Source organism: Equus caballus, chromosome 25, assembly GCF_041296265.1.
Source record: "Equus caballus isolate H_3958 breed thoroughbred chromosome 25, TB-T2T, whole genome shotgun sequence".
NCBI lineage: Eukaryota > Metazoa > Chordata > Mammalia > Perissodactyla > Equidae > Equus > Equus caballus.
Window position 1 is genome coordinate 21099051 of NC_091708.1, and position 72089 is coordinate 21171139.

At 44.7% G+C, this 72089-nt stretch overlaps 2 long non-coding RNA genes across 3 annotated transcripts in view; one reads left to right on the top strand and one right to left on the bottom strand.

The window, feature by feature from the left end:
* Positions 1–19508: 19508 nt before the first annotated feature.
* LOC111770672 (uncharacterized) lies at positions 19509–37081 on the top strand. Its single transcript, XR_002804041.2, has 4 exons — positions 19509–19605; positions 29236–29428; positions 30142–30252; positions 36821–37081. It is a non-coding gene; the product is annotated as an uncharacterized lncRNA (long non-coding RNA).
* A 22172-nt stretch (positions 37082–59253) lies between these two features.
* The window catches only part of LOC138920771 (uncharacterized), a 23264-nt gene continuing 10428 nt past the window's right edge, over positions 59254–72089 (bottom strand). The window contains exons 2-3 of one of the 2 annotated variants that reach the window (XR_011432541.1): positions 71322–71466; positions 59254–60300 (exon numbers count right to left, since the gene is read on the bottom strand). This is a non-coding gene — a long non-coding RNA (uncharacterized lncRNA). Of the gene's footprint in view, positions 60301–64743; positions 65351–71321; positions 71467–72089 lie in introns of those variants that run through there. The other variant, XR_011432542.1, reaches the window with a different exon arrangement.

Genomic DNA, 72089 nt, shown 5'->3' on the forward strand with positions numbered 1-72089 from the left:
GTGTGTTGTTTTAATGGGACTACATCAGACAAAAAAGCTTCTGCAAGGCGAAGGAAACCAGGAACCAAACAAAAAGACAACACATCAACTGGGAGAAAATATTTGCAAATCATTTAACCAACAAAGGGTTAATTTCCAAACTATCTAAAGAACTCACACAACTCACAACAAAAAAACAAACAACCTGAACAAAAAATGGGCAGAGGATACGAACAAACATTTTTCCAAAGAAGGTATACAAATGGCCAACAGGCACATGAAAAGATGTTCAACATCACTAATTACTAGGGAAATGAAAATCACAACTACAATGGGATATCACCTAACACCTGTATAATTACCAAGACAAAAAATAACAACGTTGGAGAGTATGTGGAGAAAAAGGAACCCTCATACACTGCTGGTGGGAAGGCAAACCGGTGCAGCCACTATGGAAAACAGTATGGAGATTTCCAAAAAAATTAAAAATTAAAATACCGTATGATCCAGCTTTCCTACTACTGGGTATTTATCCAAAGAACATCAAATCAACAATATAAAGAGATCTATGCATCCCTATGGTCCTCACAGCGTTATTCACAACAGTCAAGATGTGTAGGCAACCCAAGTGCCCATCAACTGATGAGTGGATAAAGAAGATGTGGTATATATATATATATATACATAATGGAATACTACTCAGCCACAAAAAAAGACAAAATCGTCCATTTGCAACAACAAGGATGGACCTTGAGGGTATTAGGTTAAGCGAAATAAGACAGAGAAAGACAAACACCATGTGATTTCACTCACATGCAGAAGATAAACAAACACACAGACAAAGAGAACAGATTAGTGGTCAGCAGAGGGAAGGGGGTGGGGGAGGGCAAAGGGGTGCAGGGGCACATATATATGGTGACAGATAAAAACTAGACTATTGGTGGTGAGCATGATGCAGTCTAGACAGAAACTGAGAAATAATAACGTATACCTGAAATTACACAGTGTTCTAAACCATTATGACCTCAATAAAGTAATTAAAAATCAATCAATCAGTCAATCAATCGGTGTTGCTTTAATCCACAAAGTTTGTGGCAATTTGTTGCAGCAGCAGTAGGAAACCAATATGTCCCCCCAACCCGCTAAGTCTGCTCCTATCTGACAGGGCCAAGGCCTCAGGGACATCCCTCAACTTGCCCATGAGGTGGGACAGAACGGTAGAACCATGTTGTAAGTCAAAGTCCCTGACCAGGAAATTACGAGAGCAGGGTGCACTATAGCGCCGTGATCAGCGCACAGGCTCTGAAGGCCGGAAGGCCTGCCTTTGTCATACTGAATCTGTCCACTCACCTCCTTTATTCCTGAATCTCTGAAATGTGGAGGTGTCATTTGTTCTCCTAAATGATCTCCTCTGGCTTTTATTTCCCATGCCTGGGTTCTCCAGAGCACCACCCGTTGAACCAAGAAACAGAAGAGGAAAGCAAAGCCCACAGCATCCAGCGTGCCGGCCGCTCCGTCTCTGCCCTGTTTCTGCGATGGCTGTGGGACTGGAATTAAAGCTGTCAAAGGAGGAGGAACACAAGTCAACACAAAGGGCCGAAGAATGCCAGATTGGAGATTTGGATGCTAACTCTGATGTGTCCTAGCGGTATCATGTTGGGCTAGTTGCTTAATCTTTCTGAGCCTCAATTTCTTCATCTGTAAAACTTGGACAATAATGCTTACCTGCAAGGTTGTTGCAAAAATTAGGCAAGATAATGTACTGAATGTTCCCAATAGAATACCCGGCATACAGTAGGCACACAACCAACAGCATATGGTAAGAGTGGAGCACAAAGGAACACACGTGAATTTTATGTTGGCCACACTCTAACCACTAGGGGGTGCTCAAGAGCCTCCTTCACTCCATCCCCAAGGAGGAGGAGCTCTAATCTTTGATAGACTAAGAACATAGGAGGCCATCACGCTAGGGGGAGGAATGGAAGAGGTTAACACTTCTATGTCCAGAGCTGATTGTCAGCTCTCTCATTGTTAGTGGCTTTTCTCCCTTCCCTCCATATGGCTGGTGCAGTCAGATGGACCAAGGGCAGCAGTGTGCTAGAGCCAAGCCAACTGCTAAATTTTCAGGAATTCTGCAAGTTCGTTGTCAAACAGCCATTATTAAATATCAAATTATATAAACTCACAAGTAAATAAGTCATATTAAAAACAAAGGAAATAAATACTCAAAAAATCATCACTTCCTGGGGACCAGCCTGGTGTTGCAGTGGTTAAGCTCGCATGGTCACTTCAGTGGCCCAGGGTTCACCGGTTCGGATCCCGGGTGCAGACCTACACATCGCTTGGCAAGCCATGCTGTGGCAGGTGTCCCACACATAAAGTGGAGGAAGATGGACACGGTTGTTAGCTCAGGGCCAGTCGTCCTCAGCAAAAAGAGGAGGATTGGCAGCAGATGTTAGCTCAGGGCTAATCTTCCTCGAAAAAAACATCATGACTTCCTAGTTATTTTACAGTATTTTACCCTTAGCCATGCTCTTGAGTTATTCGTGTCTATTGTATCTTTATGGTGGAAACACTATCTAACGGTGTGCTACAGCGCATCTCTTCCCAGCCCAGCCTTCAGTGGTATCACATAGGCAGCTTGAAATCGCCCATGGTGGAAGTATTTGCACCACATACATTGGCAAACACTGCAAATCAGGGCTTGATTTATTGTCTTGTTGATTGTCTAGAGCAGAGGCCAGCAAACTACAGTCCATGGGCCAGATCCAGCCCACTGCCTGTTTTGTACAGCCTACTGTGAGCTCACAGGCTGGCACTGTGAGCTGCAGAGACCAAGCTGGGCATCCCCTCTGCCCCATGTTCCTCTCTGCTCCCAGCACCTGCCTTCCTGGCTGGTGGCCACACCTTGCCACTGCCCAGGATCCATGCTGGTTGCCACCTACACACTGGAAATGCTGTGGCTGGTAACTGCTGAGCACCGGGCTGCAGAATCTCAGTCCAGGAGTTGGTGACTTGGCAAGTCACTCTGCCTTGGTGAGCTGCCCAAGTCAAGAAGTCTGGGCTCTCTAGGAGAAGAGCAGAGTGCACCAGGACCTGGGTGTCACTGGGACAGAGAGTAAAACTGACTTTGGCAGTTAACATGAGCAGCTGCCCTTCTTGTGGGCAAAGTCCTTGTGAAGAAGCATGGCTCCTGTACTGGAGGATGGCTGCTGGCTGGGAGAAATGTGGGGCTGGCAGCGATCACAGTTGGTTTCTCAAGCTCTGAGAGCAGCGCATCTAGCAGGCAAATAAACAATTATAATCCAGTTAGTGAGTACCATAGGATTGAGGCATGTAGGTAGCTGGCTGGATCCGTAAGTAGGGCATGAAGGGCTGGCTAGCAAAAAGAAAAAGCTGTAAGGGAGAGTGAATACAGAGTTCTCTGTGGAGTTCTGCTCCACATTAGTTGGATGAGGCCCAAATGTTCAAAGATGAGCACCATCTCAGAAGAAATGTTCTTTTTCCTCTTTGGAGGATAGAACATTACAATGGAATTTGGCCAAATCCTGGCTTGCCTCATCTCCCAGGATTAATTTAATGGTCTCCCAGAAAGATTTTCATACTACGCTGCTTTGACAAAAATGTGTGAGGGTTCCCAGCAGAGAAGTAGAAGCAGATGCCCTTCTCCCACTGACGGTTCATTGGCCAGGAGAGAGAAGGGTAGGTCCACATTGCTTATGAGTCTGAAAGGCACAGGGTGAACCCTAGAAGACTCAAGAGGTGACACACTATCCTATCACATCTTAGCTAAGGGAGTAATTTACTTCAGGTTTGTAAGATGGTTCAGATTCTGCTGCACGTGCCCATGTGTTGCCACACTTACCCAACTTGGCAGAGGGGAATGAGCATAGATTCTAAAACTATGGGTTCGAGAGGCCGGCTCCGTGGCCGAGTGGTTAAGTTCGCATGCTCCGCTGCGGCGGCCCAGGGTTCGGATCCTGGGCACGGACATGGCACCACTCGTCAGGCCACGTTGAGGTGGTGTCCCACATCCCGCAACTGGAAGGACCTGCAACTAAGATATACAGCTGTGTACGGGGCGGACGGGGGGGGGGGCAGGGGCGGAGGCAGGAGTTGGGTAGATAAAGGAGAAAAAATAAATAAATAAAACTATGGGTTCGAATCTGACACTTAACAGGAGACCCTGTACAAACCACTTCATATCTCCGAGCCTCAATTTCTTCATCGGAGACTGGGGTTAATTATAGCTACCTGTAGTGGCAGCTGTGAAGATGAAATGAAACATATGTGAAGCCTGGTACATACAAGTGCTTACTGAATGGTGCCTATGTGTGCTGGCGCCAGCAGGCTCACAAAAGCCAACCGTTAAATATTTAGAAATCTTTCCAGCCAGTGGTTAAACCATTAGTAACCTGAAATCATCCATGGTGTTATCACTTACACCATAGCAATTGGCAATTGCCACACATCGGGGCTGCTTCTTTTTTCCTGGAGATCCGGTTTACCAGCACACCAATGTTTTTATTATTACTTCCCTTCCTCTTCCTTATATCTTGAAAAACACCTGTGAGGTAGTATCATTACCCCCATTTTACAGATAAGAAAATGAGATTTAGGTTAAACAACTGAGCCAAAGTCAACAACAAGTGATAAATATCCAATTTTTTTGTCCGCAAATCTGGTGCCATCTCCACTCTACCATAGCAGCATGAGACTAATTTTGAAGACACACAGATTCTGGTACCCCCTTTCCAGCCACTTCAGAGGAGATGTGGCCTTTCAGGACCTGGCTTCCCCTTGGACAACTTGGTCTTATCTTCACATCGGAAAGCCGAAGCTCTGTGCCTACCACAGAAGGTCCCGCTTCATCCTCAAGGTTTCACACTGGTTAATTTCACTGTGTATTTATCACTGCATTTCTACAGACACTTCAATGTCTGTGCAGCATTCTTATGCTAAGAGGCTTCAAGGGCTCCAGAAACATTATCTCATTGTACTTTACATCCCAGTGGAGAGAGCTGGAGATCAGAGCCCTTATTTTACAACTGAGAATGGTGACTTGGCCAAGGTCGTCGCCCAAGGAATTGGAAGCAGTGGCGGCCAGCTCTCCTTTCTCTCCCGCCTAGGCTGCTCCATCCACTTGCAAAGAGCAGAGTGGCAGCTGCAGCCTCTCTCCTGAAGCAAGAGAAAATGTCAAGGGCTATCAAGACTCTAGCTGCAGGGCACAAACTCATTACCAGCTGGGGTTAAGGATAAAAAAAAAAAAAATCCTCTCCATGATATACTACCATCCAATTATGAGCTTCACCCAGGCTTGAAACAGTTGACATTGTCCACAATCAAGATTCTAAACCCAGTCTGGGTGAGGACATAGTTTGCATTCTCTGGCTGTGGGAGAATACTGAAGTAGATGTGGAAAAAATAAATAAATAACACGGAGAGAGGTTCACGCTGCCAGATTATTTGAGCTGACATTATTACTATCACGCCCACTGATTAAGAAGAAAATAAAGGCAGGGTCCCACTTGTCTAATTTGATTATCAGAGAAGCTTGGTGCTGATTACTAACGTCTGCTTGCAACTGGGGGCAGAAAAGAAGTAGCCAACCAGTTGAAAGCCAGGAAATCACACACAGGGGTTTGAGGTCTGTGTAAATGAAATTTAATAATAAATGGGATGTGCTTCCAGATAAAGAAATAAATAACAGGCAGAGAAAGGGGAGGTTCAGATTATCCAGGCAGGAAGGGGATTCCGGTCAACCTGGCATATTTGAAAAAATGGCCTGTGTTGACAGGGGGAGACAGGCTCAGGGTGAGAGTGAAGGGAAGGAGGCAGAGGAACGAAAAAGACAGTGAATTAGATATGAGATTACAGTGTTGGGCTCAGGAGAGGTGATTATAAAGATGGTTGGGAGCACTGTACAAGAAGGCTTCTGTGTACAGAGAGAAAAACGCGGCCAAATAAGAAAGACGCCAGAGCCAAGCCGAGAAAAATTGCAAGATGGGGGGCAAACGTCTTCTGGAAAACCACTGGGGAGCTGCATAGGAAAGCAGGGACGGGATCAGTTGTTTGTTCTGCCCCAGCATGTTAGGAAGGAACCAAAGAAACGAGGCAGCCGTATTGACGGGGCCCCTGACTCCAGTGGTGGCCATGCCATCTCCTAAAGGTATTTACAACATGTGCAACCTACAATCAAATGGCCTGAGAGCAGCACTTTGAACTGGTGCTGATAGGAGGGAAAAGACGCGAGGCTTGAAGTCAGAAGACCGGGCTCTGTGCCTCCTCATCTGTAAAATGGAGATAATAATATAGTTCGTACTTGGGGGAGGAGCGATAGGAGAAGAAGACAATTTAAAATAAGAGGAATGAGGTAGCCCTCTAAGGGTTCAAACTGTAAAATGAGCATGTGACAGACCAAAGCAGAGAAAGGCAAAGCCACATTAAAGTGACAGAAAAAGTACCTGGGCTGAGCAAGAGTTTGACTAAAAGTATTAACATCTCCAAAGAAGGAAATGGTGCAAGCACGGGGGGCTTGATGGGAAATGGAAGCACAACAGGAAGGAGGGCCGGGGGCAGTGCCTCTCCCAGTGAGTTCATGCATGGCTTACCGCAGACCTAGAGAATGACGGTCCCCTGGACAAGACCACACCTCCTGCGGCCATCTTAAGATGAGCTATTCATATTCCAAACTTCTAACTCTATGCTTTGGTTCCACACCCAGCAACCAGTCTTCAGCTTGGCTTTTTCTACTGGGGAACACTCTGCTCATTTAGAGTTTCCCCTAGGTCAGCCCCAGAAGAATGTGTTGGCCGTACTTGGAGAGGAAGACCATGGTGTTCACAGAGCCTTTCCCAGGCGAGAAGACAGAGAAGGAACTCTGTTGCCTGAGCAGTGTTCTCTGACAGCAGCGAGCTTCTGTTCTGCCAGGAACCTGCCGGCTCCCAGGTATGAGCTGCACCAGACATTGTCCTGGCCTTTGAAGAACCATTGCTGGGGAATCCAAGCACACCAATAATAGAAGGTGGTAAATGCTAACTAGAGCCCTGTGGTTAAATGACTCTGTGCTCTGCGTCCCTCAACTGCAAAGTGGGGTAATGGCATAAGTGAGTTTATACACGTAAAGCAGTGTAGGCACATAGTGAGCCCTCAATAAATGTGAGCCGTGAGCAATGACTGGGCACAGTAGCATGGTCTCAACTTCACTGTACCTACTGTCCTCTTGACTTTGGAAATTTTTATTTCTTAATGCCATTGTTACAGCTTTCACGTGCTTTCTTATCATTATTATATGATTATCAGGATATAAACGCTATGCTACATGTAAAAGAAAAAAACAGCTTTGTTCAAGACTGAAATAATAATTTATAAAGTAGGGAACAGAAAGATCTTCTGACACATTCACAGGTTATTTTAATGCTTTCCAAATAAATGCCAAGGAAGGCCGTGTTTATAAATAGCATTCAAAACAGCCCTCTCCACTTTGTTGGTGAATGTGCACCAGCTTGTCAATGTCCCCATTGTGCAGGGCCCAGAGCTGGATATAATTAAAGCTTATTACCCAGGAAAACTTGCAGCCTAGTTGGTCTAACACATTTAATGATTTGTTAACTCAATCTGCAAACATAATTAGAATAACTCTGTGCCTGGGCAATGGGGGGGGAATCTGACGGTATGGTGCCGTGTCTGCCCTTAAAGAGCTTATAATCCAGGGGATGGGCTAGATGTGGAAATGGCTAACTAGGGTGTCAGGCAGAAACAAATGAATTCTAAGGAGACATTCAGCAGCTAGCAGCACCAATCTCTGAACTCTTGGAGGGCAGGGTTTTGTCTGAGCCCCTTCACCTGTAGTAAAAAGATGTCCTAGCATGGTGACGTGAAATCTGAACTCTGGAGTCAGACCCCACCAGGTAGAATCCCAGCCCAGGCTCTTGCTGGCTGGGTGCCCTGGTTAACATCTCCAAACCTCTGTTTCCTCGTCTTTAAAATAAAGATAATAACAGTAACTATCTCATAGGGATATCTCACTGGGATAATCTATTATCTCCTAATAATAGTGACTCTCTCACTGGATGAAAGTTGAGACAATGGCTATAAAACACCTATCACAATACCTGCCCCATGACGAATTCGTGTTAATCTTACTCTGCTCACTTCCCTAACACCTAGCATACAGCTCATCCATAGCAGGCACCATTAGTAAATGTTTGAAGAATGGAATAAAGAAATAAAGGGTAAGAGAATTTAATTAATTGATGAGAGGCAAATTATTGTGTGGGAATAAAGGTGGAAAAGTAATTACTCGTGCATGGGGCGACAAGGAGGTTGCTCAGAGAACGTGATATCTGAGAGAGCCCTAAAAGCTGGACTAACAAGAGGCTGCGACTGTATAGCACATGTGGAGCAGGGGAGACAGGCAGGAAGTGAGGCTGGAGCCTTGGGAATAATCTAACCACTGCGAAGCTTCTCTTTGGGGAGCCAGTGGAGATTCAAGTAGAGAGGTTTGATTCGAGTAGAGAGGCTCTTTAAAGTGCCGTTCTGACCACACACAAAGAATGAAGTCATGAGTGAAGAGAGCAGAAGTTGGGAGAACGATGAAGAGGCCACCACAATAGCTCAGGCCAGAGGTGTTGGGAGTCTAGGGCAACGGCAGTGGGAATGGAAAGGTGGAGGAGAAGGCGTATGAGAATGGATGGGATGTCAGGGTAAGGGAGAGGGGAAAGGAAATGCAGATTTTGAGGTTTCTCACTTGGGTGCTTGACAAAGCCTTTATTATAGAGAGGCCATTATTAAATCATAGAAAGAAAATGGTGCATCAGGTTCAGTTATTTCTCCTGAATCATATAATCCTGGATTATCATGGTGGATGAGACCAGACCCCCAAACGGTCGCCATCTGCTGCGTCAATTTCACTCATCTGTGTCCTAATTCCGAAGCAGCTTCAGGACATCTCTTACTCTTAGAAAGGTCGGACTTAGACTGAGTTAAAATCTGCTTTCCCGTAATTTCCACCCTTTGGGCCCAGTTTGGCTTCTGAAAACACACGTCAAATTTGGATCTTCTTCTCTAACAGCGTCTTTTGGATTCAGCAGGCTAAATAAGAATTCCACCCTCATTTTTCTCATTTGCCCATAAAAATAACATGAGGTATTTCATCAAATACTTTGCTGAAATCAAAATACACTGTGTCTGCCTCTCTCTGCTCTATTATTCTATTAAACCTGCCCCCCCAAATGTGGAGAGGGTCTCATTATATTAGAGGTTACAAACTAGGCACTAAAGACCATCAATTTTTGTATAGATGCTGGAGAACTATTTATTTAATAATCTATCCTAGAATTTTCCCCAAGATCACCAAGTTGACTGCCCAAGTTCAACTGTAATGGAAAAACTCCTCTGGGATCTCACAGAGCCGCTATCACACTAAGAAAAAGCACATGCTCCCTTTTTGTCCTCGACAACCCAGGAGCCCTTTGGATTTGCTGCTCCTTCTCATTACACGCTCTTTGTATGCCTGGTTCTTTCTCATCCCGGGGATTTCAGCTCAAATATTCCCTCCCCAGGAAGGCCTTCCCTAACCACCTGTTCTAGGCTTTCTCCACCCCAACTCTTTCCCATTACCCTGTTTTACTGTTTGTGTAGCATTTAAAACCTATCTGAAATGGTTCTGTTCATTTGTTGGGAGGGATGTTGCCTTGTTACGTGTTGAGGTCCAGCACCAAGAATGCTGCCAACACAGAGCCTGTGCTCTGTAAGCTGAAGAAGTATATGAGGGGTCACCGGCTTAGAATTCTAACTGCTCAGGCTCCAACCTTGTGGCTTTCACAAACCCCAGGATGACGCCGTTGCTTTCTCCCCAGGTTCCTGTCACATCCACTTTGCCAAGCAATTTTTCCTACTTGGTCAGAATTAGGTCTAGAACAGAAGTTCCTCAAGTCTCTTCCGCTGCTGGCTGAAAGATGAAATTATCAGCCAAGTCAAGCAAAGTAAAACAGGTCAGATGCCCTATGTGAGGCTGGAGGAAGCTCCCAGCAGTTTCTGCCCGGACACCGTTCCCTACGTGGGGAGGTCTCATCCCCCAGCTGTGTCTCACCATCATTATACTCCCCAGCTTCAGGAAGAGGCTGGATCTGCTCTGGCATTGTCAAAGCATCTTCACCACGACTGCCTGAACTCCTCCTCCTGGACTCTGGTTCTTGATTCCAGGCTTTAATGACTGACATTAGACCAGACTCTCACATCAGCTCTAACCATGGAGTTATGGTCAATGTATATCATTGATTGCATGGGTCAGAAACCACTCAAACTACACAAATAAGAAGAGGAGTAATTGAAAGTCAATAGGGAGTCTCATGGAACCCAAGGGTAGTAGGCAAGCAACTCCTGTCCCTGTCTCTGTCCCTCCCCTCTCTCTGGGGCCACATGCTCTTGCATCTCTCCTTCTTTCTGCAGGACTGAGTCCTGCTCCCCTTTGCTTAATAGCTGGCTTCTTCTCCTTGGTCATGGTTTCTGTGCTCTCCCAAAACTCTGACTTAAATGTGCTGTGGCTTCCCTTTTGTCAAGTTCCAAACTTCACCTTAAGTCTATCTGACCTTTCAGCTCAAATACCTACCACTGACTGACTACAGTCTCTAGCCCGTTGGTTCAATTACTCAGTAGAAAAAATCTGAAAAGTCACTAGCCAGCCAATGAATTGTCTTATTTCAAGTGTTTATCTTTAGGTCAATCAGGCTTGGGTCAAGAGGCCATCACACAGTTCATAGGGATGCTGTTCACAAGGTTGGTAAGTGGGATTTCCTAAGGTGGGAGGTGCAAGAAAGGGTGATGTCTCAAAACATTCTAATATGCATAGCATGACATGCTTGCTAAAGTGACTGTTTCTTGCTTGGCCCTGCTTTGTCTCTCTGAATTGGAGCCCAGTTCAAACCTTTGCCCCATCCTAGACCTGAACTTCTCTCCCCGAGGAGGAAGAGGGCCCCTTCTCTGCAGCAGTTGTCAGCTCTTGCTCTGCTCTTAATGCTAGATTTCTGATGCATCCAGTAGCCAAACACACTGTCACACCTGGGTGCTGATACCTACTGCATTGGGTACAGTTGGCTTCAACCATGGCTGGGATCACTACCACAAGGGGTGTTTGGAAATGCATAAGAGTGGCTTTGGGTTGATCCACTGACTGGGAATAACTGCTGCCCGTTAGTGGGGAGAGGCCGGGGATTCTTAACCCCCTGCAGCATGCAGGACAGTCCCTCCTAACAAAGACATGTCCCATCCAAAGTGCCAGCAGTGTCTCTGTCGGGAAACGCAAGTAGACTGACAAGTCCATCCAATCAATCATCCATGTATAAGTTCAGCATCTTTATTGCCAGCTACTATACTAGTCTGGGAACACAAAGATAAATATGTGATAGATACATTTATTCATAGGTGATAAATATATATGATAAAGATAAACATCATCCTTGTTCTGGAGGCTCTCACAGCCTAAAGAGAAGAGTCATATGAAAACAATATCAGACGGGAAAATAAACAAAAAAATTAATTCTAGATTTTTTTTAAAAACAGCTGTATAAGAAAGGTAATGTAATCATAATACACTGGTTGACTCAGCAGGGAGAGATGTGTAATCAGAATAATGTAAACTCTAACTATCAATGTAACAAGAAACTGTGATGTAACTGTTTTGGGAGGATGAAGGGAAAAAGAAGTGGGGTGATGTTTGTATTAGAAAACCAAGTCCTTGTCCACTAGAGAAGGAGCTCAACAGATAATTCCAATAAATTGCAGCATGGCTGTGTGAGCACATTAGTTAGGAATACGGAGGTAAATTCCAGAAAACATAACTAGGAGAGCTAGATTGGCTGCCTCTGGGGAACAGGGTGGTGGGAGAGAGGTTAGCTGTTTTTTGGTAATAAGACTTTTCAATATTATTTAAATTTTTGATCTATGTTCATGTATTATCCTTTGATATAAACGTTAATTTTAAAATTATTGCAATACAGTCTATGTAATTATTATAAAGCCTATCTTGGAGGACTGTATAAGATGCTTTGCATTTATTCTTGATGTTGGAATGTGTGTGAGTAAGGCTGTGGGAAGGTTTTACTAGGCTAAGTGTACAGGTCTGTGGAGAGGTACCAACAATCCCAACCAAATGACTAAGGCATATTCCAAATGCTTATATGTATTTTCTTAGCACTTCTGTTGGAAAATTCTCTGACCAGCTCACCTGGAGCAGAAAGCAGAACCTCCAGAATCCCTGCATTGGCTGCCACTCACGGTGTGGAGGAAATGGTAAGCATACAATCATCCCAGAGGGAGAAGAATCGGGAACCTAGGAGAAATTCAAGACAGAGGGTAAGGAGAGAGAAGAGACAGGGAAAGGAGACCCAAGAGACAGCATGCAAGGATTTGAGTGTCTGTGAGGCTCGCAGCTGACTCTTGGGTTCCCCAGTTCTCCCATTGTAACTGGTAATTTATCTGCCTCCTCCTCTTCCATCTGTAAGCTCTTGGCAGGCAAGGCCCACACCTCAATCACATTCTGACTTCCCTGCATCTAATAGGGGACCCTGCCCACGCTCCCTAAATAGCAGAGAGTTACTGAGCATTTCTTCCTGATAGGTGCTCGTCTAATATATGAGTGTAGATGAATGTATAAAATGATGCTGTTTCCATATAGGAACACATTTAGTCCTAACAGACACCCAGTGAGGTAGGTGTTATTAGATCCATTTTACAATTTTACAGAAGAAGAAACCAAAGCACTAAAGATGCAGGAACTCTGATGGAACCACATTGAGCTCATCTGAAATCCTAGCTCTTAATCAAATATGGCCCCCATTCTTGAGAAACTGTTTCTCTGACTTGCAGCCCACCACACCAATATAGTTCTTTTGTTCTTGTTCTATAAATTCAATGGATGGGAAAAGAAAAAAGTAAGCTAATAGTTATTAAGCGATTTTTTATGTGCCAAGCACTTGACATGTGCTATCTAATTGAAACCTCATGATAACCATTTTAAGCTCATGTTAATTATTTCGATTTCACTAATGAAAAAATTAAAAGTCAAAGAAATGAATGAATTTTCCAAGGATCCTTCAGCTGGTTAGTCGCAGACGCAAAAACTGAGCCCAGGTCTGTTTGATGATGATGTCTTTCAAGGTAGCCAGGCTCCTGGACATCCTAGTGTCAAGTCAGTTCAACCTTGCCAAGCTAATGCTGGGTCATCTCAATGCAGGTGATATTGGCTTTAGGGAGCCAATATTTGGGGATCTCTTTTCATCTGGGATTCAAAGAGTCTCTGGACATCAATAGAGGGGTCATTTCAACATTTCAGATACTTCTTCTGAATGTTGTGCAGTTCTCTGGGCAGCAAGGGCAGTCTCTGAATCTACGGAACCTTGGTGTTCTGCAGACTGGACCAGGCATCGGCTGCAAAAGTAGCAGCACAGTGGGCATCTCCCAATTCATGGAAATATGTTAAGCTAATGGTTGGAAATCTTTCAGTTTTCAATTTTTTTTACCTATGGCACCTGTTAGCGCTTGTCCATGCTAGAATCTGGTATTGAATGATGTCATATACTTAGCTATTTTAAATTTCATATATCAATATTTTATGGTGTTCCACAAATAGTCTAACTCAAGACATACATAACGTCAGCCCCACTGCCTCTCCTGTCCATCTCTGCCTGCCCACAGCTCAGGATACATAGTAACTGTGAAATGACGACACTGACTCATAGGTTTTCTTTTTTAAAGGAGGGGAAAAAAATAATTGTCATGTCCACATTCCTTTCTAAGCCTAACTCTTCCACGTGGACAGTGGACTCATCCCTTCCCACCCAGTCGAGAACTTCACTCCTCTCCATCTAATGCCTGTTTTTCAGGCCCTCTTTATAGAAAAACTCTTCAAAGGAGCTGTCAAGGTTCACTATCACCTCTTCATCTCCTCCCTCTCTCCCTTGAAGTCTCCCTAATCAGGTTTCAGCTCTCACCATTCCACTGGAATTGCTCTTGCAAGGTCACCAATGACCTCCATGCTGCAAAATCCAACAATCAACTCCCAGTTCTCTTCCTCAATCTCCACTCATTCTACTCCCTCTTTCTTGAAACCACTTTCCTCACTTGGTTTCTAGACCATCACTCTCTTGTGGTTCTCTTCCTGCCTCACCCATCACTCACTCTCAGTATCCTTCGCTTGCTGGCCCTTGTGCCCAGAGCTTGGTTCTTGTATCCGATTCATTCTTTGGATGATGATCTCATCCTACTCGGTGCTTTAAATGCCAGCTGTACTCTGACAACTCTCAAATTTATAGCTCCAATCTGGACTTCTCCCTGAAATCCAGACTTTTATCTACAACTGCCTTCTTGACATCTCTTCTTGGATGTCTAAATGACATCTTAGACCTAACAAGTCCAAAACCAAACTCCTAGTTTCCCCATTTAAAACTTCTCTCCCACGTTTTTGCCCATTGTGGAAATGGCGACTCCATTCCTCCAGGCATCCAAACTTGGAATCATCCTCTTTCTCTCACATCCAACACATCAGCCAATTCTGTGACCTCTACTTTCACTGTGTGTCCCAAATCTGACCATCTTCTACCAGGACCCCTGCATCCACCCTGGTCGGAGCCACTATCATCTCCACCTGGATTCCACCAATAGGCTCCTGCCTGATCTCTCTGCTTCCCATGCTCCTTTTCGTTCTGTTCTCCCCCTGCGGCCAGAGTGACCCTATTAAAATGTGCTCTTATCACATCCTTCGTTTGCCCAATACCCTCTCCATGGTTTGTTCCATCAATCTGTCAGATCTCTGTTCTAATCTCATCTAATCAGACAGCTCTCCCCCAACCACCCTCTTAAAAATACTAATCTCCATCTACCCTCTGCACCCCCTACATCCCTGACCCGACTTTATTTTTCCTCATATGCATGTTATATATGTACTTATTTTGTTACATATTTATTTGTTGTCTCCCCATGAGTACCAACACTGTGCCTTCTCTACGCACTATCCGAGCACCTAGAACAGTGCCTGACTCCAAGTAGGTTACTAAATACTTGTTGAATGAATGAATGACCTCAGCACAGAAGTGCCAAAAGAAAAGCATGAACACAGAGCAGGGCATGACCATGTGTCTGGAGAGGAAGAGGCAGTCAGAGCAGCCTCCTTCGATGAGACCACATAACATTGAGTTGTTTGGCACAAGTTTGAAAACCAGTGTCCAGTAACAAAGTTGAAGTATGCCTGTTGAAGCTTGAACTTAATTCCAATTCAAATATCTCCATCCACGGGCATTCTTTTCTTTGGTGAAAGAGTCAAGTGTGCCTCACATCCAAACTCCTTTCACATAAAAGAGATCCTGCCTTTGGGGCTTCTTCCCAGTGCCCGATAGAATGGAGGCTTCTGGCTGTCAGCACAGGGCTAGTTTACGGACCGTGGTTCAGCCCTCACAGAAGACGGGCAATGAAGAAAATTTGCTCAGAGATTTTAAAGAGCACGTTTGGCCAAACCAGACCTGCAGGAGGTTTAATGATGCTGGGATGTTTTGTTCTTTTGTTGGAAGGGCTGCAACCAGTAGTGCTTTGAGAGAAAGGAATCTCGCCCATTCGCAGGGGGGCACCGCCTCGGCTCTGGAGAGAGCAGGTTAATTTCAACAGCTGCCACTAGAGGTCTATTCACAGCTAGAAATAAGAAGAGGCATCATTCCCGCAGCCATCCCAGGGCTCCTGGGGAGCCGCCTGCCATAGGGTCTGCTCCCAGAGTATGTTGAGCTCGCATCACAGCTTCCAGTCCTTATGCTGTGGCCTTTTCATCCCCCAGAGACCTCATGTTGGGCCCCATCTCCACCAAAACCATGAGAGGACAGCCCCTTAGAGGTGCTGGCTGTCGCTAGTCTGTGGTTTGAGGGTGGACAGATGAGGAGGTGGTTTCTGATCACTAAATAAACATTTCTACATTCAGCAGTAGCATCGCAATTACCCAAACAGGTCTTCCTCCTGCTCCACGCAATAAATATTTCCCCAAAGATCTACCTAGGAATAGAGTTGTTTTCACGCAAAAGACACAAGCGCTCACAATCGGAAGGGATCCTTCCAGAATCCTATGACTAGGGAATGGATAACTCCAAATGAACATCTGCTTGGTAGATCCACACCTCAGGATTGCTTTCCATGGTTCTGAGTTGTCTGTAGGGGAGTTAGAAGTATCAGCCAGTGTGTTTAGAGCTCGGTTATACCTTCCATGCAGATCCATTCTGTTTTTTTAATTGAGGTAAAATTTACATAACATAAAATTCACCATTTTAAAGTGTGCAATTCAGTGGCTTCATTCACAGTCTTGCACAACCATCACACTGTCTAATTCCAGAACATTTTCCTCACCCCAAAAGGAAATCTGTACCCATTAAGCAATCATTCCCTCCTCTCCTCTCCTTCAGCCGCTGGCAATCACTAATCTGCTTTCTGTCTCTATGAATTTATCTATCCCGAACACTTTATATAAATGGCATCATACCGTATGTGGCTTTTTGTGTCTGACTTCTTTTACCCAGCATGTTTTTAAGGTTCAGGTGTGGCAGGTATCAGTACTTCATTCCTTTTCTGGCTGCATAATATTCCATGGTGTGCATATACCACATGTTGTTTATCCTCCCATGAGTTGATAGTTCAGTTCTCTTGGGTATATACCTAGGAATGGAATGATGGTTCATTTTTGCATTGATCACCTATTGGCTACCAGGCAATGAAGTACAAAGAGGAAGAAGACAGGATCCTTCCCTCCCCCCAAGTAAACTTCCTCTATGCTTTCTGCGTGCTGTTCCTTTGTTCCACAAAGGTGCTCCAGGCACTGGAAGGACGTCCATGATCAAAACACACAAAGGTCCCCGTCCTCATGGCGTTCACAGTCAAGTGAGCAGATAGGAATGAAGCAAAGAAAAGAAAACACCAGATGAGCAAATAAGATAATTTCAGATGAGGGCTAAGGGCAATTTTACGTAAACACAAATATTCAGTTGTCTACTGGGAAATTCTCAATTGCCACAAAAACACTTAATAATTAGTATGTCCCAAACTGGACTCAGCATCTTTACCCCATTCTCTCCCCATCTAACCCGTTTACCTTCCTGGTTTGCTAACTCTGGTATTGGCCTCTCTAACCAGTGATTCAAGCCGCTATCCTAGAGTCCTCCTCAACTCTCCCTTCTCTCAAATCCCCATATCTAAGCAGTCCCACGTCTTCTGCATTCTCCCTTCCTTGTCTTGAGTCAGTCTTCTCTGCTCCATTACTCTTGTTTCTGCCCGGTTCAGACAACTATCATCGCTGTATTTCTGAAGGGCTTCTCATCTCTCTAATCAAGTCTTCACCTCGATGCCAGAATTATCTTTCTACCATACAAATCCAATCCTGCCATCCTCCAATTGAAAATCTTCACTGGCTCCCCATTCCACACAAGGTCAAGTCCAAACTCCAGCCTGGCATCAAAGGACTTCCACCAGCCGGGCCCTCACTACCCTGCCAGCCACTTCTCCTGATGACCCTCAGGACACCTTCTCTCCAGCAGAAATAAAGTCATACCATAGTTGCATGTTGCTCTCTCTGCCTGGAATAGCCTTCTCTCTCTGACTTGCCCTCCATTCTCACCCATCTCATCCTCTTCGAAGCCTCCCCATTCTTCTCTCCATCCCCACCAGACTGAATTAAATATAGTCCTCTGTCTTCTCCAAGCTTAGGTCCATTAGCAGTTACATTTACTAGTGATTTTCTTGTAAGATGGGCACAGGTCTGGTCACATCTATCTCCCTAGGGCTGAGCACTTTCTGTAAAGAGCGTGCTTAGACAAAGATTTTAGCCCCTCTGATCCTCAAGTTCCCTTCTGCAAAAGAGAGTTAATACTACCCACCTCAAATGGCTCTTATGAGGATTAAATGAGCAATGCTTTATAAAACAAAGAAACAAGCAAGCAAACAAATAAAAACATGGCCCAGAGCCTGGCCCATAGAAGGCACTCAAACCTTGTCACTACTTTGCCCATCACATTGCAGCAGGAATTTCTTCCACCACCCAACTGCTGTACCAGACAGCTTCTCCCCAAGGCCTCCATATTTCCAGCAATGACAACACCATCCAAATCACTCAGGCTGTAAGCTCCTCTTTTCCCCATTCCTTCCCATATTCATTTGTTCATAGAAACCTGTTGACTTTTCCTTTCACAATGTTTCTAGCAACAACACCTCCCTGTCCATTTCCAAAGGCACCCCACCCTAGTTTAAGAACTGATGACCTCAAGTTTGGATTATTTTTTACAATCCCCACTGGTCTCCTCACTCCCACTTCCCCCACCCTCTCTAAGCCTCTCTGTGTAGTAACTTTCTGAAAATGTGTGGTTGCCAAAAGCTCCCATTCTATCCACACACATACAGGCATGAACTGTGGACTGGTTGATTATATTGAAAACAGTCCAACAACCGTACCAAAAGAGTATCGTTGATGACTTCCTGAAGCTGGAGGAATTCTGTTCTTCCATGTCTCCTCTTCAACTTTTGGTCAATGTCATGAGTGAATTATAGAGAAGAGATGTTAACCAAATTGCAAATGACAAAAAGTCAGAGGGACAGCAAATATGAAAGGTATTTTTTCCAATCTTCGAGGATGTTGAGTGAAAATGAATAAGATGTTGTGAGTAAGGATAAATGAGTTTTCTATTCAGATTCCAAAAATCAATTGCATACATTCCAGGCCAGGGTGCTCTTGCTTAAAAACAGCCCATGTGAACAGATGGGTAATGTGACTGCTGAAAAAAAAGGGTGAGTCACATGAGCCTCGTGTTGCAAACTCAGGATGTAATTGACCCATAACTCCATGCAGATGATATCTTGAATGTGTGGGACCACATCTGAAGAGGAACACTGACCAACCGCAGAGTATCCTTGAAGGAGCAATCAAGATAAAGACGGATGAAAATCCCAAGAATGGAAAACAAACATCACCATTTATTCCCAAATGGTAGACGGAGCTTCAGATGAATCTATGTCACATCATTATACGGAAGGCCAATTTTCTTCAAAGTCAGTAAAAAGCAACCTCCTGAAAGACAGATAATGTGAAGGGCCACTTTGGCTGCCTCAAAACTGGCATATCGGTCTTGCCTGTAACCCATTGCAATTGTTCCTACATTGGGGTAAAGTTAAATATTCATTCAGTTATTTTTTTTTCATTTAACTGAAGAATTGGAAATCACCCTGCTGTCAGTTAGACTGTAATAAACAGTGTTTCTAACCAAACAGAGGTAGGGCCAGACTGGAGCTGAAAAAATCACTTCTGAGAAATTGTTGCTTTCTCATCATTGGCATCTCCAGTGCCTTTTTGTTCTTTCTAATTCCTGTACAGGGATTTCTGAGATGCCAGGTTGCTGAGTTACCCCTACTTCCTTGTAGCATTCAATACAAAACTAGTTGCTATTTCTCTAGTCCTTCCTCAGAATCACACGAGTCCTTTAACAGACCCCTCCAACATTCTGTTACCAAGGCACCACGTGCTCTCCCTATTGCAGCAAGTTCAATAAACCTACATCTGCTTAACTACATCTATGCTCCTGGAGGTCTTTGACTGGTGGACTTATACAACAGGTATTTGTCAAACAGCTAATATGTGTTAGGTCTTGTACTAGGTGATGGAAGAAAATAAAAGTTGATTACAGATAAGAAAATAGAGGAAGCTGGATCAGTTCCAAAGCTACTGACAATAAGAAGGATAAAGAGAAATTAAGAACTAAGCCAGAGTAGTAGAAGTTGGATGAGCTGTGTACCAGGGCACCTGGCCCGCCCCTACCTCCTATGGCAGGTCCCTGTTGAACAAACATAGTCAGACTCTGTACCAAGTGGCACCAGTCCCCAGTGGAGCCCTATAGACTAGGAGCCCATGACTTGTGTGGCCTTGCTCAAAGAAGATGAGTCAGGCCAATTCTATTCCTATTTCAGGATGTTGAGCTAAAATTCACATAGGCCAATTCCAACTGGCAATGAAGTCAAAAGGCTTACCAAGAGTTACCCAACTGGAGAGGGAACTGGGTGGTCATTATGGACCAGCTGCTACTGAAGGCAAGAAGAAACTGATCAGCAGACAGGTGAGACCAGAGGTCATGTGAGACCAGAGGTCATGTGCAGAGGACAGCAGAGCTGTCTTAAGTGAGGCCATGAAGCCATCAAGAGACAGAGTAGCCTTGTTGAGCAATGACATCCCCATTCAAGTCCCCATGAAGCCTGGAGGAATGCAGGTTCCTGTCTCGGATTCTCATCAGCCTCTCTTTACAATTGACGCCCCTTTTGTGAAGCTAGCTCTTACTGCTACAATTAGAGCGCTAAATAGGACAAGAAAGAAGGACAGGGGATCCTTAAACAACATCCAAAGACTAGTACTCTAGAAAGCAAAAAGGCAAATGAAGGGAATCAGAGTTCACACAGTGGTTTCCGAGTTCAGCCTGGGACCAGCTGAGGGGAGGAGCAGATGAGGAAGGCAAGAAGCAGGTTCCAGGTGGGGCCAGAGGCATGCCAAGTGGTACCAAGTCTGTGCTGCGGCCATTGTCTTGCTTATCAAGGTGTGGCTGGGGCGTCAACTCCATGAGGAAGCCTCCTGCTTCGTCTCCCAGTGTGAGTTGGGAACCCCCTGCCCACGTTCTGAGAGCGCCTTGGTTGACCCTCCTCAAAGCCCTTACCACTCTGTATCCTAATTCCTGGACTTATTTCCCTCCAAAGGTCCTCTAGACCAGTGGCCCTCAACCGTGGGCAATCTGGGCCCCCAGGGACCACTTCTCAATGTCTGGAGACATTTGATTGTCACAACTGGGTGAACTGCTGCTGCTGGCATCTGGTGATGCTGCTAAATATCTTGCGATGCATAGGACAGCCCCTCCCAACAAAGAATTATCTGGCCAAAAATGTTAATAGTGCCGAGGTTCAGAAAGCTGCTCTAGGCCACCACTGTCCTGTAGAACTCTTGGTGATGATAGGAATGTTCCATAATCTGTCCCATCCAATATGGTGGCCACTAACCACATGAAGCTGTTGTGCACTTGAAATTGGCTAGTGTATTGAGGGACTGAATTTTTAAATTGGTATTTAATTTTAACTAATTTAAATTTAAATGGCCACATGTGGCTCATGGCTTCTGTGCAACTCAACTCTCCTCCCTACTCCTCTCAGATTCTGACAACAACTCCTACCTCTCAGTGGCACTTGCTATAACTTTGTTTTTACACTTGAGTGAATATTTGATTGTCTATCTCCCTCAGTAGATTGGATGCCACCTGAAGGCAGGAAAAAATGCTCAATTTGTTCATCTCCCTGTTCCTGATGCTTAGCACACAAAATAGGTGCTCAGTGCACAGATGTGTGCACAACCAAATGATGAATGGCCAGTTAGGGGGTATACTCATCAGAGTTCTCCAGAGAAACAGAACCTATAGGAGACAGATACATACACACGCATATGTGTGTGTATATACACATATATGTATATAACTCACATGTATATACTAAACATATATATAAAGAGATTTATTACAAGGAATTGGCTCACATGATTATGGAGGCTGACAAGTCCCAAGATCTGCAGGGTGAGTTTCCAAGCTGAAGGCCCAAGAGAGTTGACGGTTTAGTTCCAGTCCGAAGGTTGGCAGGCTCAAGAACCAAGAAGAGCCAATGTTTCAATTCAGGTCCAAAGGCAGGAAGAAAGCCAATGTCCCAGGTCGAAGGCAGTTAGGCAAGAAGAGTTCTCCTTTATTCGAGGGAGGGTCAGCCTTTTTTGTTCTAGGTAAGGCTTCAACTGATTGGATGAGGCCCACCCACATTAGGAAAGGCAATCAGCTTTCCTCAGTCTACTGGTTTAAATGTTAATCTCATCCACAAACATCCTCACAGAAAAACCCAGAATAAAGTTTGACCAAATGTCTAAGTGCTCCATGGCCCAGTCGGGACCACACAAAATTAACCATAGTGAGGGAGGAGGGGAGATGGAATTTCTCTTGCTGAGTTTGTGTTTAGGTAAAATTTTATTGTAATTAGGCAAATAGTTTTGTTTCTTTTTTTAAAGAAAAAAAAAAAGGGCTTGAGGAGCTGTCCCAACTTTGCCCTGGCTCAGCCCTTATCTCTTTCCTGGAATGAGACAGGAAAGAACAAAAAGAACCCAGGATAAAATCCATCAATTCGGGTTCACACATGATTCTCCTCGTGGGACGCTGAATGGCACAGTCACTCCTGGGGTTTCCCTTGACTCGCTTGGCTATAAAGGGGAGTGGGAAGACCACCAGGAGCTGAGCTACCAGGCCCTCAAAATTCTGAACCACAGAAATTTGGGTCCCTGGGCATTGCTAACCCTGAAACTGTTGTTTGGCATAAAAATAAATGTTTTCATGAACAGAATGTTTTGCTATTTCAAAAACTCAGACTCTGGCCTCCCAGGTTAGAAAGCTACAATCTTAACTCGGCCTCTGGTGAGACACTCTCACTCTTTGTGCTTGGGACAAAAGGACTGTGGCACGCTCCTGCCACCTGGTGGCAACATACGGAAAGTTGTGCAAAGGCTTTAACCCCGAAGTTCTGATTTGGCCAAAACACAAGACAAAAAGGGCATGTATGAGGACTTGCATTAGCGAAACAGAAATATAAATTCATAGAGCACTAATCTAGGAGGAAACTTAATGATTTCTGAGTCCAATTACTACAATTTCCAAATGAGGAGACTAAGGTTGGAGATAATTTGTGACTCACTCAGAGACATGGAGGCAATAAGACCAGAGCCACCTCATCGTCTCCAATCACGTGTCATTTCCCCTCCAACCCAAGTCTAAAAACTAACAATTTCCTTTTTAGAGGAAACCGAAGACTTGATTAATTGGCAGAATGGTGAGCAATTAAAAATAATTATAAAGCAAACAAAGGGGACAAATTTCTATTCTGAACGTTTTTGTAACGAGCACAGGTCTTCGTAAAGAGCCTGTCCTTTCAGAAGTGACACAATTCTGCCAGGGTTGAATTCTGAGCTTGCTCTTTCAGTTTAAACGGACAGAGATGGATGCGCTTCAGCTAAGTCAAGGGAATGATTGCTTCCCTCTGCAGGAACGGGATATTATATTTTCATTTATGCTTTCGTTCCTCAAATATGTATTAAATGTTTCTAGGTGCTGGGGATACAATGAAGAGAAAAATAAATGAGATTTGTGCTCTTATGGAGCTCACAGTCCGGTGGAGGAAGACAGACAAGTTAACACGCAAGTCATGTGCAAGGTGGCATCGTGGGTGCGGCATGTGTGGTCAGGGAAAAGGCGTGAGCTAGGACTGGAGGAGGTAGCTGTCAACAGAAACAGAATCCACCAGAGCTGCTGGGCCTGGAGAGGTGGCCATGTCTGAGGGAGCCAAATTCCAAATGAGGTCGGTGCCAGAGTAGCCAACAGGAAATGTGGAATGGCAGCATTGCCCAAAAAGAAGAGTCAGGTGAGAGTGGGCATCAAGGAGGAGATCTGTATGGTCCATTATGCCCACTTGTCTATGGAAGGCTCACCTCTGGAATGCCAAGTGCAGGCTGTGGTTTTCGCCAGAAACAAGAGAAAGGATAGAGCGAGGCAGTAAGAGACTGGACCACTGAGTGCCACGTCTGAGAAGCCCTGTAGACTGAGCTGAGAGAGGGAGACTATTCATACACATCTTGCCTCTGTCAGGATTGGCCCAGGGACTGGCATGAGGCTGCGCCAGCAGGGAGGGGGGCAGCCAGCACAGGCGGCTCTGCGGTGAGGGTGCCAGCAGGGGCCATATGGAAACTCTGACCGTGATGTTAATTCATTCCTCTGTGGTTTTCTGTTCAGACAAATGTCGCTCTCTTGTGGGTTTAGCTTAAAGCTATTGGCTGTGTGGGGCCAAGGCCCTATATCCTCGATTTACTTTAATTTCCAATTCCCTGATCAGCTGAGTTTAAAGGAAGACATGATCGAGGTCCAGGCTACTGGAAAGACACCTATATACTTCAGAGAGCAGTTGGGAAAATGCTACTAGTTCCCCCCAGAGCTGAGGGAATTTCATTCTGTCCCACACAAAATACTTCACCAGTCTGTGAGGTTTTAGGGCAGACAGTAGCCTATGACCTTTAACATGTCTAATCCAACATCCTTGGGAAGAATATTGACTCTTTCAGGTGAAAAGTTGGCTTGGAGCAAAGAAAGATGGAAGACGGATCTTGGTTCATTCATGGTGCCACGATTTCTTGTGCATTTGATGGGTAGGGCCCCCCCCCGAGGAACTTTCCACACCCCCAACCTGCCCTAGGACAGTTAGCTGAACCTTCTGATGTGAACTTTGACCCAACTGGCAAGAGATTTGCTTCCACCAGGGCTTGGCCGCAGACCAACCCTGCGACTCTGAGCTCGTTCTCACTCACCGACTCAATTTCCTCAGCTACTCTTGAGATAATTTTCAGCACTGAGAAGAAAAACTAGTGTGGTGGCCAAAAATGAAAACGTTATGCAAGATATTAAATGTCGTCCAAGAGACAGTAAATTTAATGGCCCCAGAGTGGTTTCGGGCCTCCGAGAGGATTGTACTTCCCGGGCATCGCAGAAGCTGAGTGCTGCCTTCTATTTCTGCTCTGCGTTCGAAAAGTCATAAATAGTTAACTGTGTGAGTCCTTTTTTAAAACCTCCCGGGAGCATCTAAAAATAGCCTCTGGGGGTTCAATGCATATTTCCTCAGGTCCTCCTCTTAATCTTTCAACATTGGTAGTGACGATTTACTGTTACCGTCACCCACGGATTTGCAGAGACAAAAGCAGCTAGGCTGGGATGGAAGGCAGGGAGAGGCAGCGTGTCAGGACGATCCCTTGGGAGGTGGAACCTAGCATCGATTCACTATATACGTACAGGGATGAGAGATGTCAGCTCTCCTTGCCTTGGTTTCCCTGCTGGTAAAAGGAGAGAGGTGGGGAAGTCTCCACCTCCCCGGGGTGGAGCAAGAATCTACCCTTGAGTGGAAGCTTCGACAGATTCTACAGCAAAGCCGGGCCCGCCAGCAGCCAAGTGCTATTATGACAAGTCAAGTCCACAATCATTATGTGCCTTTGCTGTGCATGTCACCCCTGCCGTTTCCTATCTTCAGGCCAGAGTGGGGCTCTCCTGCCAGTTTTCCAGCCCGGTGGCATGACCCGAGGCTGCCTGTCCATCACAAGCTTGATGGACAAGCGGCAGGACCAACTCGGCCGCCTGCCTGTTCTTCCCAGCCATGCCTCTGCATTCTTCATGCTTAACCGCAACAGAAAATACCACCTCTGTCTGACTCTGGGCCCATCTCCTTCGGGGAGGCGCCCCTTGCAAACAGACCACCAACCCAGAGCACTCCTTTCGACGGAGAAGGAAGGGGAGGGCGGCACATACCAGGCAGCCTCTGTGCCCTCCGTCTCCGAACACTCCCAACAATGCATGGTGATTAGCTGTGTCTCGGCCCCCGACACCCCTTAACCTGGAAAATCAGGCAGACTTTTCGCGACAGCAATCAGCTCCCAGACACATCGAACCGTAATGTGATTACGCCATTTACCAAAATGCAAAGAGGGATACTTGAGGCGTTCCTGATTAGGGCTGACATTATCCCTCTAATGGGCCACCGCATTAATCAAAGCTGTTGCTATGACTATGGTGATGGTGGGGAAATAACCCCAGCTTGATTCTGGGCCTACCAAATGCCTCCAAGGAAGAGGTCAGCTTTTGTTAGGCACCCAGCAGAAGAATCGCTTCTTCCTGCCCGAGAAGGGCTTTCTATTGAAATCGCACCAGCAGCCATAAAGGGAGGCCTCTGTTTTCTCTCACTATGTTGGGGTTTTCTGGTTCCATTGCTCAAGATGACTTGCAAGCATTGTCCTGGGAGGGATGGGGGGGATGGGTTGGGGGTGGAGATATGGAGGCTGATTTGTGGGCTGTCAGAGCCTTCTGCTTTCCAGAACTGTGTCTTAATTGCTGGTGGCCCCCTGGGAATCATGAGGGGCCTGAGAACCTGGGGGCAGCAGGGAGGGATGGTCTGTGGAAAAGACCCGCTTTTCCCATGGCCTAAACACTCTGGGCTCATGCTGCTCTCTCCACTCCAGAGCCACTAAAGCACTTGGCAGACTCAAGCCCATACCACTCACCCTATGACAAGGCAGATGGAAAAAGAGAGGCGGGAAAGAAATGGATCTGACAGGCCCGTATGGGAAACCCCCAGCCCCTGCACTGTGCTCCAGGGAACCCAGGGACTGCAGGGGAGGGCAGGCGGTGGGTGCTGGGGACAGGGCGTGGGAACCTTGCTCTGGCTCGTTAGCGGTAAATTGTTCCATGGACCCGAGTCAGTCCTCTATCAGGTGCGGACATGCGTTGAAAGGGAGCCTGCGAGGTCAGTGACATGGCACAGCCCCTCCCCTGACAATGCTCTGACAGGGACAGAGCACTGGAGCAGAATCAGGAAATCTGGTTTCCAGCCCAAGTCCTTCTAGAATTTTCTCTAAGCCTTGGTTTTTCCCGTCTTCAGAGTGGGGACAATGAAATCTACTCTGCTATCCTCACAGAGGAGTAAAAGTTCAAATCCCTTCATTTGCAGGAAAGTGATTTATAAACTCTAGAACACAGATCTTCAAATTTGGCTGCATTTTGAAGCCACCTAAGAAGGTTTTTTTTTTTTTTCCTTTGAGGAAGATTAACCCTGAGCTAACATCTGCTGCCAATCCTCCTCTTTTTGCTGAGGAAGACTGGCCCTGAGCTAACATCCCTGCCCATCTTCCTCTACTTTATATGTGGGACACCTGCCACAGCATAGTGTGCCAAGCGGTGCCATGTCCGCACCCAGGATCTGAACCGGGGAACCCCGGGCTGCTGCAGCGGAACGTGCACACTTAACCACTACACCACCAGGCCTGCCCCAGAAGTTTTTTAAAGTTCTGACGCCTGGGCCCCAGTATGAGACAGGCTGGTTTCATTGGTCTGGAAGGCGGCAGGGCATGGGGATTTTTCAAAGCTCTCACATGCAGCCAAGCTTGAGAAGCATTGCTCTCAAGTGCTGTGAGGAGCTGTACCCCGTCTTGGAGCCTCATTTCTAAAACTAACCTATATTTTTAATGAGGAAAAGAATTTTTTAAATAGAAGCCTTTGTGAGGATAAAAGTGGAAAATGTATATGACAGTCCATGAGGTGGGACATCCCGAAATCCTAATGAATGCTGAGGCCCTCATTAGAGGCCACTGTCTCTATTTCAGGGGAAAGAACCTTGTCCCCAGGGCTGAGACCCCAGAGAGTACCTCACCCCTTAGCTGTGGGACTGCACACAAGTTACTGGCTAATGGGGAACATTTGTGACACCCAAAGCCTTTCATACACTTGATCTTGCTTAATTATAGCAATAACCCGGTGAGGCGGGCACGGACCGTTGTTACTTCCTTCAGAAGCAACATCATAGTTGAATCAGGCAGTCAGTGGTGGAGCTGGGATTTTAGTCCAAATTTGTCTTGTTCCGAAACTGGAGTTCTTTCTACGACCTTCTTGGGGAGAACTGACCTGAGTCAATTTTGTCATTCACCATGTACATGCATGAGGTCTTCGGGCCACGGGTCTCTGTAGGTTATAATGAAAGCAGGTGTCAGGATCTGCCACGCAGACTCTCATTTATTAGCAAGCAGGTGCAAAAACAGGCCTGTGGCTTGCTCTGTGAGCTCAGTGATAGCCTGAATCATTGTCCTTTTAGGTGCCCCAGCAGAGCCTTGCATGAAAGCTTCACCCAGGGCAGAGGTGACATTTTTTAGCACTGGGATTCAGGTAACCTTATAGTTGGGTCGTGAGAAAAAACTTCTCTGATAATCAGCCTAACAAACACAGGATCCATCTGCAGTCATAAACTCAAGGTGCCACTCTATTTAGCTACCACAGGGAGACCAATCAGAAGACTACCAGAATATTCCAGCTCAGAGTTGACAGGTCTTTTCCCATGGCTGTGAGGAAGGAGGAGATAGGTTAGACCATTCATTGAGCCAACCAAACGTGTTGGGTACTGTGCTAGTTTCCTAAGGCCGCCAGAGCAAATACCTCCAACTAGGTGGTTTAAACGACAGAAAGGTACTCCCTCCCCATTCTGGAGGCCACAAGTCCAAAGTCATGGTGTCAGCAGGGTCATGCTTCCTTTGTAGGCTCTGCAGAATGGTCCTTCCTTGCCTCTCTCCTAGTTTCTGGTAGACGCCAGCAATTTTGGTGTTCTTGGGCTTGTAGCTGCATTGCTCCAATCTCTACCTCTGCTGTCGCACAGCCATCTTCTCTGTGTGTGTCTGTGTCTCTGTGTGTCCTTTCTTCTTCCTATAAGAACACCAGTGATACTGGATTAGAGGCCCCATAATGCAGGATGACCTCAACTTAATAATTATATCTGCAAAGATTCTGTTTTCAAATAACGTCACGTTATGGGCATGAATTTGGGGGAACACTATCCAACTTAGTACAGGTGCTTACGTTGTGCCAAGTGCTGCGGAGAGAGAAGACAAAGGTGGATCCCACTGCCTTGCCCTTGGGTTGCTCGCCTTACAGCAAGGGAGCCCAGCAGGTGGTCAGTGCTCTGGGAACAGTAAACACACCCGCTGGGGCAGCACAAAGGAGGCAGCTCATCCAGCGTGACAGAGTCAGGGAGGGAATCTGTGAGCTGACTTCTGAAGGCCTGGCAAGTGGCAGCCAGGTGAAGCAGGCTGGGAATGCAGCACAGACAGAGGAAGGGACGTGTAGGTCCAAGGATCTGGTTGTAGAAGGAGCAGGACAGGTTCCTTGAGACAGGAGTGTGGGCTCTGAGATCGCCAAGAGGTGACAGAAGAAGCCAGAATGTTGGACAGGGACAGGTCAAGAAAAGTTTCGTGTGCCAATCTAAGAAAGTTGGAACGTCTCCTGCGGATCGCAGGGAGCCATTGGCATATTTTAAGCAAGAGAGAATCACAGTCATATTTGCATATTAGAGCAATCGCTCTGAAGCAGTGAAAAGGATAAATCGGAAAGGCTAAGACTGGAAGTGTGAAATCTAAGTAAAAGACAAGGAATTATAAGGTTCTGGCATATGGTAGCGACCATGGGGATGGAGAGAAGGGAATTGATTTACTAGTTATTCAGAAGAATCTGCCCAGCTTATTGATGGATTGAATGTTGAGTGTGAAAAAGAAAGAGTGGATAATGGCATCCAAGGTGTTCTGTTTTGGTGTTTTATTTTGTTTTGTTTTAATTTCAGTTCTTGAGGTCATCCACGAACTATGCGGAAATGGAACAAAGCCAGAATCCTGGAGAACTTCAATATTTAAGAAGCAGGAAGAAAAAAAACAGCTAGGAAAGAATTCAGAGAACAAAAAAGTCAAGTGGCAGAAGAACTAGATCTACACATGGCGAGCGTTAAGCAGAGGGCCACTGGGACCCGGTTGGACCAGGTGCCCAAGCCATGGTGCTACTGAGGAGCAGGCTCCCCGGGGAAGAAAGGGCCCTGGGAGGCTTGGAGCCCCAGGAAGGAGGCAGGGTGGGAAGAAGGACCAAATAACTTTATATTGGATGAGTTGCCCAAGTCCTGATGTCCCCAAGAACAATGGGTCAGGGCAATTCATTCATTTGTTCAGTTAACTAGGGCAATCAATCGTTCATCCCAGTTTGCCCAGAACTGTTCTGGTTTTCACACTGAAAGCCTGACGTCCCAAGAAACCTTTCTGTCACAGGAAAACTGGAATAGTCGGTAACCCTAGGCACCAAACCCTTCCTGAGCGTCTGCCAGCTGACAGGTCCCGCGTTGGGTGGCATGGAGCAGGACCTGGAGCAGGCTTTTGAGCAGCCCACAACCTGGAGGTGAAATAATGGGCTACAAATGCTTCAAAACTGGCGAAGGGTAGGTTGAGCTTCCTCTCTCACTGCCAAGGGCGAGTGAAAGGGAAGTCGTTTGGAATAATGTAGGCCAGAGACAGAAGACCACTCTCTTAGCGAAATAAGGCTGGGATGTGAGTTCATCAGAAAGTATGTAATAGGAGAATTATTAATTTCTTGTATAAAATTGAGAGGGGCAGAAATTACGCTTATTCTGTTTTTTAATATAATAAAAGCAGTGTGAGTCCTCAAGACAGTTATGTTAAAAGGAGAAATTATTTCTCTTATACAGCTGAGGACAGCTGGGGTCAGATGGAAGGGAAGAGGTCCACGTGGGATGACATGTGCTTGGTATTAGATACTGCAGGAAGGAACCAGTTACAATTCAGAAAGGAAACCCCTGGTAAGTGTCCCCTTCCATCCCGACCCTTACACCTGTATTAATTTCCTACGGCTGCTCTAACAAATGACCGCAATCTGGGTGGCGTAAAACAACAGAAATTCATTCCCACAGTTCTGGAGGCCAGAAGCTCAGCATCAAGGTGTCGGCAGAGCCACACTCCTCCTCGAGGCTGCCGGGGGTGAAGGGGTGTGATTCTGTTTCTTGCCTCTTCCAGCTTCTGCTGGCCGTTGGTGTCACTTGGTGCTCCTGGACTTGTAGCTGCATGTCTCCAATCTCTGCTCCATCCTCCCATGCCTTCTTCCTTGTGTTTCTTCCTATGTCCCCCTCTTCGATCTGTCTAATCTCCCTCTGCCTTACTCTTATAAGGACAGCTGCCATTGGATTTAGGGCCCACCTCAATCCATTCCAGGATGATCTCATCTCAAGATTTTTGAACTATAATTACATCTCAAAGACACGTTCCAAGTAAGGTCACATTCACAGGCTCCAGGTATTAGGACTTGAACATATCTTTTGGGGGTCACAGTTCAACTCACTACACCCTCATTAATATAATCTGAGCTCATTTTCCCCTTCTGTGTGTTGCGAGGGGCAAAGAGAGCCCTCTGGGCCTGAGAGAGAGCTCACTTTCCCTCAGCCTCAATTGCACGTGAACAGAAAAGCCATTGATAAGGCCACCATGTATGGTTGTCCAGTTTGTGCACTGCACAAAAGCCCTTGGCTAAGGGGCAACTAGGGGAGGGTATTGAATGCAGCCTGCTCTCTGCAGGACAAACCATGTGCCTTGTCAGCACTGCACCCACCAGGAGCAAGGGGCACCTTTTTCCTTCCTTTAAAGGTACTTCCCACATTCCAAGCAGTGTTCTTACTCAGAGGGGCTACCTTTTTCTGATTTGAACCATGGTGCTATATAGGCCAGGGGAGAATCTGGCTTTTGACATTCATTACCTCAACCGTGTTTGCCAGTGGCTAATGAGAGGTGATGGTACAAGCTCATTACTAAAATTTTTCAGGACCATGAATAATTTGCCAGACACCAAGAACGTTTGAGAAGGGACCAATTATTTCTACTGGAAACAGTGGTGTGAAGAGGGAAACAGGGCAGAACATTGCAACAGGTAGTGAGGTAAAGGGAGAGAGTTACTAGAAGCAGAGGGAGGAAGGGAGTGAATTCCTTCCTGGACACCTCCATGTGAGCACAGCCTCATCCTCACCCCACCACCCCCTTAGCCGTGAAGCCTCATTCCTCCTGTGATAAGAGGGGGCAGTGTAGCTAGCCTGAGACCTGCTCCCCACGCCCACCCACCCCCGCCCTGTGCTCTGTGAGACTGTGAAGTCGTCCCCAGAGCCCCTGCTGTCAAGGCCAGCTTGAGCGTTCATTGGGAGCCAACACGCCTTTGAAGAAAGCTGAGTGCTGTGATAGCCGAGCCAGACAGAGGAAATCAACGGCACCCGCATTGTGGCCAACTGTGTGTCCAGCACAGACACGCACAGGCATTGACTCACCTGGAGGAAGAGTAAGGCCAATCCCCCAAGGCCACCTGCCCAGAGAACAGCTAGACTTTCATCCTGCAGGAGAAGGGGACAGGAAAAAGGAGCCTGCCGTTCTGGCGACTGTGCAGTCCCCTAGGTGTGTACAACCCCCAAACCTCTCTGTAGCCACTATTTTACTGGATCTTCACAACAATGTCCCAGGACAAGCCCATTTTATAGATTTGGAAACTTGAGTTTCAGATGGTCTTGCTCAGAGGCAGGGCTCCTTGCTCCTGGTCGGGTTTTACCATTCAGAGAAGTGGTTTTCCAAGTCCGGTCCTTCTGTGTGAGACATGCTGGGAATCTGCAGACTGGGGTTCTAATCTAGACTCCCCCTCGCCGAGGTCTGGGGGCATGCCACTTAACCCTGCAGCAGCGTGTACTCTGTAAATAAAAAGGGATAACAATTATCTTCCCTACGGTAGCACTGTGGAAGAGCCAATAAAAATGATTAAAAAGCAATTGCCAACAATTGAAATAAAACACAATATAAGAGAGTAAATAGCTATGTTCTGCTAACTTCCATGGGAATTTAGAGATAATTAAAAAAAAAAAAAAAAAGACCAATCCCTGGATATCCATGTGAGTTACAGGGACTCATTAGGGAGACGGAAAGAAAAGTGGATTTTCTTGATGGTTTTATTAATAAGCAAAAGAGTAGATGGGTATTGTTTGTCAAAAAATGAGATTTTTTCAGGAGCATATGGCAAATTAATCATTAAGACGCTCTTATGGCTCAGACCCACTTAATATGTTCTCTGTGGTGTGTGTACAACAAACCTGCAAAATTACATTATGGGGACTATTAAATGATTCATCAGGGTCACTTCCCCAGTAGATTTAGAATCTGGTGCTTATTCATGCTTGCTCCTCTGTAAGCGTTATTATCTCAATTGTGTTTGCCAGTGGCTAATTAGAGGTGATGGTACCAGCTAATTGCTAAAATTTTTCAGAACCATGCAAAGTATTTATTTCGAGAAGAGGCAGAAATTACAGTTCCATCTTTGGCAGCAGAAGGGATGCATTGTGATTTTAACAAATGGTGTGGCTGCTGGTCCTTAAGAGTTTGAGATTAGTTTCACATGCAAAGTGATCGGCTGACAGTGTGTACCTGGAAGCTGAGATGTTGTTATTGCTCCCTGTACCCAGGAACATGTAGGCTATAGCCGGGCTCATGCTGTGTGTTTTAAATTCCCATGGCCCGGGTTTGATTCATGAGGGCTTTTTCTCTCTCATAACCCTTAACCAAAGCAAGATGGAGAAAACCGTGGGGGTGACAGTGAACCAGCTTCACCAGGGGTGGGAAGGCAGGGGAGAGCAGAGCAGATGAGCTCCAGATGATAAGAAAAAGTGCAATCTGTAGGTAAAGGGCAGACTTCAAAGAGCAAAAGAAAGTTTTTGCCAGGAAGGCACAAAAACAAGCAATCCAGGAAAGGCAGTGCTTAAAAATTCAGGCTGGCAACACTGATAAAGTCTGACAACCGATAGCTAAGCCTTGGACCCTGGATTGGGGGTCAGCATTGAAACTGATCCCTAGACAGGAAGAAGATGGAGGCAGAGGAAGGAGAGAGTCCAGGCTGGGTCTCAAACACAACGAGTACCCTGGCGGCGAGAGGGATGATGCTGAGGCCTGAAGAATGGGAGTTGGATAACCCAGTCTCATCTAGACAACTACCTTTACAGGCATCTCCTCCCTCCCAATATTTTGTTGGGTTGAGGAGCATCCAGCGCACTCAGCATCCATTCCCACTCCTGGCGTGCCTTCCCACTCAGCAGAGGCTGGAGACAGACATTACAACTCCATGGCTGGCTTGCAGCGAGGGTTTGCCATTCGAATCGGGTTCTGCCAATTAGATGCACGCGTGCCAGATTTGAGTGGGGGAAGTGAAGTGGAGACCATTTTCCTGCTGTCTTTACTGTTTCTCCAGGCAAGAAAGATCATGAAGATAGGAGACTGTGGCAGCCATGAGAATAAGTCTCTCACTTCTCCACTGCAAGGGCTGGAACAGACCCACCGCCTGCTACTGCGCTCTGAGATCCACCAGCACATTCACCCCCGGCAGCCGCGCTTCCCACGGGCTGGGAATTATCTCATTTTATTTAATTCTCACAATGAAGCAGGTCTTATGATGAGCCCCATTTTGCATTTGAGGACATCGAAGCTTAAAGACATTATGCAATTCCCCCAAAGTTACGTGGCTAGTAAAGGACAGGCTCTCCTACCTGATCCATTGTGCAGGTACCATGTGCCAGGTGCCAGGTGCCAAGCCAGGATCAGCAGGGAGGTTATTTCGCACACTCCTCACTATAAAGCAGTAGAAATGCCAGCACCAGGAGTCCAGCAGCGGTAGGTTGGGCTCAGACAGATCTGCTTAAGAAAGCTTCATCGCTGGGTTCCTTTTCAACGTGTTAGCATATCTGTAATAATTAGGATTGCCAGATACAATACAGGACACTCAGTTAAATTTTAACTTCTGATAAACAATGGATAATTTTTTAGTATAAGTATGGCCTAGGCAATATTTGGAACATACTTACCGACTAAAAAAATTATTTGCTGTTTATCTGAAATTCAGATTTACCTGGGCATCCTGTGTTTTTATTTGTCAAATCTAGCAAGTGTGGCGGTGATTAAGAAACCCCTCGCAAAGAAACAGGGGACACGTTATCCAAAGCCATGAGGTGAAAAGAATTTCTAAGCATTGCCTAAGAGGCAAAGCCAGGCATTCTTAGAAGAAAGAGAATAATCACAGTAACAACCACGGCTGATTTACTGAGCACCTTTCTACTCAGCAGGGCCCTTTTCATGGAATAACTCACTCTAACTTCACAACAAGCCAAGGGGATAGGCATTCCTGTTATTCGTGTCTTACAGACAACAGAGACGGAGACACACTGCCCGAGGACAGACAGCTAGCAAGTCAAAGGGCGAGATTCAAGCTGTGATGGCCAGTTCCAGACAGAAGTGTTTAACCACTGCCCATTCTCAGACAGAGCAAGGCTCCATCTGCCAAATTACACGGGGAATAGGCAACTCAGGTTTGCACAAACGTTATAGATTCCCTCTTCATTTGTTCTTTTTAGCTACACCAATCCAGGCGCCATTTCTTCCTTCATAGGCAGCATAGCCATTCTCCCCTGGCGTGGCAGCAATCTACCCAGAGCCTGTATTTTTAAACTACGATTTTCTTATTTAAAAAGTATTGTGTGTTAACCTCTTAAAATTTTGGAATACAAAAAGGAATACAGAAAACTATAGAAAAAATAAAGAAACTGAAAATCACCTTAATTTCCATTTTTTAACATGCTGTCCAGTCTTCCAGTCTTCCTGTACACACAAATTTTCTTCTTATTTATTCTTTTAGACAACATCTGAGTCATATCATACATACTGTTTTGTGGCTTCAGTTAACAATATGTGGTGATTCTCTCTTCTTTTCCACAAGTGGTCTTTGAAAATGCTATGGACTGAATTGTGTCCCCCTAACATTCGTATGCTGAGGCCCTAACCCCCGATGTGACTGTATTTGGAGTAAGGAATTAATTAAGGTTCAGTGAGGTCATAAAGTGAGGCCCTAATTAGATGGGATTCATGCCCTTTTAAGAAGAGACACCAGAGAGCTGGCTCGCTCTCTCCGCTGGGTGAGGACACAGCAAGAAGGCAGCCGTCTGTAACCCAGGAAGAGAGCCTCACCAGAAATCAGCGCTGCTAGATCTTGATCTGGGACTTGTGGCCTCCAGATCTGTGAAAAAATCAATTTCAGTTGTCTAAGCCCCCCGTCTCTGGTATTTGTTATGGCAGCCCGAGCTAATACACAGAACATGAGTTTTTTAGAACTATAATACTCCATCTGATGGATATACCAAAATTTATTCAATAAATTCCCTATTGCCATTTCTGTACACTGCTTACAAATTTGCACCTTCACAGGTAACACCTATTATAAGTAACCTTTCCCACTTCACTGCCTTAGGATAGATTTCTAGAGGCAGAGTCACTGGTCAGGTAACTGACTGTCCCAGTTTGCCCTAGACTGTCCTGGTTTTTGCACTGAAAGCCCCACATCCCAGGGAAGCCCTCAGTCCTGGCCGGTTGGTCACTATATCCCTGAGCCAAAGGCAATGCACTTTCCAAGGCCTTCTTACACACACTACTGATCACCCAGCAGACACATGCTCACTTCCACACCCACTGCATAAGATGCCTCCCTCCCAAGGTATAGTACCTAACCTGTAATTTACATTCACACGCTGCAGCACAGAGAGTGAGAAATAGGAGGTGTAAATTAAAAGTAATCCATACCCTAGAAACAGTTCATTAATATGTGAAGTACCCTAATCAGGAATCCACATTCCAGAGGTGGCTGGTTAGCATTTGAAAGACCCTAATCAGGAGCCCCCACTCCAACTCCAGCGCCTGCTACAAGCACTGTGACAAGTGCTTGCTTTAAATATCACGATCTGAAGTTGCATATTGAGCTCGATAATTAGCACAAGGGATATTAGCAATAATGTTTCAGTGGGAAATGTGAGCTAGTCAAGAAACGTTCTGCTTTGCATTAATGGACTATTTCGACAAATCTGATACCGAAAACCAGCAACCTAACACCTTTGGAGTAACACTTTAGGTCAAGAACTCCGTTTGGTCCCCTCCCATCGCCCCTACAGTCATCAGATGATTACAGAGGTTTGGAATTGGGGGGGGTGGCATTTTTGGGTTATTGCAATGACTAGAGAGTAGTAGACACGGGGAGGACAGCTAGCAGAAATCAGTGCCTGGGTCCAGGCTTGCTAAATATCCTACAATGCCCAGGCAAGTCCAGCACTCAAAACGCCAGGGATGCTGGAGAAGTTCAGCCAATGAGCAGAACCTTGTGGCATTTTTGCCTCAAAGCGAACCTTCTAGGTTGAAGAAGCCCAAAGTGTGGAACAGAGGGTCTACACTTCAGTGGGCTTCCAAAACGGATCACCCAGTCTTTGCGTCTGTTTTCTGCTATCGTATTGGGTTTTGTTTATTATTTTGTTATCATTACAGGTGGCTGAATTTGGTCCAAGACTTGCTTGCATTGTAAGGCATCACCGAGAAGCGAGGTTTCGGAGGAAACTGCTTTCCTCACACACCTCTGATCATTGGAAACCATGAATACTCAACAAGAAGAAGCTGATCGCTGTGAACTGGCAAATTAGCCTAGGTCAGGTCACAAGAATGGGCATCTTTAAAGTTTGCTTTATTGTGTCAATATCCCCTTCAGTGCTATTAAATACCAAGGAAAAAATGAAACGCAACGAAAATGAAGCTTGTCGTTTCCTGTCCTATTTAAAACAATGCATAAGGCAAATCTCTCTGATGCTACTGTTTGCTGAAAAATATGCCAGATGAATGCGAAAGTGTGTACACGTGCGTTCTCCTTGATTATCCAGTCATGCATGCGCCCATTTCGTTTACATGATGGACCAGCTTTAAATTCGATCCTCAGACAGGCAGGCTGAAACTCAGAAGCAATGCCGCTGCTGGGAGGGAAGAGATCCCCTCAAAGGGAGTTCCCCCCTTCCTACCGACCACCACCAAAGAGAGCCAGCAGAGGCTTGTGTGGTAGAGGACGGCTTCCCTACAGCAGCCAATCTCAACATCAATCGAAGCCCCTGGAGGGCTCCTTAAAACACAGATCACTGAGCCCCACCCCCAGCGATGCTGGCTCCGGAGGGCTGCGGTGGGGTCTGAGAATTTGCATTTCTAACAAGCTCCCAGGTGCTGCGCATGCTCCCAGTCCTGGAACTACACTTTGAGAACCGCTGCTCTGGTTCTCAGCCCTGGCTGCACATTGGAATCACCTGGGGAGCTTTTAAAACAATCAAGACTCAGGCCACACCCCAGAATGACTGCGTCAGAATCTCCGGGGCGGGGCCCAGGCCCCAGCATTTTTTTTTTTTCAACACTCTCTAGGGAATTCCAACGTAAAGCCAAGGTTGAGAACCACACTTCTGGAAGGAAGCCATAGTCAAACGATAGCCGGCTTGGAAGTCCCAAGCTGGATAATAACAGCAGTAATATTAATTACAATGGATGCTATTTATTAAGTCTGACTGAATGCCAGGCTCTGTCCTAGGCCTCCTGCAGGCATCATCTAATTAATCTGTACAGTAACCCTATGAAATTGGTATTTTTGACCTTTTATTTAAAAAAGATGAAACTCAGGCTCAGAGAGGTCAAGTGGCTGGCCAAGGTCACATAGGAATAAGTGGTGCATTCAAACCCAGGAGGATGTGACTCCAGAATCAACGTTTCTTAATGACCATGTGATGCTTCCTCCTGTCACCCATTCAAAGGGGTAGTCGAAACCAGAGCCAACATAAAGAACTAAAATTTAAAAAAACCAACTCTGGGAGGAAATGAGAAAAGTAGAAATGAAAACAAGGAAGGAGGCTTGGGCAGTTCTGGAGGTGGTGCTGAAGCCCAGGCTCCACGTCTGGCCATCCTCATGTAGATTGCACAGACACATGGGGTCCATTCGAAGGGCCTCAGTGCACAGCACGTCAAGGGAAAATGACCGGGGCTAGTGATCTTTACACCTCCCACCCTATGTTCCAGGTCAAGTGGAGACACCTCCAGAGCTGATGCCACAGTCAACAGAGGAAAATCCAGGTGACCTTATTCCTTGTCCACAAGGAGACCGAGGACTTCACGCAGCCTGGGGTGGGGGTGAGGAGGGGCAGACACAGGGCCGTGACATAAAGGAAGTCTGCCTGCGATGAGAGATGAGAAGTGGGACTGGAAGCCTCAGGGCGAGAAGGGGAGTCGGCATCAGGAGGACGCCGGGTTCCACTCGTAGCCAGAGTCTGGGAGCCTTCGGGGATCCAAACCAGCCCCTGCCAACATGGGAGATGCCCCTCGCATCACACAAGTGGAAGGGCCATGCGAGCCGCTCTCCTTGAGAGACTCTTACATTCCAGATGCCTGCAGTGGTCCGTGCATCGTCCATCACAATGGATCTTCACACAGTTGCTTGTTAGAATCACTTGGAAATGTTTAAGATACAGTGCTCAGGCCCCTCACCCGTGGATTCTGGTTTAATTGGTCTGGGGATAGGTCTAAGCATCTTGTGTTTTTTTAATGTTCTCCAGGTAACTCTAATGGGCAGCCATGTTTTAAGATACCCATAATTTACTTTAAAATATCTCAGCACAGACAATGTGATGTTATTACATTTTTGGATTAAGCCAGTGGCTCTTGACCTAGACTGCATACTGAAGCCACCTGGGGAGCTTTAAAAAATGCTAGTGCCTGGGGGCTGGCCCCGTGGCCAAGTGGTTGAGTTCGCGCGCTCCGCTGCAGGCGGCCCAGTGTTTCGTTGGTTCGAATCCTGGGTGCGGACATGGCACTGCTCATCAAACCACGCTGAGGCAGCCTCCCACATGCCACAACTAGAAGGACCCACAACGAAGAATATACAACTATGTACTGGGGGGCTTTGGGGAGAAAAAGGGAAAAAATAAAATCTTTAAAAAAAAAAATACCAGTGCCTGGATGCCACCTCCAGAAAGTCTTCGATACTCGGTCTGCAGGGGCAGCATTGGCACCAATGAGTTTAAAATTCCTCCAGGTGACTCCACTACATGGTCAAGGATGAGAAGCAACGGATCAAGCTCTAGTCCAGAGACTGGTAGCATATTTAGGTATACGAGGTTTGGGGGTGGTCAAATGGCATTCTACTCTAGCTACTCATTCTTCAAGATAGTCACTCTTCCAGAGGGAGCTCCCAAGGTTCTTCCATAGCCTACCTCCATCAAATTAGCTCCCTGGACATCAAAAATGAGTTTTTATTAAATAGCATGATGAATGTTCCAAAAGGGCTCTCACTGGTGAAATTATAGCTATGTAATATATACGTATTGGCTAATAACATTTTAGAGGCACTTCCTACCTTTGCATGAATAGGATATGAGAATCCAGTGAGTCCTGTAGCCTTTAATCTTAGGGAAATTGTATTATGGATGTTTCACTAGGCATCTATTAGGGATATATTGCCCTAAGCTAAATGTCTAAGCGGGGCCACGTTCAGCAATGAATTCTCACAGATTCTGCCTAAAGCCAGCTCTATGGGTGACAGGAGCCTTGTCCTTATTTCAAATGAAACTTTCATACGAAGTGTAGATGAGCAGACTTCCTTAAGCTGATAGAACAGATGATACGATTTTTTGTGTGATTCCTTGCTAATAAGCATTTAGTTAGAAAATGTTTGTACACCTAGCAGAATTTGCACACATCCAAACTCATCAATTGTGTACATTAAATGCGTACAGTTTTTTTGTATATCAATTATACCTCAGTAAAGCCATAAAAAATTTATCTTAGAAAGACCCTCCCACCCACTTTCCAAATAATTAATTAATTAATTAACATTGCCATAGCTCAAAAAACCCAAAGGCGTCAGGGAGGTTGTAGAGGTATTTAACTGTCGCCCACCCACACGACAGCAGCCCCTGATGGCTGTCAGCTCGGAGCGGGCCTGGCTCTAACAGGAAACCCATGCTGTGCTCCTGTTGAACGCAAACAAGGCCACTCTGACTGTGATGCGTGAGATGAAAACAAGGCCACTCTGGAATCGCGTCTGAGCACAAAGACAGGAGCACTGTCCAAACCACGAAAATGGCCAAGCACCCCGCTTTCCCTGCTAACGTGAGTGACTGGGGCTTCTTCATCCACTCCAGCTTTTGCCCTGCTCTGTCCCTCCCACTTCGTAGATAAGACTTATGAAGCTACCCAATCATGGATCAGTCCCTTCTTTCCCATAGCACCCAAACCAGAGCAAACCATGCTTCCCCGAACTCTTGCCCAGTTCACCTAACACAGCCCAAATTCTAGAGTGCGTTCCTTCTCTAACTCCCTTCCTGAGACACTCCAAAGTTCTCCATTTTGTCTTGTCCCCCTTGTTGCGATGAACCAATTGTGTGAGTTTTCTCTTATATGTTACTGCATAACAAATTACCATAATTTTGGAGGCTTGAAACAGTAGAAATGTATTATTTCATAGTTTCCCTGGGACAGGAGTCTGGGCCTGGGTTAGCTGGGTCCTCTTCTCAGGCTCTCAGAAGGCTGAAATCAAGGTGTCAGAAGGGACTATGTTCCAGTCTGCAGCTTGGGGTCCTTCTAAGTTCACTGACGTTGTTAGCAGAATCTGGTTCCAGGTAGTTGTAGGTGAGGTCTCCTCTTCTTGTTGGCTGTTGGCTGTTGGCGAGCAACATTTTCAGCTCAGAGTGGCCACCTCTCACGTTTTAGCCACATGGGCCCCTCCACAGGCAGTTCACAACATGGTAGTTTGCTTTCTTCCAGACCAGGTGGATGATCTCCCTGACGTTTTCTCTTCTTTTAAGGGCTCACCTGATTAGGTCAGGCCCACCCAGGATTATCTGCCTTTTGACTCATTTGTAACCTAACCAAGGGAGTGACATTCCAACAAATTCACAGGTCCCACTTAGATTGGGGGGGGTGGGGAGGAGGAATCATATGGGGTATGTCCACGAGGGGGCAGGAATCTTGAAGGGCATGCTTACCACACCAGGAAACCCAACTTTGACTACAAGTGTGTTCCTGGTGCCTTTGGCTGAAAGGCGCCAACACTTTTCAACTATCATTTTCTATGAAAGTGAGCCTAGGACTTGAGCATGATCAGACTACATCAAGTGAGTTCATAACACCAGGATGGGAAACCGCCGCGCAGACTTGCCAGGAGACTCAGCTGAGCCCATCCAAACCATCTGGGTGACTCACTCCTCCTTTTCAATGGCAAAGGCACTCATGAGCCTCTCCCACCAAAAGGCAGGTGGAGTCGAAGCCCAGAGAAATAAAGGAAGCCTAATGTGAGCTATTTGCTCAACGCCCTGGTCACCAAATTTGACCTACTTATGAAATGACCATTTCCCAAATTATACCAACTTTACCCATTTACTAAAATTTACCCTAAAGAATATTCTTCTTGAGTATATTCAATAAATAGTAATATATTCTGCCAGATATGGGAATGACTAGCTCTGCTCCCCTTCTGTTAGACGCAAGGAATACCCGCTAAGTGAGCAAATAAATGATATTTGCATTATCTATCATTCTGAGCACCTTCTGCCCCAGGAGTCTAATTCCAGTTATCTCTTTGGAAGAAAACATCAGAATGGTTGGGGACCTGGAATTCACACCCAATTGAAATATCTCTAGGAGCTAAAACGGGTTGATTTGCCCCCTGACGAGGTGTCCTTACACCTCAATTATCCTTTAATTTATGTGACTCCTCCCACTATCTTCTTTTAGGCTTTTACTCAAATTATCAGGATTATTCATTTGTTGAATAAATATATTTTGAGCACCAACTATATGCTAGGCGCTCAATATGGAGATCTAGCGGTAGATTGTAGAAATTTTCTACTTCGCGAAATTTCCATTACAGCAGACACACACACACACAAATATTCAAAAAATTTGAAAATTAATATCTAATTACAAATTCTGATTACTAGGAAGGAAAAGTATTGGAGAAAAATAAAACCATGTGGTTGTGATAGTTATAGTAAGTATGGAGTGAAAATTGTGAATTTTGACGTTTTCTCTTTTCTCCTATCTCTACAAAGATTGATTAGGAAGAGACACCTAAGAAAATGAAATCAGTATCTCAAAGAGGTGTCTGCATTTCCACGTTCATTGCAGCATTATTCACAAATAGCCAAGACATGGAAACAACCTAAGTGTCCATCGATGGTTAAACAGATAAAGAAAATGTGATACAAACACACACACACACAGGAATATGTTTGAGCCAGAGAAAAAGAAGGAAATCATGCTATTTGCAACAAAATGGATGCACCTTGAGGGCACTACGCTAAGTGAGATAAGTCAGACCGAGAAAGACAAACACTGCACGATCTCATATGTGGAATCGTAAAAAGCTGAACTCATAGAAACAGAATAGAGTGATGGTTGCCAACAGCTAGGAGGTGGTAGAAATGGGGAAATGTTGGTCAAAGCGTACAAACTTCCAGTTATAAGAGGAGTAAGTTCTAGGAATGTAATGTACTGCCTGGTGACTGTAGATAACAACACTATATCATATCTTGAAAGTTGCTAAAAGAGATCTTAAGTGTTCTCACCACATTAAAAAGATTGTAATTATGTGAGGTGATGGATGTGTTAAGTGGTACTCATTTTGCAAAATAGACACATATGTATCAAATCATCACATTGTATACCTTAAATTTACACAATGTTGTGTGTAATTATATCTCAATAAAGCTGGGAAAAGAAGAAAAAGGGACATCCACCATCCTGGGAAATGTGAAGGACAACCACCTATCCAAGGGACAAGGGATCCACTTAATCAAGTTTATTTCAGGGATAGCCATGTGACCATGACCCTCCACTCACCCCATTTCAACTAGAGAAGTTAGAGCCCCACCAACTCAAAGGTCCTCAGTCCTGATATTCCTTGCTCCATCAATCCTTGTTGTAAAGTCTGCTAGCCAAGAAGTGCTCTTCTCCATTATGAACAAAACAGTAGAGAAATCTACGCTGAATATACATAATGCCCATTAAAATTGTGTACGAAAATCAGGAATACCTCATGCTTAAATATTTACCAAACACACATAAATCTTAGGTCTTAAATAAAACAGTATTATTTAATTCAGTATCATTCATTCTAAAATAAAGGATTCTCCACTGTAATTATCTAGGTAAAGTCAGTGGCTCCCTGAAACCTTCCTTGATTCCCCCAGGCACAGTTATTAATAGTTTCGTCCTTCTCTGTGCTCCCACAAGACTTCCATCACAGCTCATTTTTGCATTGTACCATAAATATCCTGAGGTCTTTGCAATTGCTTTTCTGGCTCTCTTACTCGACTGAGGGCCTTGATGAGAACAACTTGGTCTTATTCATTTGTGTCTCCTTGGTACCAAGCAGAGTGCCAAGTTCATAGTAATAAAAGTCAATAAAAATTTGAGTGAATAAACAAAGGGTATTGCACAAATCTAATCTTATTATAACAAATGGAGGAGGGTGACATTTGACTCTTGACCTGGGCCCTGAATGAGGAGACAGCCATGCACGGATCTAGGCAGGATCAGCATTCCAGGGAGAACTGCGAGTGCCGAGGTTGTGAGGGGAGGAAGATACAGAAAGAAGGCTGCTGGGGAGAGGGAAAGAGAGTGGAGAAGATGAGGTCAGAGCGGAGAGGTAGGGGGCAAATCAGGTAGCCCCTTGTAGGTGGGGATGAGAAGTCTGCACAGTGTGCTATGTACAAGAGGATTCATTTTCAACAGAATTACATGATATAATTTATATTCTTATAAGATCACTCTGGCTATTGATTGGAGAATGGATTACAGAGATGCACGCTTGGGAGAAGGAAAACCCTAGAAGCTTATTGCAGAAGTCCAGGCAAGAGATGGACCGGTGCTAGAGCAGTAGCCGTCGAATTGGACAGAAGTAGCTGGACTTGAGATATCTTTTGGACGTAAAGGCAACAGGGCTTGATGAGTTGGCTATGGGCAGGGCTGCTATTTCAGCTGGTAAGTCCTTAGAGAGCCCTCCCAGTGGCCAAAACATTGAAATATTTCTATACTAGTTGGTAAGCAGTCACTGCCAAGAGCCCCAGAGTGGTGCCCCCACCCCAATACCCACGGACTTCCCCTAGAATCAAAAACTAAAATAGCAATGTCTGGCATGGTACGGAGCTCCTAGACAGCTCTACTGCCTGCCTTTGTTCTGATTGGCGGGTCCCATGCTGTACTGTTTGCCAAAGATCACACTTGGATTTAAAGGACAGGGGAAGAGATGAATGGAGTGCTCCTAGGCTTTTGGCTTGAGCTGTTGGATGGATGTATTGCTTTTACTGATATGTGGAAAAATGGAGGAGGAGGAAGTCTCCCATTGGGAGGGAGGAAAACAATGACTCTGTTAAATATGACGCTTACTACATATCCAAGTGGAAAGGACTAATAGGCCAAGTGCAGGTTCCCAGTCACTACCCACACCAGGAAACTTCAGTGCGACAAAACTCTAGAATGACTAAACTTTGAAATAACCTTGAGGATCATTTTACTGTGAATAAATCTATAGTGCTCTGGACTCGATGTAGACCATGAAGGACCTCCAAGACTGTTATAAATCCAGGCTCTTCTGACCCATTTGGCTGGCTGTAGTAGGCCGATCAAGGCCACCCAAAGATATGAGGTCCTCATCCTGGCACCTGTAAAAACTACTTATTCATAAAAAGGTCTCTACGGATGTGATTAGGCTAAGAATCTTGAGATGGGCAGTTACCCTGGATTATTCGGGTGAGCCCTAAATGCAGTCACATGAGCTATGGACTGAATTGTGTACCCCAAAATTCATATGTTGAAGCCCTGACCCCCAACATGACTGTATTTGGAGACAGGGCTTTTAAGAGGTAGTTAAGGTTAAATGAGGTCATGAGGGTGGGACCCTAATCTGAGAGGATCGGTGGCCTTATAAGAAGAGGAAGAGCTTCCCCTCTCTCCCTCTCTCTCCTTCTCTCTCCCTCTCTCTCTCTCTCTCTCTCCCTGCCCCCACCAGGTGAGGACACAGAGGGAATGTGGCTGTCTGCCAACCAGGAAGAGAACTCTAACCAGGAACCAAATTGGCCAGCACCTTCATCTTGGACATCCCAGCATCCAGAACTCTGAGAAATAAATTTCTGTGGTTTAAGCTGCCTGGTCTATGGTATTTTGTTATGGCAGCCCAAGCAGACTAATACAATGTATATTCAAATAAGAAGGAGACAGAGGGAGATTAGAAATAGATAGAAGAACAGAAGGCCATGTGAAGATGGAGGCAGAGATTGGAGTGATGTGGCCACAAGTCAAGGAATGCCAGCAGCCACCAGACTCTTTCCTAGGGCCTTCAGAAGGAGTAGGGCCCTACCAGCACTTTGATGTTGACCCAGTGATACAGATTTCAGACTTCTGGCCTACAGAACTGTAAGAGAGTGCACTTCTGTTTTAAACCACCATGTTTGTGCTAATTTGTTATAGCAGCCACAAGAAACTAATATACCTACTAAGGTAGTTGGGAGGAAAAGTGGTGTCATGTCCCTCTCACAAATGAAAACCCAGAGACAGACATGTTTATGACATTTTGCTAAACCTTCCCAACTCGAGGGCAGCACACTTGCCCCACCCCAGCCTTCCCTAGTTGGCTTGGGCCTGATGGCTTCCCCAGACCTCTTTAGATCCTTTATTTCTTGTGTGATGAAAGAGAGTGACAAATACTCTCTCCTTGACCAATCTTTAGGCAGGCTCCTCAGAGCCCTCTTTTCAACTAGACCTTGACCTTGGCCCCCTCTTGTCTTCGGGCTGCCTCAGCCAGTCTTAGCAAGAATCCTGCTAAGTCAGTTCATCGAGAATGCCCCCACCCTTGATCTCTGATCACTCTTGAGATCTGATCAAGCTCCTCATCACCCACCATTGATGTCTAGATCCTTGGCCTTCTTTTAGCAAGAATCCTGTTAGGTCAGTTTAGCAAGACTCCCCCTACCCTTGTGGTCTCTTCTCGGTGATTTTTTATCCACTGACCCCTCCATTCCGCTCCTTGCCTACAAACCCCCAATTTGTCCTTGATGTATTCAGAGTTGAGCTGGATCTCTCTCCTCTATTGCAGTAGAGTTGACTCTTACTGCAATAGTCTTGAATGAAGTCTTCCTTACCATTTTAACAACTGTCAAAATAATTTTCTCTTTGCTGGTCTATCAACTACCGACTTCCAGAACTTAGGAACTTTGAACTGCTCTCCTTTCCAAACGTCGAGGTTGCTGCTGCTGGAAATGTTGCACGAGGTTAGGAAGAAGAGGAAATATCCCTCCTCTCTATGGAGAGACTCATCTTTGAGTCGAAACCCCTCATAAATTGCATTACAAAGAAGACATAAGTGGGCTAACCCTTTCGTTTTATGTCTTATCTCTTCCTTCCAGCCTGCCTTCCTTTCATGCACTCATTCATTCATCCAGGAAGCATTTACTGAGCCTTGACTACGCACAAGGCTATATGCTCTGTGCCATATGGTTATAAACATGTAGACATTGTAGTCCCTGCCCTCAAAGGCGAAAGGAAACCATAGTTGGACTCTGAGCCCCTACCATATCATCATGCTGGACATTTCCACAGGTATCGTTACATTTAATCCATCCATAGGACCAGAGAGATAGTTACTATTTTTCTTTTTTTTTTCTAACAGATGATAAAACTGAGTCTCAGAGAAATTAAGCAACTTACTCAAGACCACACAGGTATTGAATGTCAGAGGTAGGTCTCAAAACCAGTTGTCAGACATCGAAATCTGTGCCTGTGTTTCTCACTGTGATATATAACAATTAAGATGTGCACACAAACAACTACGATACAAGGTAAATGGGAATACGCTGCCCTAGAAGAGAATGGGTAAACGCTCTTGGAATTCAAAGAATTTAAAAACGTAGAAAGGAAAAGAAATATTGTGTCTAGTATGTGCCAGGCACATCACTTTGCATATCCACATACATAGTCTTTTCTTTTTATTGTGGTAACAACACTTAACATGAGATCTAGCCCCTTAATAAATCTTTAAGTGTACAAAACAGGATTGCTGACTACAGGCACAATGTTGTACAGCAGATCTCCAGAATTTATTCATCTTGCATAACCAAAATTTTTTACCCATCGAAGAGCAACTCTCCATTTCCCCTTCCCCTCAGCCCCTGGCAACCACCACTCCACACTCTGCTTCTATGCATAGTCTTGCTCAATCCTTTCAACAACCCTGTGATGAGAGATATCTGACTTGCAGAGAGAGAGACTAGGGAAATCTTCAAGGAAAAGGTAATGCCAATTCTGGGCTTTGAAAGATGAGGAGAGTGGAGCATACAGAACTGGAGAGAAGACACATTCCAAGGGAGGAAACAGGGGGCTCTAAAAACGGGGAGGATGTCATCACACAGCAGCTGTTGGTGCAAATGGCCGGAGCAGAAAGAAGACAGTGGGAAAGAACGAAAAGTAGAGGCTTCAAGGCCATGCTCAAGCACATGGCCCTTGTTCAGTGAGCCACGGAGGCAAGGGCTGAACGTTAGGAAATGGGGAGTGTGGGGGTAGAACTGAAAAGGGTGGAGGGAGAACCCAGGGTCACGGGAACCAGGTGGGAGGCCACTGCAATAAGCTAACGCGTGGTTCTAAGGCTCTCTGCCAAGGCACAGGCCGGACTGGGAAGGAGAGGAGAGGCACATGGTGAGATGAAAATACACATTGTCCTTCAAAAACAGCAATAAAGACAGGCAACTATGACCCAAAAATAAATAGTTCTCTTTTGGAACAGAGGCAGCAATGGGCCATCAATGTTTTCATTTAAACATGTATTTATTAGATGGCAAGGGTGGCAGCTGGCCAGTAGTAGATTGCCCCTTATCTCTAGATCCAGGCCATTTCACTCCTCTGCCCAGAGTCTGAATAATAAATGTTCTATTCTTCCAAAGAAAATAATGTCACTGAATGAGGTGGAAATATAAAAAATAGGACAGTTTGATTTTCACGGACAGAGTTTCATATGCTATATCAGAAGTCATGTATTTCTTTCCCAGTTGACCCACCAACCCAACCACCTGACCTTGGAAAGTCATTTTCTTCCTCTTTTCAGAACAATTTTAAAAATCGAAGTGTTTTTAGAATTGGAGAGACAAACCTATGAATGAGGCTTGCTGCAAGGAAGAGTAACCGATCTGTTCAGAGGACCAGAGTTCTCCTTCTAAGACTTAATGGGAACACCTGGAAGCTCACCCAGCAAAGACTACAGATTATGCAGTGATGGGAAAGGGAAATAGATTATTGGTACCCGTTACTCTTCAAATACTGAGCTTGGTGTTATGGATTTAACAATGAGCAAGACAATCCCTGTCGTCAGGGTGCTCATGGACATATAGAAAAATTCCCATTGAGTGTGATGGGAGCAGCAAGATGGACAGCAGAGGTTTGGGGAGCCAGAGAAGTCTACCAGAGACCTGAGTAAATAGGCATCATTCAAGGAAGAGTACATTAGGCCTCGGAAATCAATGTCTCCTAAACTTTCACATTACATCTCCTGATTCCAAACTGTATTATAAAGGTGTTGTCATCAAAACAATATGGTATATCAGCATAAAAACAGACACGTAGATCAACGGAACAGATTCAAGAGTCCGAAGTAAACCCTCACATATATGAACAACTAATATTTGACAAGGGAGCCAAGAATACTCAATGGGGAAAGGATAGTCTCTTCAACAAATGGTGCTGGGAAGACTGGATAATCACTTGAAGAAGAAATGGATTGGACCCCTATCTCACACCAAACATAAAAACTAACTTGAAATGGATTAAAAACTTAAACGTAAGTCCTCAAACCATAGGACTCTTAGAAGAAAACACAGGGGAACAAGGCTTCTTGGCATTGGCCCTAGCAATGATTGTTTTTGGATTTGACTCCAAAAGCAAAAGCAACAAAAGCAAAAATAAATAAATGGGACTACATCAAACTAAAAAGCTTCTGCACAGCAAAAGGAACCATCAACGCAGGGCAAAGGGCTGTTCCAAAAGGGGGTGAACTGTCTTGAGAGGGCATGAAGCCTCTTATTTCTGCAGGTGTTCAAGTACAAGTGGGGTGAGCACTGGGCAGGGGTGTGGCAGAGGGGCTCAGAATAGCAGGAGATCATTTGGAAACCATGACATCAAGCTTCCTTCCAAGCCTAACCTTCTGGGACTCTACCTTGAAGTTTCATGTAAGATTTGCTCCAATGCTCTGTCTATCCCTACAGACAGGGATAGATGCATTAACGGATTATGCATTAAGCACCTTGAACAACGAAGACCCGTGAAATGCAATCAGGCGACGACTCTCTTTTTTTGTCTCCTACTTGCCCTTCAAATTGTACTCACTTGCACTTGATGCTGCAAACACAGTATAAATCCAGGGATTAAAAGTCCAGTCACCTATAATAATCAAAGCTGCCAACTCATTTGAAGGTAAGACTTTCCCCTGCTTCCCAGGTAGGGTGGGGGCTGGAGAAAGGGGAAGGAGTGGGGAGCTTCCTGCGCCTGCCAATGCTCCCCTCCGCCAGCTTGTCAACTGCAGTTTCTGACCCCCTCAGGGTTGGGCGAGGGCAGGGTCAGGTGGCATAGGTGGTAGGAAGGAAAGGGAAGACTGGCAGAAAACGTTTCACAGCCACAACTTTCTCCAAAGAAATCTGCATAAATTTTCCCTAAATCTCCACTCTTTCAACCTTATTGTATTCTTAATATAGCTGTGGGTTTGGTGAGCCGTGGTTTTCAACTTGACTTCCCTGTAATTTCCACATATGGCCTAGAATCTCCTTTAGGCTGTATGTCATTGCAGCAATTGAAATCTCCAATACAACGTCCTGATTAATTTTCAGTGACCAAATGGGAAAGAAATGATAGAATTCATTAATAGCTAGGTAAGTGCTTGATGTTCCAATGCAAAGCCCTTGTGAGAGAATAAAGAATACAGACGAGGCCCGAAGCCATTGCTTCCCATTCATTGAATCTCTGCCTCTTCCATTCCCCAGACCCAACGGTGAGATGTGATCATTGCGGTGCAAGGAAAGACTAATGTGAAGCAGCACCTCACAACTGCCAGAGGAAGTGGAGCAAGTCAAACCACTAAAAAGACCACATTTGGTCCCAAACCTAGTGCTGAGTATTCCAGGCATTTTGGTGTGGGATAAGAACAGTAGACAAGGTTAGATTGTCATTTGGGAGAAACGGAAGCTGAATGGAAATGACCAAGTCTCCTCCAGCACAGTAGAGAAATCCCCTAGTCTTTCCCAATCCTTGGAATAGGAAGTGAAAGAGGAAGGGGTAGGCGAGCCCACCATGCATAGATTCAAGAAGTGAAACAGAAAGAGGATGGCTTGGTTCCCGCTCCTGAGTAATCCAAAGCTTTCCAACTGGCCAAGTTGCATACCATGAGTGGATTACACGTGTGCCACGAGACCTTAAACTCTCAAGCCTTTGGAGCTGCCAGAGACCCTGGACTAGTTACCTCCAGCCATAAGTAGCCTTATTTGGGGGCTTTGCAGAGGGTGACCCCAGAGGAGTGGGATCCATCTGTATACCCACAGTCCCTGCAGGCGCGTGCATAATAATCACCACTGAGCACTAACAGTGCTGAGCAGAGCCAAGGAGGGGCCCTTCCACCTGGACAGCCACGCCAGCAGGTAACCATGGAGCCCAGACTGCCCATCAGAAACAAGTGGCCCAAGGAGCTTTGGGAGGAGTTTGTGTTTCCAGTACCCAAGGAGCACAGTGCATAGCCCAAGGTGCCACCTGTCCATGTTGAGAGAAAGGGGAGTAGGAGCTTCTGATGGTGGCCTTCCCGTCTATTTGGGATTCCCACCCATTTGTAATTGACGTGTCTTTCAGTGGTGACTGCTCTGATACGTGAGAGTTCTGCAAATTAGAACCACACTATTATTATTTTGAAATACCAGATATGAAGGACTTCAATTAGATCTGAAAAACATTTGCATTATCACAAGAAATTCCAACATTAAATATATTGACAGAAGAAAAGGATGGGCTGTTATAGTCCTTAAATACAATTTCAACTATTATGAATTGTGGAATAGCTGTAACACAATGGCTTAAATACTTTTTTGTGACCTCCTCACGCAAACAATTTTCAAAATGATCTCTTCGTGCAAATAATGATCATCCTCTTTAATGGCAAATATGCAAAATTTGAAGAGATCATTATTAAAAATTTTGATCAGGAATTGAGTTTAGCCATTTCAAGCATCAAACTTGATATAAAAAACTTATATTTCCAGAAGCAAACTCATTTTCTCATTTAAAAAATCAACAATATTCTATCTGGGTGTTTCATGCAAGCCTAATGTCATCTTTCTCAATTTTCAGTTTTCCTTGTAATTACATAATGTAAAAAACACAATAAAATGATTTTTCACCTCGTCCTACATAGAAGTCCCCACAACCCCTTCAGCCTACCCACAATACACTGTAAAAATATTACCATTTTTTGTATGAGCAGTAATCCCGTGCACATGGTCTAATTATCAGCTTAGGTATGGACTCCTTGCAACACTATCTTGAGTCAAGTGAGGAAGCTTAGAGGGAAATTTTCTTATGAAAATATTGCTTCAATGTACATATTTTTAAGTGTGCATGCTCCATCAAAAACATATTGAGGACAGCCCTGTGGCATTGTGGTTAAGTTGGCGCACTCTGCTTCAGTGACACTGGGTTCATGGGTTCAGATCCTGGGCGCAGACTTATGCCACTCATCAGCCAAGTTGTGGTGGTGACCCACATCTAAAGTAGAGGAAGATTGGCACAGACGTTAGCTCAGGGCAAATCTTCCTCAGCAAAAAGAAAGAACACATTTATTGTGTATAATGTGTCAAAAATGTTTCCTAAAAAATTTGATCCTCAACTATAGATCTCAGCTCTCAAGATTCTTGCATGAATCTCATCTTGGGAGGATTGCTCCTGGCCACCTCATTCCTCAGGATCCTCCCTCCGGCAGGAAGACACAGAACAATCTGGGCACTGCACTCTCCCAGAGGTTTGACATTACCACACCACGTTTTCTTATTTGGTCGTTTGGCCACTTTAAAACAACAAAAACAACTTAATTTTAGTATATTCTTGGGCTAATTTCACTATTGTCAGTATGTAATCTTTAAAAATATTTTCTCTACTCTTTTAACTTATTTATAATATTGTATCTTTCTTCTTAGCCTAGCCCGTTGTGGAATGGGAGGATTGAAAGATGAAGGTACTCAGAGATTTTCAGAAAAGGCCTCACATAGGTGACCCAAGTCAGCGACACATGCGGCCCCAGCCTTAGGAAGCCTTGCTGAGTTTCTCCTCCGCTATCATTCATTGTTCACTCCTATGTGCTAGGCACACGCTACTGCTACTTATTACAATGACCCTGCAAGATAGGTATTAGTAGATCCAACGTACAGATAAGGACACCGATGCTCAAAGTGACTTAGCAATTACCCAAGGACGCATCTCTCGTGAGTAGGTGAGCGTGTCAGAGTTACAGCAAGATCTGTTTGATTTTGAACCTGTGCTCTTTCTACTTGCACAGTACTTCTCACACTTTAAGATGCTTCTAAGTCACCTGAGCATCTTAAAATGCAGATTCTAATTTAACAAGTCTGGGGTGTTGCCCGAGAGTCTGCATTTCTAACAAGTTCCTAGGTGAGGCAGATGCTGCTCCCCTGACACACAAGTCAAAACGTGCACATGGTCTTAGCCAGGCCCCTCCGTACTTTGGCGTCAAGGGAACAGCCAGATAGAGCTGTCGAGGTTATCATTTACAGCTGATTTCGCCCTCTTTCCTCGACTGGCTTTTGATCAGGGTTCCAGTGGATGGCTAGCAAGAGCTAATTACAATCCCAACTAATTCACTGTGTCAGTTGCTATTCATTAACAAATTATGTTCCTGACAAACTGCTCTAGTGTGGTACCCTAAGTACTGTAATTAAAATCGCGGAAAGTTGCATGTGGGCCTAATTGATTTCCTTAATGTATTACTCAGACTAAACATTCCATTATTTTCTGTCTTGATGTTTATGAAGGGGCGGATCTGCCGCTGCCACCCAGGCGGCAGAGGGAGATGGGCTCTGGGCTCACGGGGAGCTTGCCTGTTCTTTGGGACCCGCTCGCTTCCCCAGCAGCGCTGCCTTAGCATTCAAATAACAGTGGTGATTGCTCTCCACCAGAAATATTCACAGAGAAAGGGATGGAGGGTGATTTGACTGATGCCTATAAATATTTTGTGTCCTCCTTGGATTTCCAGACTTTGCGAAAGTTGCAATGACTCCTTAACGGTCCGATGGAGGAATGCAGAGATGTTCCCTGAGGCTGTTGCAGCCTCATGTCCTATAGGCTGTCCCTGTTAGCACTGAGCACCACAGGGCAGAACGGGAGGGGGAGCTGGGGACAATATCTACACTTCATCTGAAGTCATGTGTGATGCAAAAAAGTCTAAACGTATTTGGCAAATCTGGGATGCTATGGACAGCCAAAATGTATCCTGGGGGCTATTGCATTAGACTGCATGTATTCGTTCATTCATGTCTTCAACAGCCTCATAATGAGTTCCTAGTATGGACTAGGCCCCTCCCCCCAAAAAAACCATGCAAAATAAGCACAATCATAATAGCAAACACTTATATATTACACCAGGCACTGTTCTAGGAACTTTAAACATATTAACTCATTTCATTCTTGCTGAGTTCCTGGTAGATACCCTTATTATCTCTGTTTCACAAATGAGAAAACCAAGGCAACAGAGAAGGTAAGGAACTTGCCTAAGGTCACACAGCCAGTATTCAGATCCAAATAGTCTAGCTCTGACTGCTTGCTTGAACCTCTGTGCTATATACTGCCTCTCTTAAGCATAATAATAGCAGCTGAGGAGGATTTAGCCTGTCCTCATGAGTAATTTTATACTCACAAAAACCCTAATGAGGTACTGTAGTTATCCCCATTCCACAATTGAGGAAACTGAGGCACAAGGAAGTTGCTTAACTACCCCAAGGTTTCACGACTTGTAAGTGGCAGGTCAGAATTTGAGCCCAGGTCCACAGCCTATGTTCTTAATCTCTATGCATCTTAGATAGAACCAGCAGAGATCTGAGAAATCATACAGTGATCTGGGGCCTGCACGGCCAACAAAATTAAATAATTAAACTCCAGGTGGCCCTGCCCCAGATTTCCAGCAGATGAAAGTAAGACCCAGGTAGAAAGTGCAGAGCTGGGACGTGATACAGATGGTCCAATGCCTGAGGCTGCCCTTGACCTCTGTATTATCACACCTCTTCCGTACCCACAGTTCTCTGATGCTATTTCCCTGCCCTCTGCCCCACTCACCCGCCCTCAGCATCCGACACAACAGGGTGGACCGCACATGTCTAAGGATAAACCTAGGCTGGCAAAACGTTGCATTATTCATGACACACTATACGTTGAAGAAACTAAAATGTGCTTAATTTTGGAATTTCACTTTCATTTTTTATGAGGGCACGCAACAAAAAAAGGCAAATTATAAAAGACAGATATTTCTCACATTTTCCTGATTCTGAAAAAAACGGTGTCAGTTCTAAGTTCTTTTGGAAGAATTGGACTATTTTGTGCGCTGGAACAGGAGACTGGGCTTTTTCAATAGGTGATTTCTCACGCTGCACTGACGCGCTCCATGAGGACTCCCGTCATCCTCTGGCTGCCCCAGGCATGACGTGCTTCACGAGTGCTTTCCAGCTCTCTGCCTGGCTCTGGAACCACAGCTTGACATGACTCATCCCCACTACCCTCTGAGTCACTTCCCGTGTCGCTGGTTCACATGCTCCCTCCTCACAAATCGATTCTTTCTGCTTCTCCCTGACAAACGCCTTTGCCTACACCCCATTGCAGGCTTCCAGATCATCTTCTTCCCAGACTTCTGCCCCAGGCACCAGAAATTCCTTTCCCTCTGGTTTCTGGGGATGATCTGACTACATGCCATCCTTGCTGAGTTCCTTCATTCAGCAGTTTCCACTCATTATTAAGCACGTTTTCCTCTCAGATAAACCAACTGTGTAGCCTTCTGTGGGAATGTCCCACTGGTAGGACAAAGTGATGTTTCATTCATCACTTTAAACACATAATATTCTTCAGCTGTTTTTTAATGCACATATATCTGTACATATATTTATACTTTAATGGTAGCAGCCAATACCGTACATTCTTATTATATTACTAAGCAAAAACTGGTTTAAGTTCAGAGTCATGTAGACATATTCATTCCTGGAAACTCAATTTTCAATTCTTCCGCAGGATCATGGAGCGTTGATGTCTTAGCTGATAAAAATGCTGTCGAAAGTTAAAAAATCGCTGCTGGGGGAGCACTACCTTTCAACAAAAGAGTTCTTAAAAACACTTGACAGAACTCGGTTGCATATGACAGATTTTTCCTCTACACAAGTCACCGTTTGCAAGCAAAGAAGGAGGCAGTGCAATCGTCAGGAAAACTTCAACGCTTCTTTTCAATTTATTTGATATAAAAGAAAACATCTGGTTTAGGCTATGAGCTCAGAATGCAGACTATGTGTGAGGCAGGGATGCTGGTCCCTAGTAAAGACAGAAGCTCTTTTTTTCTCTGCTGGAATTGCCGTTGGGGAAGTTGCTGGCACTTTTTAGTTTTGGGAGGCTGAGAAAGCTCTCAGAATCTTTGGAACAGATTCCTTCTGTTTTTGGAAAATTACCAGGACTGGCCCTGTGGTTACATAAACATAAAGCAAGTACCCACCCACTGTCCTTGGTGATAGCGATGAAGTCACCGTAAGTCTGAATGCTGATGCTGCAGAGTAAGACGCCAAGGATGCTGCTCAGTGATGTCAGTGGGGTATCTTCAGCCAGAACCCTGCCCTTGAGGAAGGTGAGAAATGCTTTGCCTAAACGTGAATCCAGAGCAGGACCGCTGGTATTGAAGTGGTATTTAAGGAGTAGATAACACCAACATTGTGAAATGTCTTTGCAACTTTTTTGATACACAGTTTTAAAAAAAAGATATTTTATGTTTTTGTTTCTGTTTTTTTTAAAGATTGGCACCTGAGCTAACAACTGTTGCCAATCTTCTTTTTCTTTTTCTGCTTTTTATCCCCAAATCCCCCCAGTATATAGTTGTATATGTCCTTAGTTGTGGATCCTTCTAGTTGTGGCATACGGGACGCTACCTCAACATGGCCTGATGAGTGGTGCCATGTCCGCGCCCAGGATTCGAACTGGCGAAACCCCGGGCCGCCGAAGCAGACTGTGCAAACTTAACCATTCGGCCACGGGGCCGGCCCCGATATTTTATGTTTTACACAGTATTGCAGTAACACATGCCACAAATATCTAACACAAATAAAAGTTTCATGAAGCAATACTTATCCTTATTATGTGTAACACTGATATTTCTATATATTCTATGTCATTGTTTTTAATGTTGGTTGTGGCTCATTGAACTCATCTGATGACCTGTATATGGGTCACAATTTGGAGGTTGAAAAACATCCCACTATTGTGGTTGCTTTATCTGAGCCCAGTGATCAATCTTTGGAATCCAAGAGATTAGGGACTTTGAGGTTTGAGGTTTGAGGACATATGGTAATAATCGTAATTTATTCTAAAACACTTCAATATAGACAGTGACATAAGACATATGTACCAGTTCGTTTCAGCTTTTACTCTAGGGACAGCTGGGGTGGTCAGCTGGCATCGTCATCAGCAGTCCATCCACCAGTGTTTCTGCCATCTATATTTCAATCAATAGTCAAGCCTTTGCTAATTTGCACATAGAATGTCAAAATGGGTTTCTATTGTGAAAAATGGTGTCCTGTTGATCAGCATAACAAATGTCAGAAATGGGCTTTTATTAGTGAAATTAAAAGTATTCTTTGTCAAATATATTTCAATAAAAAATTTTTAAAAAGAACACATAAAAAATGTTTCTAAGAATGCTAAAAAAAAGGTGGGGTTTTTTTTTTCCTTTGGTGGGGAAGATTGGCCCTGAGCTAATACCTGTTGCCAATCTTCTTCTTTTTGTTTGAGGAAGATCATTGTTGAGCTAACATCTGTGCCAGTCTTCCTCTATTTTGTATGTGGGATGCCACAGCATAGCTTGATGAGCAGTGTGTAGGTCTGTGCCCAGGATCTGAACCTGTGGACCCCAGGCCACCGAAGTAGAGCATACAAACTTAACCAATATGCCACCTTGCCAGCCCCAAAAAAGGTATTATTAATATGTGGACTGGCTAAAATATCTCTACCCTCACACAATCAGGGTGTCAGAATCCAGAGAGCCCAGTAGCCTATAACCCTAGGGAGACTTGGTTGCTAAAAGGCTCTGTATGCATCACTGGCGTGTGTCCTTCGATGTGGAGTATCCTTGTCTGATATTGACTGAAAGAGTGTCAGAATCCTACCTCTGCAGTCTTGGCTCTTATCTCCCATGAACAGAAGTTCATGCAAGATGTTCATCAGACCATCCAGAAGGCCAGACACAGGCTTCGACTCCCTCAAGCTTCCAGAATAGACAGCTGTTTTGCGTCTGCTCGCTAGTGAATGTGTGTTTAGCAAACGTCTGCTCACGTGATGGAATTTGGTCTGAGACGTGCTTTCAATAGAACATGGTGGCTAGGTTATGGGGGAGGGGCAAACTGTCACCCACCTCAAACTCCTTTGGGTGACTAGTGTTATCTTTAAAAAAAACCCTAAGAGCTGTGATTACCAAATTGATCAAATCCAGTTCATAGACCCCTTCTGCACTTGCAAATCTACGTGGAGAGCAGGAGATCCTGGAGAAGCAGGTCACTTTGGGGGTGAATGGCTGAAAAACACAACTGGCAGAACAGATACGTAGAGCGTGAGAGTGTTCTCTTGACTCCCAGAATTCAGTTGGTGAGAAAAACTTGGCAGAAGAAGGATCTTCAAAGGGTGGGGACTTAGGGTCATTTTACTTTAGATCATAAAAGGAAATATGACCTTATTTGGTAATCAGAGGCTAGTGAAGCCTGGAAATCCATAAGTCACGTTCGGAACCACATTATATAACAAGAAGGATTTTGTTGACATTCCACTCTACTTTAACGCTGGTGTTTTAGTTATGAAGTTCCCTTTCTCAGGATAATACTGTGGGAGGAAAAGTGGCAGGATTCCATTAGAGCTTAAGATATATCCATTGCTGAGTTTCAGACCCTCCTGATGAGGCAAACAAAGTGACAGGCCACAGTGAATAACCACTGAGGAAGGGGCTTTCTGCATTTTGGGGCTATTTGGAAGGAAGTTAGTGGAGATGGTCTGAAAAGCATCTGAGAGAGATGAAGATGAAATGAAGGATTTGGGATCTGGTTTGCATCTCACTCCCTGGCCCAGCCCATGAACTAGGTCTGGTCTCTCTGGCCTCAGGCAGAATCAAAAGGAGACATGAGGATATTGCTCCCAGTGCACTGGACCTTGGAAATGAAGTGTAACTCAGACTAGGGAAGGGATCTTCTCATTATGGCTGTATGGATCCAACACTGAGCAGATCCAGGGGAGCGCACAGCTGCTTGGGAGCTAGAGAGTCTTGGGTATCACTTAGAGAGCACAGACATCAGCGTTGTCTCCCAGGGCCCTGACATCAGTGACAGGACCACTGGCATGACCACTGAGGGCCTTTCAGTTGGTGGATGTTAACTGCGTAAGCCAGAGAGGAAGAATTTGAGATCAGTGTTTGCAGACTCATGCAGTTTGGAGCAATAGCCAAGATATTTTGGTTATGACCCACTCTAAGCTCTATTGTTCCTATTTATGCAGGTGAGACTTGAGGAAACTTGGAATGAATTTGGGGATCTCATTAGAATTGTGATGATTCTGGCTTCTGCTTCAGAAATAGAGCCTGAGACAAGGGCTTGCATGCAAGCAGTTTATTTGGGAAATGATCCAGGAAAGTGAGGCCAAGAGGGAAGGGCAATACAAGAGTATATTATCAAGTTGGTCACTGCTGTGTTACTAGGGCATGACCCACTAAGACCTTCTGAGGAGCCATGGAGAATATGCCTCATTTATCCACCAGCTCTCATCCCCCATTAGAAAGGGATGCCCCATTGGGCTTTAACTCCCTGCCCTTTTAGGTTGCGCATGCCTGAGTGGGTTTCCACAGCCATCTCACAGCACAGCATTAGAGAATTCCCAGTGCAGGAAACCATAATGCAGATGAAGTGAGGCACTGTCAGAATATATTTGCACAAAGCTCGTTGCTACAACAGTGGCTGGAGTCAAATGCTGGCTGAGAAGATGCGATGTGAAGCGGCACACACAATGTGTCTGATACAGTACATCTCTCGCACTGCTCAGATCTACTCTCGCCCTACATTGAGTCCCATTCATCAGACAGCCTTCAATTTGGGGGCCCTCCACAGTCTCTGCAAAAGACTTAGTACAAGAGGCTTCCTGAAAAAAGCGATAGATCCTACTGATGCAACTGGTGTTGCGTGAAGGGGTCTGCCACCAGGTGCCTGGCTGAAACCTTCCTCATACCTTCCCAGGAAAGGGAAATTACCAGTTGTGAGAGTTGCAATTCAGTTTCAAGTAATAGGTAACTGACCCAAAGTGGTTTAAACTAAAATGGGAAGTTATTGGCTCATATAACTGAGCAGTCCAATAGTAGATGTGGATTCAGATAGGACTTGACGCAAAATGTACGTGATATTGTTGCCATGGAACAGAAGGAACTGATGCAGGGCAGGAAAAAAACAAGTGTGTATTACACCAATATTTGACTTTTTGCCAATACGCTAAAGGAAAAAACCCAGCATTTTTACTTGCATTTCCCTAAGCATTGCTGGTCCAGTCCTTGAAGTGGGATTTGAAGACAAGTCAGTTGACACAGGAATTCATATTCTTTTACCAATACACTACAGTGTATCCTTCACATCAGCTCCATTTGGAATCCTGAACTGGAAAAAGGCAAGAAAGAAACAAAAGTGTCTATCAGATCTACGAAGATGACAAAAGTTTTAGAAATTCTGCCCAGGAAAACTTAAGAGAAATGAAGACTGTTTTCCTCATTGCTAAATTTGAAAAGGCTGTGAAACAACGTAACTTCTCAGGAACCTTTAAAGGTTTAACTATTGCCTTTTATTGAGGGAGAATCATGAAAAGATTCCTACCAGCTCTTCTGGCAGAAGAGGAAAGGGACTGAACTGGAGCCAGAAGGAATCAGCCTAGTCACAACAATGACATTTCTTAACAGAAAAGGCACAACACAGGGATGGGTGTAGTAGACATACGTTGCTGTCTCCCCTGCATCCTCCCCAGTTCTTGTAGTCCTACTACACTGGAACTGTGAATAATGATGCTGCCCTTCTCCCAACTCGAGCGGTCACGTGGCCCAGGCTAACCAATCAACATGTTCATTTCTCTGTCCTAGAGGATGGTTCAAAGATGGGCATGTGATGTAAGGGGAGCCATGACTAGTGAAGTAGAAACAGAAAACAGCATATTTAAGGATCTATACCCAGACCACCAAAAAAGGAGGGAATGGAAGAGAAAAGCAGAAAACAAAACAGAAGTAATATCAGTTACCACCTGATCCTTGTAGTAAATGATAAAATATGATGTGCAATTGTTCAATTTTCTTTGCTACTCCTAAAATGCAGGTCCGCATGGAGTCCTCCCTCGGAGGCTTCTGTCTGAGTAATCAGAATACCTCTTTTCCATCACAGTTGATAGCCTGGCGTTGGATGCCAGCAGCAACCCTGGATTTCCAAGTCACGTGAACTAATCAGTTTCTATTTTGCCTGTGCTGATTTGTTCAGATTTCTGTTTTCTAACAAGAAGTTTTTAACCAATATACCAGCTCACACTCAAGTCTGTTGTAGCTCTTTCTTCTGAGTCTATTGATGTGAGATGACTTGTGTGCAGAAGGAGGATGGCCAGTTGACACCATGGAGGTGGGTCCCTTATCATTAGGGATCCCATGGTGAGTATAACGGAAAGAAAAAGGAATGCTTCAGATTCTGGAAAGTGTGTTCATTGCCCCCACATTCCTTAAGTATGATTCCAGAACTCACAGGTGAGCGACATTTAAGCGATTTACAATGTGTAACAGAGAAAGCTATAATCCTTGCTCCTTCGTTGCATAAGAAATGAAAAGTTGATTCCTGTTTACAATCATTCACACAAAGCAGATTCCGGACCAAGTGTCAGCTGTGGTGTCATCAGCCAAAACAGTGCTTTGTAAACAGTCCTTTCTCAAACTCATCCAGTACAGCCAATTTATCAATCAGCAGATGAGCTGGAAGCAAGGCTGTGATAAATAAAGATTAAGTGCAGCCAAATTAAAGCCTTTCTGAGAGCCGTTGTAACTTGGGGTGTCAAGGGAACAGAAAAAGGAGTTGAACTGAGTCTCTGACCCTAAGATGTTTCGGTTCCGTGGAGAAGAGAAATAACATCAAAGCCACAACAGGAAGGGCCACCATTTCTGGAGCTGCGGCTACATGCTGTGCACGGCACACACTTGATCCCACTTGATCCTCACAACTATTTTGTAAAGGAGGCGTTTCTAACGCGTGGATCTTCATGTGGAGAAACCGAGGCTCGCCAAAATCCAGGTTTGCCCAAGGTCGCAAAACTGGTACACAGAGGATCTAGGGTCCAGCTTAGCTCTAGCTTGTCCAAGACCTGTGCTCTTCTCAGAAGCCTGGGTTTTCTCCACAGCCTTATGTGGCCATCTACAGCTGCGTTTATTAACAGTTCTGCCTTTACGGCATTCCTTCAAGAACTAGACTTCTAGGCAAGTCCGCGGAAGGAATCGAATCGCACCCACGATTAGTACAGTACTTCTAGAAGGATGCTCTTCTAGAGGGACTGTTTGCTGCCTTGAACGCTCTCGGAAAACCTCAGTTCACAGGTTGTGAATGTCCCAGTAAACAACCAGCTTTTTATTTTTTGCCACTGGCCTAACTGCATTACTGCCACTCACGAGGAGTCATTTCCTAATCTATGGTAAAGCACACTACACACTCAGTTCGTATTATAGCTCTTGCCCTAATTATATGTGCCCTTAACTGGAAATGTTTATATAGTCGTGATGGAATCAATTTTATTAATGTTGCAGTATCCACAGATTTCCCCTCTCCCCCACTCTGCCAAAGAGATCCTGTAATTCATTACTTGTCCCATTTTCCTGCTGAGGAGACATGAGAAAATAAAAGAACTCCTCTAATTGTTTGGTGCTTATTTGCACCTCTGTAAATCTCACTCTTCTCTGAGACTGAGCCACTGGGGACATAGCTCCTATGGAGTTGCACAGTAACACCTGTGAAAGCTAGCGGCACGCCAGGTACAGACGCACACGTGCCCGGTGGTGTGGCAAAGTAGGATGATTGGTGGAACCAACCATCCCTTATGTGTGCTTCACAGCATTATCAGGGGGATGACATGAAACAATATGCACAAAAATACTTTCTGAACTACAAAACACTGTGCAAATGTGAGCCGTTACAGCCACGTGGTGTGTGCAATGGAGATTACCTTCTGCCAGGGGGTAAGCATTTCAGTTTATATAACACTTTTCATTGCAGGAGCCCCAAACCCTTGTGAATATTATCCTAAGAAACAGCACTTGAAACAAAATGCGTATAAATAAACAGAGTCTAGCAAATGGAGGCACCAATTATGATGACAATGATGATGATCTGAAATGAGAACATCAACATTTTGACATGTCAGCTCTCAAGGATGTCGCCACTGTAGTCACAACACCTTCTGAGGGGAAAATCAATTCCCAGCATTAATGTTTCTCATCAGTGTTGACTGTCTGGGGGAGGGGGGAGGATGAGGGGAACAGAAGTGGGAAAACATTTTAAAATGTGAATTTTATTTCCCAAAGCCGTACATCAGAAAACTCAAATAGAACTCCACAACTCTTTCAAGAGTTTCTTTTTGTTTTCCGATGGTAAAGGGAGAGAAAATAAGCTGTCGTTATCAGAATGATCAAACGCAGAGAGAAAAGAGGCAGAGGGAAGTAAAACACCAATTACAGCGCTGCCAATCTGTGTGAGTTGGGCATCTTCCAAACAACAGAGCGAATGGATTTGAGGACATGGGGAAGGGGACAGTGAGGGTGGTGACGAGAGAGCTGCCAAAGTACAAGACAGGGAGGCGTAGAGCAATTGCTCCCTGACGCTCTGGCAGCGGTTGAATCAGGCGGAGCCCTGCGCATTCCCATGCACCCATTCCATTGTGTGTGTTCACTTGCAGATTTGGCTTCTGGCTCCCTCTCTTTGTTTGGGTAGCTAGGCATGAAAAAGAATCATCTGCAACCAGAGCTCAGCTTAATTCCCAGTTCCTCTCTGGAAAGTATCTGTTGGCATCATGAAATGTTCTGTGTAAAAGGCCACGCTTTGGCCAGTCTAAAGAGGAATTTCAGACCTTCCATCAGAGTCTTTGTGGATAAAGCTAAGCCAATTCTTGGAAATGGACAGAGGAGCCTGCACCTCTGGAATAATTTGTGCTGCCCCAGGATCTCACTGTTCTTGCCAATGACAAACGGGAACCCCTGACAATTTTTCCTCTCTCTCCTGGCAAATGCAATGACGGCACAGCTGTTTTCTCACTATAAAAAGACTGTCACTCCTCTCCGTCACTCCAGCCTATAGCAAAAGGTCAACTTCCATTAGTGATTGAGCTACCATGTGTCATATGAAGAAACACAAAAGAAGCTCACCAGGAGAGGCTCTGAGATTCATAATCATTTTGTCCACGTCCCAGCACCTCAATCTGAGCCGAGTGCTCATTGGGTTTTGAATGAATGCAGAGGAAGAAATCTGGATAAATATTGCATAATCTGTTGTTTTCAGAAATCTTCACGCAGGGTAATTTTAATCCCTGCCTTTTCTCCCCTTGGGTCAGGGAAGCCATTTTATCACATTATAACTGCTTCGATTTGTATCGAATACCTGTTGGGGTCAAGAAACATTCAGAAGTGCTCTGGAAAAAAGAATAAATGGATAGACTTCCAGTAAACAGAAAAGATTTTACACAAAATTGGCCTCTAAAATGACAGTGAAAATTAAAAGAAAAAATAAAACATGAACCCACAGGAGCAAAGAAAAGGGAAAAGGAGACGACAACAGATTATAGACAGGCACAATATTTTGAAAATGAAAACCCAAGGAGGGGAGGGAAAAGGGGTAAGGGAGGAAGAGTCAACCAGAAGCAAATCCGTTCATGCCTCCGAATTCCCAGGAAGTCTCAGGAATTGAGGATGCCAGGTGCCCCCAAAGGCAGAAATGCTGAATGGGTTTGAAAGCAGAACAAGTGATTGCAAGTCTATGTGTTACCAGCACATTGGGTTCTTATTGTCCCCCAGGATGGAAATCAAGGGAGACAACAAACAGGAGCAGAAAAGTAAAAGTTTATTAGCTTGTGCCTAAGAGAGGCACAAGGGAGCCGGTGAGGAAAGGAAAGGGGCAGGTGCCCAGCTCGTTAGGGAGCGGGACTGTGGGTCTTTTATTAGGCAAAGGTTGGGGAGGAGTGCCTTATCATGGCCTGTAGAGGTGGGGGTGTGCTTGTGCCTGTGCTGTCACGTAGCATGCTACTATGTGTGATGCACATATGATTAGTGTGCTAACTCTCCACCCCAGGTGTGATTTTTACTATGTTAATAAGACTAGGGTCACCTTCAGTGGACTCCTGGGTGCTAGGAAGCATGCATAAGCCCAGGAACGTCCAGAGGCTGTAGAATGTGGATCTTGGTGGGCTCTATCTGATTCTCCCAGCTTGCCAATTGGTTAGGGGCCTTATCTTGTTAGGCCAGGGGCCTTGCAGATGGCCCTGTCTCGTTAGGCTGATTCCTGTCTCGTAAGGAGTGAGCAATCTCCCAAGTCCCCTCGCCAGCCCTTTGTGGTCAGGCAGCCACAATCCTTCCCCAGTGGAACATCAGAGGTGCCCCCCTGGACATGCTGTGCAGAGGTGTTCTGGTCTTGGGAACAGCAGACACACCTGCAAATAGAGGGAGGCACTACAATCAAATGGAGAGATTGAGTGAAAATCACATAATGAACAGAAAGTCTGACCCAACTCCAGTCCCTTCTTCATGTTAGTTCTCAGAAGTATTGCCATTCAAGCTTAAAATTGCAGAATTAGTCACGAAGAATTAGGGATGAGAATGGCTCCATCTTCTCTATAGCAACGCTAGCAGCATGATCTTGATTTAATCTCCTTCAATCCCACCCCACATACCTCCAAATGCTTGGTTCTGAAGCTTGGACCTTATACATAGGCTCCCGCAAAATATTAGTCTTTGCCTCTGTAAGTGCTTAGTATGGCATATCCACCAGCCCCTTCTTACCAGAGAAATGGCCTCGCTTCTCAGCCTACAGAGATATTGAGGAAGTGCCTTAGCAAAGGGAAGGACCAGCATAGATTGTTCCCAGGGAACCTCTGTTCTTCAGAGAGTGCTTTACTCTCAATTCCCTGTTCTCCTCTTGTGATTATAAACTAAATCGCAACTATGGCAGCCAATCCCAAATATATTCCTAATTCCTGCAACATAGCCAAAGACTGATTTCATCACTCTGTCCTCTTTCGCTGATGATTGGAGGAACAATTAGATCATGGGCTTGGTTTGATGAATAAATAAGCAGCCTGGTGACATTTGGAGTGGCAGCCTTCCAGATCTGCAATTCCCATAAAACTGCAGACACAAATAATGAACCTGGGGAGGAGACGTTGGGTTCAGGGACCACAGATTTGATATTACCTCACCATCAGAGCAGCAGCCTTGATTTCCCTTTCTTGGCTGCATTCAGGGGCTAAATGCCAACTCCTCATTAACTACGTAATGGAGACAAGAAGGCAATGATCACAAAGTCCACCATGGTGTCTGGAGCCTGCAGTGGCTAGTATGCTTAACACACACTGTCATCATGGTGTTAGAAGTGTCTTTTTAATGAAAAATAAAGGAAAGGAAAGGAATGAAAGAATAATCTCATCTTTTTAGATGGCTGATGGAGAAGATGACCACTTTTGCTTTCATTAAACCAATGGAGGAGAAGGTCAACTCACACAGTCTGGAAAGGAATGAGAATCTCATTCTTTTACACTATGAAAAATTTAAGAGAGATGATTTTTAGGGACTTGAATGGATACAACTCTATCGTGTCTTTGGTTCCTGAACCTTGTTTTGAACTTCCTCTCTCTGCCATTTGAACCTTCCCTTGATAAAGCTGGCCCCATTCACTCATGAAGAAGAAATTTGCACATGTCCGAGGTTCCAAAGCTGAGTGAATCAGGGAAGATAGTAACATTCGCTGAAACTTACAATAGAGGAGAAGAAGCCATTGAGGGAAAGAAGATCAGTTTGTCTGGGGGCATGGTGAATTTGAGATCCCTTCAGAACACTCAGGTGGAGGTTCCTGTGAGCAGTGAAAGTGTCACAAGATAACGAGAAAACTGGAACCCGAGCTCCGGGGATCAATTCAGTTGAGTTCAGTAGATTTGGAATTCATCTGATAAGAATGTAAAGTTAAAACCATAATCTTAGATAAACTCCTCAGAGGATATGGTGAAGAGTTTGAGGAAAAAAAGAAAAAGAAGGCTGTTTCAGTCAGGATAGAGTCAGATTATGCTACAGAACAAACAAGCCCAAAATCTCAGTGACTTAGTACATCAAAGGGTTCTTTCTCATCCATTCTTTACATCAAGGGGTGACTAGGAATTCTGTTCCACGTCATCTCATTCTGGGATTTGGACTGATGAGCAAGCGCCTACCTGGAACATTGGTGGTCTCTGTAGCAGGAGGACAGAAGGGTCTCATACTGGCAATTAAATGCTCTAGCCCAGAAGTGACAGACGTTGCTCTGCTTATAATTCAAAGCCCCACTCAACCACGAGGAAGGCAGGACGTGTCATCCAACCATGCCTCTGGAAAGAGGAGTGCTGCTATCAGGAGCCACATCAATGACTACCCCAGGGCCCAGAGCAGAATGTGTACAGACACGTTACTCCAGAGATGCCAGAACTAGGAGTCAGCGTGGAGAGAAGACAGAGAAAGAGCAATTAGACATAGGAGGAGGACCAAGAAAGCAGGAGCCATGAGTGACCAGGAGGAAGGAGGGAGAGTGAAGAAAGAAGCAAGTCACGAAGGCAGAAGTTTCTAACAGAAGTGTGCACCATGCACAGTAGGCAGAAAGAGGTAATAAGAAGGTCAGGTGGCTGTTTCGCAAAAGGCACTTCAAGATGGCACTCCTTTCCTTGATGAATTTCTCAGAGTCACAATTTCTGTCCCTCAGCCTAATGCTAACCCCACCTCTAACCTTAATTATAATAATGCATATGTAAGGCTGCCTTAGCCTGTTGCCGCCGAACACTCTCAATGTCTAATCCCAACCCCCTTGCTCTGATTTCATTTTTATTAAGCAAACTTCTGCTTATGATTTGGCTTTCCTTGAAGGTCTATCTTCAGTAAGAGAATGTGTTAGTCATATTAGAGCATTTGAGACCACATGACAACTCCATTGCTCACTGGGTAAATTTAAAAGCCGACATTCTGGTTTTATACATCAGTGTGATGAATTTGGTACATATGAATCTCTCACTAGATGGTTTCACCCTTGATAGGCAGGTAAATGTATAACATGCAGGCAAATGTCAGGCCTACAAGTCTTATATGCAATATCTGACTTTTTATACAATGAGCGTTTAGAAGGAAAAATCCAATAAAAATGAACTCCATGTTGAAGAGAGACAGAAGAAGGAGTAAAAAGAATACAACAGGGGGGAAATCTAGATAACAAGGATTCAGAAGGAAAGGGAAGGGGGAAAAGAGAGACCATGAACGGAGACTATAATTTCAGAAACCTAAAGAGTTTGGTAGCCTTTTTATTTTTGCTGAATTTAAAATTGGACTACAACAGTTTACGGACTATAAAGTCTGCAATTTGGCAAAAGTTTAAGCTAAGGTTCTTGCTGGTGGAGTGGAAATACCAAAATTGAATACCTGCCAGAAGCCAAGTGTGTACTAGATTTTTCTATTTCTAAAAATAAGATGCTGAAAATTGTTAAATAAATTATAACAGGACCAGATTATATATTATATTATGTACAATATGCATTACAATATAATAAATTATGACAGATTACAATATAATGGAATACAATAGAAATAGAGTCACCAAAACTAGATTGTTAGAGAGTATTAAATAGCACAGAAAAAAGATGGCCTGAAAATAATGTTCAGTGGGAAAACAGCAAGATTTTAAAATGTGTGTGCATTATTATAAAAAGTTTGAAAAATAGAAAAGACTGGAAGATCTCAAGAATGGGTAAGGAAGTAGTGGTGTGATTATGGGTGATTTTCATTTTATTCCTTCTACTTTCCCGTGATTTTCAAATTTTCTATAATGAACTTAGAATTCTTTTAGATAATGTAAATTACTTTTATAGACAAGCTTGCTTCCATTAGCAACTCAGTTTTTCAATTATTTTGGTTAGTTATATTGGAATTAAAATTCATTCGATACATTAAGTGTAACATTTTTAAATGCTCAGGGTACATATGCTCCCGACTGCTTTTAAAATGAAATTGTAATTAGATGGAATAAGAGAATTGAGACTGGAAAAGCTCTCTGAGGGTAATAGCAGAGGCACTAAATGCCCTATTTCCAATATTGTGAAATACTTATCATACAAATGGCAATCTTGTGAACATACTTTGCAGAATGCAATACATGTAAATTAAAACCTGACTTTAGATCCTCTCGTAGATTTTTAATATAAACAGGAAAAGTTTCCAGATTTCAAATGGAGCTAAAAGTTTATTTTTACATTATATGAAAATGAGATCATAAGCAAACCAATATTGAAAATACGATCGTGGAGGAAATAGTCCACCTGCCTAAGAGAATATACTGTTGTCAAATAGTGGAATTATCCTTTACATACTTACAACGTATGTGTTAATTAACAATTAATACTCTTACATATTTACGATGTATGTGTTCATTAACAATACTGTAAGTATAGCTCTAAGCTCCACTTGGTGATGCAGAAGAAATGGAGTTTACTCCCATCTGATGGGTGCTACTTTCTCTACAAAGACTGAGCAAGATCATCTGAGGGTAGCAGGGCAGTGTGAAGTTCAAGGATCGAAGAAGGCAGAGAAGTTCCAGGCAACTTTGCAGAGAATAGGAGAGTGTGTCCACCAGAAAAATGTTCTATTGCCACGGCCTGACGGTTGAGACTCAGCTGTGGATTAGATTATTTCTAATGATACTAATTGAATGATTCATTGAGCAAGCTGGACTCCTAGGATGCAAAGAGAAAAGAATTTTATTCTTCACCTGCAACTGCCTATTTGAATCTTCTCCTTTGGGCCAGTTCTTCCCACCCTTCAGATGAATTATATGGAAGGTCTCCTGATTCTCTGATCATCTCAGATAATAAAATGTCCTCTGGTCATCTCAGATAATAAAATGCCCTCTGGCCACTTCATCCCCAAATCACAGCCTCAGTTTATAAACTAATACACCCAGAACTATTGTAATAAAACTCCAAACTGCATTGCAAGCTTGGACATGCTTTAGACCAAAGAGCCGGCAGTGGGGAATGGGGTGTTGATCTCTGTTTCCCATTAATGCTACTTTCTCTTGACCCTCATTCTATTCTCCCACCTCTTGTCTACCAATGGGTCCTCCCATTGGGAGCAGAGAGAGCAGGAAGGTAAGAGGAAGGAAGGCCTTATTTGACCACACAGATATAAGCTGGGGTAGCTCCCCTCCAGCTCCAGCTGATGTTTAAAGCTGACATTTATTCTCTCATCCGAGCATCTGGGGCCCCCTCAGACACTCCCCTGCTGGACCCTTCCGCTGGAATTCCTTTGTCTCGGGCAGTGTCTCTCCTCAAATCAGCCACCCACAATCCCCCTCTGCTTCTCCATCTAGTGGAATCTCCAACCCCTTTTGGCTGAGGACACCTCATCAATTGCAGGAAGCCCTCTGGGCCAGGATTCCTTTTTAAACAACCCAGATTCACATTCCTGCTATGGGTTTCACATCTGGAAAAAATGCAGCTTCGGCCTGGCATAGGCCAGAATGTGGTTATTTCCTAACTGCAGTGCTCTGCTGTGCTGACACAGCCTACTTCAGCCATCCTCTCATTAAAGACTTTTTCTCTAGGCATGAGTATAATGCCTGTGTGTGTCCCCCAAGCTTCAAAAGACACCTATCAAAGATGCCTACGAAGCTCCCACATGGCTACGGGGGTAAGGAGGGAGGCAATGACAGGAATAATTCACAGCTCACAGTAAGTGAAACACACAGACCATAAAACTTGTTTTCATCCTCCCTATGTAGAAGTCATGGATAGGTGGGCCAATAATTTGCTCTGGAATGTGATAGTATTTGGCATCCTGTGTCTTGGGGCCTCATTGAAAACTGGAAGAGAGGGTTCTGTTTTAACTTTGTCTTCCCTGTGTGCAGTTTTTTCAGTACTGCTCACCCTCCCAGTTGAAGAGAAAGAAGATGGTGGAGCTCAAGTTACGTCAGATAGGAAGGCTGAAAAAGAGAGCAGCAAGGGGATTTGGGCTCTGGCGAAAGTGATTGAGTTGATCCACCATGGAGTCAAAGCTGGAAAAGGAAGGAAGTAAAGGTCAATGGACAAAAGGGCTCAAGAGGTTGGAGAATATAGTAGGAATGGTTGAGTACACATTCTGGAAAGATACTTTTAGCAGTTGACTGGCTAAAGGGAGTGGAGATGAGAAAGGGTTGAACAGTCTTTGGGGTTTGGAGTCTTGTGGACTGGCCAGTGATTACAGAATTGTTGGCAGGGTTCGGGTATTGGAGAGGAGAGATGATTTTCAGGGCATCATAATGAACTCCACTTTGAACAAGCTGAACTTGAGAAGATAGTGAGACATCCAAATGGAAATGTCCCTGAAGGGCTGGAGCTCAGAACAACAGGGTTCAAGATGTACCTTTCAGAGCCAGGACCAGAGATATTATTGGAAGTCACAGGATTCAGTGACTTCTCCAAAGGAGCAAGTAGAAGGACTGAATGCAGAGGTTGATGACCACTTGGGAAACGCATCTTCTTATAGAGGAAAGGAGCATAAAGAGAACCTGTTAAGAGAGAAAATAGAACTTCCTGTTACACAAGAGAAAGACTGCATCTGAGAGTCAAGCTAATCTGTTCTGGAGAGTGCTTCATCCAAAAATATCTCCTCTTCTTCCTAATTACCCTTATTGCCTGGTTATGCAGCTAAATCTCCTCCTACCTTTTATGCTTAGTTTCCACATCCGTAAAATGAAGATAATAGCAGTATCTGCCTTCCAGGGCTGTGGCAAAGATACAATAAGGCAATGGGTGATATGCCTGGCAGAGGGGTCATACCCAACAAATGTGAGCTATCCTTACTATTGTCACTACTATTTTTTCTCGTATTTGTCTCTGTTTAATCAATAGGCATTCCTTTACAAGATGAGTATATCAAACTTATTTCCAGAGGTTTTGTTTTTTTCATCGTTGGTTTTTTGTTTTGTTTTTTGCCTGTCACTAATCTCTTCCCTCTGATGCAAATGGCACTGAGAAAGAGAGAATAATTTCAACACCCCAGATTGTGGATACTCTGGCACAATTAGGATAAATAGGTTGCCATCATGGTATTGGTTTGATTTTCAAATCTAATGCTCAGAGGTCACTGTTTCCTCTTAGGGACTATGCCTAAAGTTTTGAGACAGTGCTG